Consider the following 60,948-nt stretch of genomic DNA (forward strand, 5'->3'; position numbering starts at 1 on the left):
CAGGATTGCCACCAATTGCAGGTCTTATAAGGCAAGCTTGACTTTGAATAATTCTAAAGACATTAGTTTCAACAGAACCCAAAATTAATTATAATGTGCTATGTTTTACTATCTTATTGTCTCATCTAAACTGAAATTGACTTGACTTGGATTTTGGGTTGATCAAGTCATTGCGTATCGTATGGTTGGAGTTGAATTACTCTCTCTTAGGCCCCATAAGGCTCCAACTTGTCAAGCACATTGCTTACCCCGGCTCCCACGGTAATATGATTTTAAAGCAAAATCATGGCGCCGATGATTGGGTGGTCGGATTCTTTAGGTTTGATATTTCCTTTTATGTAGATCTGATTTGATGTTGATAGAATTCCAATGTCACTTTCTTCAAAGAATTACATAAAGTTGAGAAGTTTTCACATTATTTTCATAATTTATTTTTCTCTAAGTCTTCTTCTACAAACTTTTATTTATGTCGGGTTTTCTTTGCAGTTAATTAATAATATTATTTTATAGTTTAAAGTTCAAACAAAAACAATCTCTTTATTTATTTTTTAACTGTGATTTTTTTATGAAAAAAAATATAAACTGTTTAAAATGAACTTTGATTGAAATATTTTAATTAATTGATAACCTATAATGTTTGACTCAGAAAGTCTTCCATAGTTGTTCAAGCTCACCTGATTGGAGTGAACCTAACTCTCTTTTTGTTGTCGAGTGTTCAGTTTTGTCTATACAAAGGAATGTCGTTCCTCCCTTTTGATCCTGTCCACATTTCTATTGACACCGAATTACACTTTAATAAAAAAACCAACGTCGGCTGCATCATCATATAATTATTGTTTGCCTTTAACCTTATGGCTTTGGGACTATGTGTTTGTTTTTATTATATAATATAATGTTGCTAGTTTTTATCTTAGATTGAAGATCAGTACTTGATTTGGATATCTAAGAGCTGTACCCAATAATATTTATCCAATAATAATAGCAAGAATTGTGTGAGTTACGATAATTAAAAGTGCTTACGATATATAAATTGATAATTTCTCAAACTCAATATATACTAATAATTTTATTTACTTTTTTGGTAATATAATAACCTTAATTCTCAGTTCTAACCATCAAAATTTTATTTAGAATGACAGAATAAGCAAAAAGTCAATGACAATTATTGTTATATAGATTTTATATATTCAAGCTTGACTTGGATGTCGATAAATGGGAATGGGATTTGCCGATTGGATTCCCCAATTGATGATAGCTTCAAGTTTCTAAATTCTTTGTTGTTAGAATGAACAATGGGGAGTTATTCCAATTATATTATATATATATATATATTATTACATTATAGCATGCATAAATGCATGATAAGATTTATCACATAAATATTTATGTGAATAATTTTTTTAGATGATATGTAGGATAATTTTTTTTTAATTACAAATTGAATAATTTTAAATTTATTCAAATTATAGTTACAAATCAAATTAATATAAAATATTTTTAAAAAAATTAAAATTTTAAGATATGAATTTTACTTGAGTAATTTTAATTTTTTACTAGATAACCCTCTTTTATAAATTATTTAATTATGAAAACCTTTAACATATTTTAAAACTATAAAGAATAAGTTTATCCGAATCTTTAAAGAAATTCACTATATTTTTTTATCTTAATTTGTATCAAACAAAAATTATGTTTTCAAAATTTACATAAAATATTAAAAATTTAAATAGTTTTTTCATATTAAATCTCTAAATAATAGGTTCTATATCTATTTTAACTTTTGCTATCAATTTTTTATTTAAAAAATAGGTAAGAACTTTGATTTAATTTTTATCACTTATTATATCCTTTAATTTTTTTAAAATTAATTTGAAAATTATCTATTTAATCATAAATGTTATCCAAGTGTTATTCTATAAATTAAAGACTATAAATATAATATGTTATATCATTTTTTATTTTTTGATTTTTAGTTTTTTTGAATTCTATTATTATTGCAATTTATTTTTTCAATTTGTATCTTTCTTTTTTTTAAGATATATTCATATGAAAATTAATATTTGTTTTAATTTATTTTTTTCACACATTTCTTAAAATTTTTTCATATTGTATACAATATTTTGAACAAGATTAAAAAAGTAAAAGTATGCATATACTTTTTTTATCATTTAATTCATCATTCGATAATATATATGTTTTTGTTTTTATCATAATGTATAGATCCATAAACCTATTATTATACACAATTAAAAAAATCGCTACTAATTTTTTTTATCTAAATACGATTGATTACCTAATTAATCTATTTTTTTGAGAAAGTCTTATACTTAACTATAGATCTTTAAAAGAATAGGTTTTGATCTACATTTTAAAACTAAGCTCAGGAGTTCAGTTATATATAGAGAAAGTTATAATACTCATACACGCTCATTCAAAAGATGATATCACTTAATTTTAAATTATCCTAAATATCTTGGTTTAATAGTCTTCTTTTAAATTTTAACATTTAAATATTAGAAATAACTTCCAAAATTTTTCCATCAATCTAACATAATTTTTAAAAATATTTTCATATCTAAAAAGTATTCAAGAATTTCATATCTTTTAGAGGCTTCGTCATCGAAAAAAAACTTAATTATTTATTTTTTATTTAGATTTTTGCTTTATTGAAAACATATATAATTCTTCCATCATATAGACTAGAAGTAGAAATATTTTTTTATCTAAAATTTTTTTAGATAATCATCAATTTGTGATTATTAAGAATTTTATCCTTAAAATTTATTCTTTATTTTGTAAGTTTTATTTATAATATATATATAAAATTTTTAATATTTGGACCAAATTTAGAAATGCCTTTATTAGAATTTAGACTCTTATTGAATTTTATTCCTTATTTATTTCCTAATTTTTAGAAAGGAAATAAAATGACAATTATTGTTTGAAATATCATCCAAATTTTTCTACCAATTGATTTAAATTTAGAAAAGACTTTTACCTAAAAATTTTCTAAAGATTCAATTATTTGTGATTTTCTTAAGATTTTATCATTAGATAATTGTCATATATTTTTCAGCAAATTTATAAGTTATATATATATTTTTTAAAATTTTGTTTAGAAATTAATGCAATTATTTTTATTAAAATTTCATTTAAATTATTTTACCATTCGAGTTAGAAATTTCTCACTTAGAGAATTCTTAAAAAATTGACTATTTTAAATTTTTAAAAATCTCATCGTAAGATAATTATTAACTCATTCCTAAAATTTTATAAAGTTTATTTATTTTTTATTGTGAAAACAAATACTAATTATTGTTATAAAATTTTGATTTAAAATTTTCCTTCATTTATGTCAAATTTAGAAAATTCTCTCACCACTCATTCCTAAAATTTATAAAGTTTATTTATTTTTTTATTTTGAAAACAAATACTGATTATTGTTATTAAAATTTTATTTAAAATTTTTCTTTATTTGTGTCAAATTTAGAAAAATCTCTCACCTAGAAAGTTTTTAAAAATTATCCATTTGTAACTTCTAACAATTTTCATCTTTTGATAATTATTATTTATTATCAAAATTTTATTAAAGTTTTATTTTATATTTCTTTAGAATAACTCCCTTTAACTTTTCTAAAAAATTTAATACAAAAATAAATAAATAATAAAATAAAACAAATAAATAAAAAAATAAAAGCAAAAATAAAAAATAAAAAAATATATATATATAAAAAAAGAATCGGCTCGACTCGACTTAGATTGTGGCTTAGTTGCAAGCAAAGAAAACAGCTTAAGATGATACGGCTTAAGACTCGACTTGATGGCTGGTTGGCTTAGATTATGGCTATTGGGAATAGGTTTGCTGATTGTGCACCCATATTGGGTCAAGTCCTCGATGCAACACATGGATCCTCAATAATTTAAAATGTGCGAACGACGTCGTTTTGCACGGTATAAAAGTGAAATAATTTTTTTTAGATTTTTTTTTTCTTGCTCTTCTCTTATGCTTTTCTTTCTAGAATCATTCTCTAGCTGCCAAATTCTACAAACGCTTGTTGGAAAATTCACTAATTGCCAAAAACTTGATTGAAAACTAGGACCTTTTTCGAAATCTAAAAATTCTTATAGAAAAGTCATTGGAGATTTTGAATATGGTTGAAAAATTCAAGCTTTTTCAGAATTTCCCAAAAAGTTTCAAAAAAAAAAAAAAAACAACAAAAATTCCTAAAACTTCAATCTAATACATTTTGATCTCCTTGATCTTTCAATCACACTAATCCTTTCCAATTAAGACCAAATCATTTCCAAAAAAAAAACCTAAATTCTCTAAAAACAAATTTCTTTGGATTTGAAACCTCCCATTGCTAGATCAATTTTCTTTTTTCCTTGATAGTATCTATGATTGCTATGTGTCTTTTTTATTGATTAAAGGTCTTATTTATAGGGGGAGATTGGTAAAATTTCATATTACTTCCAATTCAATTTAAAAATCCAAAGATTACCACTTAATTTCAAGAATTTCCTGATGAAGATTATCACAAGCCAAATTTCCAACCTAATTTTTTTGGTTTATTCTTTTATTTTTTATTTTTGAATTAATTAGATAATGAAAGAAAAAGAAAAGAAAAACTAATGAGATAAATTAAAATAGCTAAAGATAAACAATAAATCAGAAAAGATAAACAAGCTAAAAAATAATTAATTAATTAACTAAATAAATAAATTAGAATAAATTAAATATAAAATATAAGAAGATAAATAAGATAAAAACGTATATATAGATAAAGTAATAAAAGTAAAAACATGAAATAAAATAGAATAATAATAAAAAAATCAATTATTGGGCCTAGACTCAATTAATTTGAGTCCCGGACTAAATATGGTAGTTCTTTTAAGAAAGACAATTTATTTTATTTGATATAAATTTTAAGTGTATAGATATTATTGCACATAAAGATGATGCAAATAGAAGGCATGTTATTTTCTTTTTGCTTTTTTTAAAAAAATTATTTTTTATAATAAGTTAATCATATATAAAATTTTTTATATGTTAAAAATTTTAAAATTTTAAATATAATTTAAAAAAATACTAATTTATATGTATGTACACATAGAATAAACCAAAATTATTTCATGTATAGCACAAATCACAATTTAATTGAATAATAATTTAGATTGCATATATATTGATAATATTTTTAAAATATTTGAGCTTGTAATCTTATTTTATTTAAAAAAAAACGTGTAATTTCATCTTCAAATTAAATAGATTAAATAAATAAGATAAAAATTAAGAATACATTAAAATTGTAATTAAGGAAAAAAGCTAACTAGTCATGGGACAAACAACGGCCCACATGAGGCTTTGGGTTTGGCGCAAGCTTTTGTAACCAACATAAAAAACCATATTAAAAATTAGCTAAATTAAGTGAGTTAAGAATTAAAAATTAAAAATAAATAGCTGGCGAGTCATGGAACAAATAACGGCCCACGTGAAGCATGCATGATGCAAGGTTTTCGGGTTTGGTACAAGCCTTTTGTGAACGTGGACCATGCTAGTAAGGCCTTAGAATTTCCAGAAAGAAAAAACAAAAAACTTGATTTTATCTCTGTCCGACCAGCTTTTTTTTTTTAACTTTAGAAAAAAGCACTCTTTGTTTTAAACAAGTTACTAGTTACAACTTCTGGTCAAAATACATATTTTTTCAAAAAAAAAAAAAAAGGTTTGGGCCATGTTTGTTTTAGAAAAATGTACTGATGCTTACAATTTCATTTTCCAACGTTTATACATGAAAGGAGTTATTCTTTTCATATAAAGTGGGTTGAATAGGTTCAAAAGTGCATGAACAGTTTCCTTTGCCAACTTATGTTGCACTAGGACTAGAAAATTAGTTAACGGCAAATATCATCAATTAATATCATGATTGATCATTTGAATTTCTTGTAACGATTACCAATTACTTCTAGTTCGATTATACTAATTATCAATGTTAGAAGAGAAGTAATTGTAATTCTGCATTCATTAGTTATAAATTGTCATTAATTATTATCATTTTTTATTAATCTTAATTAGTTGTATACGGTTGTCGTCATTCAATCTTAATTAATATTTTAATTAAAAAATTGTAAAATACATTGATAATAAATTTTTTAAATTACAAAAATAAAAGTTACGGAATAATATATATTTCTTAAGATATATTATAATAAAAAATTAATTAAAAATATAATATACGTCAATTTTTAACTTGTTTATAAAAATAAAATTTTTTCTAACAATGTATTAAATAATTTCTCAATTTATATTACCATGGTTGAGAATAATAATTCTTGACATTTCAACCATCAACTACTAACAACGAATCATCATTACCAGTTGTTTGATATAGTGTTACATTAAAAGTTTGTTGTTAGTGACAAATAATGACTATGAATTATTGAACAAGAAAAATTGACCATGATTTATGACTAATTATTATTGATAAGGTGGACAATTTTAGGTTCCAACCACAATGTTGAAAAAAAAAATAGAAAACAATGACCATCAACTTTTGATCATCTATGAACTAGATTTAAGTTGGTTGGTCATCAATTGTAAACCACTGATTGGCAATGAATTTTAGCTTTGGCTATATCCATGATCTATCAATTACCGAATGCTTCCTTAACTTGGGCCTTGGTCTGTCTGCCATGCCCGTTTCATGATCTTGGGCCTTTACTCAGAGAAATAAATAAATAAGGAGAAAAAAAAATTCACAATAGCTCAATCTCAGGAATTTATAAATAATATACATATACACAAACGCATAAATATATATATATATGTATATATGTATGGCATTCCATGTAAATTTTTTTCATTTTTGAGGATGCATCCAGTTTCACCTATTGCAAAGTTATAATTAATTGTCACAGTATGAATTATTTTCCTAGCAAGAATGTTAAACAAACACAGATTTTCTATGATGACTATATGCATTTCCTTGAGATTGTTCCAACTACGAACGAAAAAAGATTATTGTGATATCAGGCTAGCCATGGACTCCCTCTTAGAACATTGTTCAATTGTGTTTCACTTGTTGTACGACATCTTCAATCAACAATGTAATGTTTAGGTAATAAGATCTACCCTGTTCTACTGCCTTCTCTGCCTTGGCTGCCAGCTCTCCTGCTCTTTTTCTTCTTTCCTCTCCTTCCTCTCCTCCATCCATTAACTTGTCTATAGCCTTTTTAATGTCTGCATTCTTCACCAGCGCCCAAGATTTTTTTTCTTCTTCCCCAAACTGCATAACAACTTGCTGAGTCCCCACCCCAACTCCTATATGTAGTACATGTACAATGAGTTTTTCATTATAAAATTGCTCGACAAACGATGGCCATGTAATCATTGGAACACCGGCACAAATTCCTTCAAGCGTTGAATTCCATCTGCAATGTGTTAAAAGCACTCCAATTGTCTAGTGAGATAAAATTAGTACTTGTGGCACCCATCCCCTTATTAAAAAGGTCTCATATCTCTCTTCTAACCATTTCTCCATTTCTTCTCTTTTATATCCTTCTCTTAGAACCCAAATGAATGGCATGTTTGAAGCTTCCAACGCTATGCCAATCTCAATTAACTGTAAAGATGGCATGTGGTTGAGGCTTCCAAAGCAAACATAGATTACTTACCGAGCTTAGTGCCTGGGAATCAAGCCATTTCATGCATTGGTTTTCATGTATTTAGCGTATCCTACCCCGTTCAGCTTTATCCAAGCTCCCTTTGTTGCATAATGAAACCGGACCGATGCACCAAGCTTTAAATCCATATCCTCTCGATATGCCTTTACACATTCTGTTTCCAATTCCTCAAAATAATAAAGTAGCACTCCACATACTCCTGACTCAGAAGCTTTCACTGTTTGGCAGAAAGCTGTCAAATCTTTATTGGAACCTGGATTGAAAGATGCAGGCAACTGAGCTTTTGTGAATTCAATTCGATCAGGAAATACGGTATCACAAAAGGTTCTGAGTAAGACAAATGCTCGTAGACCTTGGACTAGTGCAAATTGTGAGAGCATATATGATTGAAGCGGCTCCTCCCATCAAATAATATCCTTGGAATCTGGAATTTGGAGGCAGTAGCAGCTACCCAAGGAATATTTTTATCTGTCACGATGCAACTTGGAAAGGGTTCATCTCTAGCAATGATTGCTCAAGGGGTTCTTGCAAGTTGCAACATGCTTTATGCTGTCAAGAATTTGCCTACCAAGTTGAGTGAGGGTAGGTTGTCAATGCTTTCAGAGCGGTTGGGCAATCGAACCTTAGTTTTGGGAAATTGAAGTTGTAAGAAATGGATAGGTAATCCTGATTTAGTGGCGCGGTTGATGATAGAACCAAATCGAATGGCGTTTACAAGGGTTATAACGGTGGTGACAGCCACGTTCCGGTCTCCCAATAATCTAGTTATAAGTTCAAAATTTTCAAGCAGAAATAAATTTCATAATGAAAGCAACACAAAAAAAATTATATGAAAAAGTAATATTTAATGTAATTTGATCTAATTATTTATATTTACGGACGAGAAAAAAATCTATTATAAATATAGATATTATAAAATGTATAAAACACTATAAACCCCTAAAATAATCCTAATTTCCATTTTTTTTAATGTTTAATTTATGAAATATCTTTTATCCCATGCAATCGATATTTTTCAAACAATTTTTTTTTTCACATCCTTATTAACTTATTTCTCATACCACGACCACACAAGAATTATAACTCTCTTTCTCGTACTTTTAAAAAAGTTAATATTTATTTTATATTTATAAAACTTCATTATTTAATCACAAAAAATTCTTATTTATTAAGAACTTTTACTCATTAAGTATATTTATTTTTAAATAAATTTAATTATCAAGTAATTCTTTAACTAATGTAACTTAACTAAAATTCAAACTGATTCTCAATCAGAATTTGAGTCAATATCTAATTATCTTCATATTAACACAAATTCTATCACAACAATGACTTTCAAAAAATCTTGACTACACATGATCAATTCAATACTGACTCTATCTAATTTACACAAAACGGTCAATACTCATGTGCAACTAAATTAATTTCACTTAGTTAACTTTACTTGCAATTAACTCCTTATTATCAAGCTTAATGGAGAGTTTTTATGCTGGACTCACGGAAAGATATTTTCAACTTAGCTTTGATATAATTTGTTGAGATTTTTTAATCAGAAACAAATTTTATAATGAGATCAATACAAAATAAATTATACATAAAATGTAATATTTAATATGGTTCAATCCAATTGCTTACATCAATTGATGAGAGAGAAAATTCATTATAAACGTAAAAATTAGAAAAAATATAAAATATCATAAATAAACACTAATCTCAAAACTCTAAAATAATCTTAAATTTTATACTTTCTTATGAAATATCTTTTATCTCATGTAATCAGTAATTTTTCGAACAAACTTTTTTTGTATTTGTAGAAATCTATCTCCATATAATTAAAGATCACATAATGATTATAACTTTCTTATAATTTTAAAAGATAATACTCACTCCATATTTATAAAGTTCTATTACTTGATAACTAAAAATTTTTATTTACTAAACTTTTATTCATTAAAAATATTATCATTAAATAAATTTAATTACCCAATAATTTTTCAACTAATAAAATTTTATTAAAATTTAAATTAATTCTCGAGTAAAATTTAAATTAATATCTATCATTATATTCATTAGGGAATAATATGGCATGAACACGTCAAATGTATGAAAAGGAAAATGAGGTTCATAGCTTCTAGAAGTCATTGCTTTGTGAATTTCTCGGCAGAGTGACAGTGATATTGAGTAATGAGGAATGAGCAATATTTGATTAATTATATAGCAACTAATGCTTATTGATTTTACTAATCATGATTAATGTAGCAATTAACCAATTCGATGTACCATTTTTTATTTGGTGACATGTTTTTGTTGTATTTGTAGTGGTTGTGCCGTAACGTATGAGCCTACACATGCATAAAAATATTTAAACATAAATAAATGTTGCCTCGCCGCCTCAGTATCAAGCCAATTCGACGCACTGTATCAGTGCCTTGTCTTAATCTTCCAAAGCTGTCCTTTTTGGCAAATTCGGAGTTTTATTTATTCATGAAACCATCCATACGTATAAAGTTGCAAATTTATGGAGCACAGTTATACCTCCCACAAATTACCATGTGGCATATCAGTTTTTTTATTTTGTTTTTGTTTTAAATATATAAAAAATATTTTTCTTAAAAATTTTATTTTTATTTATGGGACTTATTTATATCAAGTTTTTTCTTTATATCCTTTTTAATTTTTTTATAAATATTTTTAAAATTATTAAAAAATATATTTTGTAAAAATTTTATTTTTATATGTGAAATCCAATTATATCAAATTTTCATTTTTACTTTTTGCCCTTTTTAAATTTTTTCTAAATAAATATGTAATAGTTTTTTTAAGTTATAAAAATATATATTTTAAAAAAATTTTAGTTTTATGTGTGGTATCTATTTAAACATTTTTTTTTTTGCTTTCCTTATTTTACCTTTTTAATTTTTTCCTTTTTAGCTCATTTTTTTTGCTTTTTGTTTTTTTATTTCTATTTAATTTTTATATCTCTTTTAAAAATATTTAATATTTTGTAAAATTTTTTTATTTTGTTTAATATGGGGCTATTTGATATGATTACTTAAAAAATATTTTTTTTGTTATTTTTTAAAATTTGAAAATTTTTAAAAAAAAAATCTTAGCAGAAATGTCAATATTATGCTCGAATTTGATTTTTTTTATTTTTTTGATTTTTTAAATTTATAATATAAAATTTCAAAAAAAAAAACTTGTTATTGTAAATGTCACATGATAACTCAATTTTTTGTTCATTTTTTTGTCTTTTGTTTTTTTCTTTTTTATAACTAAGATCATTTTTTCAAAAAAAATAAAACAAATGTATACGCATGGCACATTTTTATTTTAAAAATTTTTTGTTATTAATAAATTTATTATTTATTACTTTAATTTAAAAAAATTAATATTTTAAATTCAATTGAAATGTTCATATTGTACACTTATAAACTTCTTTATTTTTTTTTCAATTTTCGGTTTTTTATGCATTTTTTATTAAATTCATTTTGTTAAAAAACAAGATAATGGAGATATTTACATAATGCTCCATTTGTCTTTTTTCCTCTTTCACTTTTTTTTTAATTAAAAAATTTTATAATAAAATATGTCCATTGATAAAAAAAAAAAAAAAAAACCTATTTTATAGGTTTTAATCTATCTAAATTTGAAATGGGATATATTTTTTAAAACGGGATCAAGTTAGGATGGCTTGAGTTTTTTATAAGATAGATATTATGGTTAAAGTGTGTTTAGAATGTTTTATCTTAATTCATTTCAAGATATATATAAAATATATATATTTTATTATTAATTTAATTTAATTTTTATGTATAAGTTATTATATTAATAAAATTATTGTTTAACACTTTAATTAAAAAAATTAATATTTTAAATTCAATTAGGGTGTCCATGTGACACATTTATGAACTATTTTTTTTATTTTTTTACTTTTTACAATTTTTTTTGTTTTAGATTTTTATTTTTTAATTATATATATTTTGTGATAATTTGAGATTAATTTAGATATACACGTATCATCCATATTTAGAGGCTTTTAATTATTATTTTTAATTAGATAATTTTTTAAAAAATAAATATTAAATAGAAATGGTCAAGTTTCGATCATTATATATTTTTAATTAGATACATTTATAATTTTTTATTTTTTAAAAAATAAAATTAATATTTTTATGTAATATATTTAAATATATTAAAAATTATATTAAAGTAAAATATAAAAACTAAAAAAATTAAATTTCAAAAATTAATAAATTCAATTTGAATTAGATCAAGTCAATTCAGATTAAAATCAAATTTTTAAAATTCATAATACTAAAAATTATTCAAAAAATTACATCAAATTTGATCCAATCTTATTATCTTTATATAAAAGCATATATTTTATTATTAATTTTATTTTATATATTATATTAATAAAATTGTTATTTAATATATTAATTTAAAAAATTAATATTTTAAGCTCGGGTGTCTCATTAACACCTTCTATTTTTTTATTTTTTAGATTTTCTCTTTTTTGCCCTTTTCATTTTTTTTATTTTTGTTTTTGTAATTAGATAAAATTTGTAAAAAGAAGAAACCAATTGAAATATTTTTGTATTATTTTCTTTTAATTTTTTAAATTTTTAAGTTTTTTAATTAAGTAAAATTTTTGATAAAAAAATTTATATAAAAAAAAACAAAATAAAAATTTTTTTAACTCGCAACAAAGTGTGGTAACATACTCATATATTTTATTTATTCAAGAAACCTGGAAAAATAACCTCTCCCAATATAAATACTACACAATTGTAATTTTGTCCTCGGTCGGTTGAAAATGACGGTCAGTGGGGCCGGGAATCTGAATACAAATTTGAGTTTGCATGCGTAAGCACGTGTAGTTTTTTCTAAGCTGGGACCACTTGTCAATGCCATTGTTATAGATTTAATAACAATAAATTTGCACTCTTTCAAACTGCAAGTTACATGGTCGGTTGGTATATATCTCTTTACAAGAAAGTCAGGTGCCGGTATAATAAAATAATAATAATAATAATACAAAGGAAATATCAAGATGGAACTTTAAAATGGAAATAGAAATAGAAAAAATAGCTTAACTGTACTTGTAATTAATAATTTATTTTTCCAGTTTGATCTCCTTTATTGGCATGTCATCATATTCCCCAACATTATTTTTGAACAAATTATAGTAAATAATATAAATATTTTTTGTTTTTTGGACTACCACCAGAATTCGAATTCCAAATTCAAAATTCTGAATTTTTATTTTATTATCACTGAACTATAAGCTCACCTAAAAAAACAAAACTTAAAAATACCAGTGAATATCCCTTTTTGTCTCTCATGCTAAAGCTGGACTAGTGGCGGTGGCTTGTAGCATGATATCTTCAATTAGTAGTGTGATGTTAAGGTAAGAGGACCCTCCTTCTTCAACTGCTTTCTTTGCCATCTTTGCAAGCTCTCTTGCCCTTTTTCTTCTCTCTTCTCCTTCCTCTCCTTCATCCATTAAACTCTCCACTGCCTTCTTAACATCCTCCCTCTTCACCAGCACCGCAGATTCTTCCTCTCCCATCTGCACCGAAACTGCTACCCCTACCCGAACACCAACTTTCAGTATTTGTACTAGTAGCTTCTCATTCATAAATTGCTCGGCGAACATAGGCCATGTTAACATTGGCACACCAGCAGAAATCCCTTCAAGTGTTGAATTCCAGCCACAGTGTGTCAAAAATCCTCCAATGGAAGGGTGCAATAAAATTAGAACTTGTGGCGCCCAGCCCCTTATCAAGAGGCCTCGTCCCTTTAGCCGCTCCTCAAATCCATCTTCTGCTAACCATTTCTCCATTTCTTCTTTCTTATTATCCCCTCTAATAACCCAAATGAATGGTCTGTTTGATGCTTCCAAGGCTAAACCAAGTTCAATTAACTGTGGAGGTGTTAGGCGATTGAGGCTTCCAAAGCAAACATAGATTACAGAGCTTCTAGGCCATGAATCCAGCCACTTCAAGCATTGATTTTCATCAGTTAAAGCCTCGTTACCCCTCTGAGCTTTATCGAAGTTTTCCTTGTTGCATAGTGAGACAGGACCAACGCACCACAGCTTTTGTTTCCTAACCTTTTGATATGATTCTACATATTCTGCTTCCAACTCCTCAAAACTGTTGACTATCAACCCATTCGCTCCTTTTTCTACCTCCATCATCTTCTTAATAAGTTCGTTCATGTTTGATGATGATCCAGGATTGAGATTTCCCGGTAGCTGGGCTGCTGTGAATTCAATTCTATCATTCAGTCCTGGCACGACAAAAGCTTCTCCTTCGGAGACGCATTCATGGACCTTGGAAGTGGTTAAATTATGATAGCACAAGAGAAAGAAGCAGTTTTTTCCATCAAACGAAAACCTTGGAATCTGAAACTTCGAAGCAATTTCAGCTATCCATGTGAAATTCCGGTCATATATAATGCAGCTTGGCTGAGGCTTTAGCTCTTCAAACATCTTCTCTACCGGTTGCTGCAGCCAGCTTACAGCAGCGTAGAAGTTGCTCCTCAGGTGCATGGAAGGGAGACTGTCAAATGTTTCACACCCCTCTGGCAAACCAACCTCTGCAGCAGGAAAGCGAACCTGTAGAACACGGAAAGCTAGACCAGACTCAATGGCACGCTTGATGGAAGTGCTACAGCGGGCAGCATTCTGAGGTGTGGTAATTATAGTAACAATTACATTACGTTCTGCCAATAACCTGGCTATGTCTATCATGGGGATAAGGTGCCCCTGGCACATAAAAGGCATCAACACAAAATGAGGCTGAGATGAGTTTAAGGCCATTGTAATATAATTTGGGTGTTTAAGCTTCAAGGACAACCAACCAAACGAATATGAACGAATTGGAATATGGTGTTTGTTTTTATGGTTCTTTCATTAGTTATATCGGGTGTGGCTATTTATACATGCTGCAATGGTTCTCGTATTACGTAAGGATACACGTATGCATATGGACTATAGAGTATGAATATATTTTAGAACTAATGACTGATTGTAGTTTAATTTTGATTTGCATTCTCTGTAGAACTTTCAGCTTATGTAGCTTCTAAAATTCAGAATTAAGTTTGACTAATGCACATTGCTTTTATGTTGTGACAGCATCCAAATGTAATTAACATGACAAGAAGTAAACCAAAAAAGGTGGCTAGGACAGAAGAATCCAAAAACAACAACATAATGATGTAGTTGTAGTAGGTAGACTATGTCGTCGGATAAGAAACTATGAGAGGTTTATCTATATAATCTGTAAAGATTGAAAAATGAATATTACAAGACACATGCATGTATCGATTGATGATTTGATGTTTCCTAGCGCAGCCAACATTAGGGACCGTGTCAACATCCCATATGCTTGTGGCCCAAGGCAGAAAAACTACCAAAAGATGTCAACATTCCCATGCCATTGGTGTTGACACTGGAGACAAATTCGAGCCATAATTCAACGGTTGGCAACTACAGCCAGTTGAAAATTATAAGGGTTAACATTGTTATGCTTAATTTTTTGCTGTACGGTTCCTGGTAGTTTCTGCCACTACTAGAGAGGATATTTGTAACATTTCCCAAAGTTACCAAGAATGCTTTTGACCCTTATTAAATTTTCATGAATTGAGTAGTTGAACAGCATGGAAAGTCTCTTGTAATTAGAATATTTGGATAAACATGGGGATTTGGAATTAATTTGATCTTTTAAATTTTATAGTCTTTTTTTTCATGGGTGCCCCCGTGGAACGGAAATGATGACGAATATAAAACTATTAAACGTTGTTTAGAGTTAGTGGATGTAGTAAGAAATAAATTATCTCATGGGGCTAATTTCCAGAGGACAATTACATTGAAAAAAAAAAATGACAATGACTGCCATATGCTTGCAGCTGTTTCGTTTTTCGTTTCTTAGAGAGACGCTATATTTCAATTAATCTGGGTTCAAATAATGCAAAATATGAAGTTGCCTGATGTAGATATTTTGCAACCTGCATTTCATAAGCTAAACTCTATCAGGCCTCTGTTTATCTCTGTGACTAGCAGATTAACACTGAGATAAGATGATTCCCAGGTTCTGAATTGCCGCCTTTGCCAACTCCACAAATTCCTTTATCTCTTCTCCATCTCCTGCATGATCAATTACCAAATCTATAGCCTTCATTATTTCTTTTAACTATTTTTTTTTAAATGCTCAGTGTGAATTTGATACTATTCCCAAAGTAACAGCCATTAAATTCATTTCAGTTGATACATTCCAGTCCTGAGAGTCTGCATCTAATCCTCTTCTAAGTCTGGCTTAACATTCTGCTTATCCAGTTCTCATCCATTGACTATTGAATGCGAAACTTGATAAATCTGGATGGTCAAATGTATTAGCATTTAGTAACACAGATATTATCCTTTCATAAATGAAGATGAGAATTTTTATTTTTTGAATAATGACAAACTCTACAGGAGCTTGCACATGCAGACAAACTCAAATTCGTATATGCTTCATTCGGCACAAGTTTTACTAAGCATAGTGGACCTTCTAAGTTCCAAATGCCAATTATAAAACGAATTCATAAATTTAAGAAGGCAAATACATAGGAAAGCTAGTGGCCTTCATCTCCTGGTTGTATAATAGTACAAACTTAGAACTTCTTTCCCCTTCTATTAAATGGACAGACCAAGGTTGAACAAAAAAATGGGGGTAAAAAAGAAAAAGAAAGAAATAGCACAACAGCACAATCATATCTCCTTTATTGCTAAACAATAAGATTTTCCATCATTATTAATGAACAAATTACTAATGAATTTGAAATTGCTAGTCTCAAGCTATATATGGATTAGTTATGGCTTGTTGCTTGAAATCTTCAATCAGGAGTGTAATTTTGAGGTAAGAAGACCCTCCTTCTTCAACTGCTGTCTTTGCCATCTCGGCAAGATTTTTTGCCCTTTTCCTTCTCTCTTCTCCTTCCTCTCCTTCATCCATTAAACTCTCAATAGCCTTCTGAACATCTTCTCTCTTCACCAGCACCCCGGATTTATCTTCCTCCCCCATATGCACCACAACTTCTACTCCCACCCGAACACCAACTTTCAATATTTGAACAAGCTGCTTCTCATTAAAGAATTGCTCAGCAAACAAAGGCCATGTTATCATTGGCACCCCGGCACAAATCCCTTCTAGTGTTGAATTCCAACCACAGTGTGTCAAAAATCCTCCAATTGATGGGTGCGACAGAATTAACACTTGCGGTGCCCAGCCCCTTATCAAAAGGCCTCTTCCTTTTACCCTCTCCTCAAATCCGTCTTCTGCTAACCATTTTTCCATTTCTTCTCTTTTATATCCTCCTCTAATAACCCAAATGAATGGTTTGTTTGATGCTTCCAACGCTAAACCAAGTTCGATTAACTGAGGAGGTGTTAGACCATTGAGGCTTCCAAAGCAAACATAGATTACAGAGCTTGCTGGCCATGAATCAAGCCACTTCAAGCATTGATTTTCATCAGTTAAGGTCTTGTTACCCCTTGTAGCTTTGTCCATGTTATCCTTATTGCATAATGACACGGGTCCAACACACCACACCTTTTGTTTTTTAATATTTTGATATGATTCTACATATTCAGCTTCCAACTCCTCAAAACTGTTGACTATTAACCCGTACTCTCCTTCTTCTGCTGCTATAATCTTTTTACTAATCTCTTTCACGTTTGATCGAGGATTTAGGTTTCCAGGTAGCTGCCCTGGTGTGAATTCAATTCTATCAGAAAGTCCTGGCACCACAAAAGGTTCTCCTTCGGAGACACATTCATGGACCTTGGAAGTGCTTATATTGTGACTGCACAAGAGAGCGAAACAGCTTTTTCCATCAAATAAAATCCTTGGAATCTGAAGCTTGGAGGCAATTTCTGCCATCCATGTAAATTGCTTATCATGTATTATGCAGTTTGGACGGGGCTTTAGCGCTCTTAATAGCTTCTCCACTGGTTGCTGCAGCATGCTCATTGCAGTGTAGAAGTTGCTCATCAGGTGCATAGAAGGGAGATTGTCTACTGTTTCACACCCCTCTGGTAAACCAACCTCTGCAGCTGGGAAGGGAAGCTCTAGAACTGAGATCGCTAGCCCAGATTCAATGCCACGATTGATGCCTGTGCTAAAACGGGCAGCATTCTGAGGTGTGGTAATTATAGTAACAATCACATTACGCTCAGCCAATAACCTGCCTATGTCTATTAGGGGAATAAGGTGCCCCTGGCACATAAAAGGTATCAACACGAAATGAGGTTTGGTAGGGTTTAAGGCCATTGCTAAATGGAGGTTTTAAGCTAGACCGAAATCAGACGAATATGAATTTGGAATATGGTTTTTGCTTTTATGGTTCTTTCATTACCTAGATTTTGTTGTTATTTATACATGCTTTAATGGTTCTAGACTTACAGAGTTATGTTAGGGTATACATGCGTAATGGAACTAATTATGACTAATTCCTGAATGGCAACCGAGTCTAATTTGAACTTTCATTCTCCTCTAGCTTTTCAACGTAACTTTAAAGTTTGATACACGTCAAATTGGATGTCGATTGAAGATATTCAGTCTGACAGATGCTTCATCACTGATAAAATGGAGCCGGTTGAAAAGTATAATGGTCAATATAATTCTGCTAACATTTTGAATAACTGAAAAGATTAGAGAATGAATTGAACACCCTTTTAGAACTGCCGTACACTTCCAGGTATTTTCTGCTAAATCTAAAGAACATGGTTCTGACTTTTCTAAAACTTATCACAAATGCTTTTGACATTTGTTAGAATTTTCTTGAATGCAGCAGTGGAACTACACAGAAAGGTCTTGGGGTCTAGGTGAACCAGGAGAATTGGAGTACTTTATCTATTTTGGGCTATACTAAACTATATTTCTGCATTATTAGCAGAGATATTAAGGACGTCGTTTATCCTTGATGGGGCTAATTGACATAGGAAAATTATATCGAAATAATATTTAGAAAAAAAAAAAAGTAAGAATGACCTACCACATGCTGGATTTTCCATCTTGTACAGCTTTTTCTTTCTTTTTTTCGGGGGGTTGGGGAACTTCGATCTGGGTTGCGCAAAGCAAAATAACCAAGTTGCTTGTGTTGGGCTTAACTGATTAACACAATGACACGAAACAATATGTCATGATAAATTTAAAACAAACAAATACCAATTAACAATTAATAACGTAAAATAAATAAAATATATTAAAATTTATATGAAAAAAAAATTTCGGACCATCATAAAATGTTTAACTGTATACACAAATTTTTTTTTTTCTAATTAAAACTAAGACTAAACGATAATTAGAGATAAGATTAAAAATATCTCATCAAATAAATAATTCAATAAAAATAAATTACATAAAATTATCTTGTAATTAGAGACGGATTGAAATTAAATATTAAAATTTAAAATATGTCATTTAGTACTTTATAATTTATTTTATTATTTTTTTACTTTAAATCATGACTTTTTCCTTAGTGTCAAATCTTTTTTTTTTCTCCAACAATTCATTATTTTTTCTTTATCTAAATCCAAAAAACCTTTTTTCTTTTATTCTTATTTTCAGAGAAACATTTTTGCTCTTTCTTTTTTATCTCCATTTAAAACTTCTGCAATTTTTTTTTCTTCAAAAAGATCTATCAAAGATGGTAAATTTATCCCACTTCCATCAATAGCCTTGCCCTCTATCCTCTTTACTCGGCCAAAAACATCTAATTGAAACTCTCAACATCAAGAACATACACAGCAGCCAAAATAAATAAATAAATAAATAAAGTACCCACAGCCACCAACAAAAAATGCTAAAAAAGAAAAACAATCCCAAAACTGAAACCATCGAGCCACACAAGCAATCAAAAAGATCAAAAAAGAATAAGAGAGATAAAGTAAATGTCTCTCTTAAAATTTCGGTTTAAGGTCCTTGAGAGGGTTTGGGGACTTAGGATTTGGATAAAAGGAAGGCCAAAGGAAAAAAAAAAACATACTAGAAAAATAGATAATTTGGAGCGGCAGAAAAGGAGTTTTGCCAACTTTGAATTTATATCTCGGAAAAATCAAAGAGTTTTAAGGAAAAACGACCTAATTGCCATTTTATAAATTTCAGGGATCATTTTTAAATTTATCTCAAGTCATAAAATAATTTTATATAATTTATCATTCAATAAATACATTTAAGATTTATTTTTAAAAAGCTTTATATCCGATTTCAACGATCGATCCAAACAACTAAAAATGTAAAACATTGAGTCGTAGCGTGTTAACAAAATTTTAACTTAATCATATCACAAATCAATCTCCGTTCAATCTCTTAATCAAAATGGCAGCTCCCTTTCTTCTTCTTTTTCCTCACTTTTGATGACAACTTTTTATTTTTTCTTATCCGGCGCAGCCCTGCATCTCCTTAAAATAAGGCTTCTCGGTTTGTGTAAAACAAAACGCCATGACCTCTAATTGGTCAAAAAAGAATGGGGCTGGACCCCACATCATAACAGCTTGATATGGATGTAAACTTTCATCGACAAATTCCGTTATGCCTCTGCTTTCCGCCCACCGATTTATTTGCATGATATCTTAGATTAGCCGACATTGAGATAAGAGGATCCCTTGTTTTCAAATGCCTTCTTTGCCAACACCCCAAGCCACTGCTCTCTTCCTCCCTTCGTTTCCTTCTTCTCGTGCATTGATTACCAAATCTATAGCCTTCATAATCTGTTCTTTCTTCACCATCACCCCATACTTTTCTTCCTCTCCCACTCTTTATCCAATTCTCAAAACTTGCACCACAAGTTTTTCGTTGAAAAACTGATCAGCCAACAAAGGCCATGTTATCATTGGCAAACCGGCACATAATCCTTCTAGCACTGAATTCCAACCGCAATGTGTCACTAGCCCGCCTATTGCTGTATGAGATAATATGGAAAGTTGCTCTGTCCAGCCCTGGCTTAAAAGGCCTCTTCCTTTGGTTCTCTCCTCAAATTCTTCTTCAGACAACCATCTCTTGAACTGATCAGATTTATATCCTTCTCTTATAACCCATATGAACGGCCTACTTGATGCTTCTAAGCACATGGCCAATTCAATTAGTTGCATAGGTGAACACAACTTAGTGTTCCAAGGCAAGCATACACTTCTGAGTTCCGTGGCCTTGAATCAACCCACAGCATGCACTGGGTTACGTCAGCTGAGGCTTTGTTTCCTCTAGCCATATCGAATTTGCTCTTGTTACAAAATGACCTTTGGCCTTTCTATATACTTCAATGTATCCTGATTCCAATTCTTCAAAAGAATTAACCACCAAACGGTATGATGACATGTCTGCTACTCGTGTTCTTCCTTTTCTTTTAAAAGTACTCGTCCAGGATTGAAGTCAACAGGCAGTTGAGTTTTAGTTAGTTCTACCAAACTGGTAAACCCGGCCCTACGAGGGACTCCAGATCATCAGAGACCTTCTCGTGAATCTTTGAAATACCAATAAAATGTGAGCATGTGACAGTGAAACTGCAGGGATTTGAATTTAAGATCTGCTGGATTTGTTACCTCTTAAGGTAATATCATTTAAGGTCCGGTTTTAATTAGCAAAACGTCTGCGACTTTCAATTCTTACTTTTTTAGAGAATAAATTGGTTTCAATTCTTACTTCTGAACAAATATCAAGTTTTTTTTTTTTTTTTTTCAATGAATATTTTTGTTGGTTTTCACTTCTTTAGTTGATTGGCTGATCAACTTGTGGAGGCTCATGCTGCTATGGCAAGTGCAGAATTAGTATTAGGGACTTGGGGTAGTTGACACCAAAAATCAGTTAAGGAACTGATCTAAGTATAGAGAGTTAGGCGGTTGCCTCTACATCATCCTGAAAAATACTTTGGGATTATTGAAAAATTGAACTGTGGCATTCATGTAAAGATTCTTTCAGTTGTCATTTCTTTTGTTTTATTTCCTGATAGACGCTTGAATCCAAATATTAATGAGGTAAGTGGATTCACAAATGACCACATGGGTTGAAAGTTGAAACTGAAACAACCAATTTATTTTCATCCATTCTTCTCTTTTTTGGCATATTGAGATTTTGAAGAGACAAAAACACTGAGTTCTAATATACACTTTGATTATAAGCAAACAACCGAATATATTGCAGATTCACTCAAAATATGTAAACATCAAAAAGGAAATAGTACCTCTCACCCTAAATCTCCTCACCATGTGATTGAGAGGTTGGACCCAAGTCCCAACACATTTTATGAGATTGTTGCCTGATATCTTGGATTAACAGTGTCATATTTAGGTAAGAAGATCCCCCCACTTCAACAGCCTTCTTTGCCTTCTCTCCATACTCTTTAGCTCGTTTTCTTCTATCACTTCCTTCATTTCCTTCATCCATCAATTTTTCCACTGCTTTTTTAATATTTTCCTTCTTCAACATGTACCCAGCCTTCTCTTCTTCTCCCCCCACGGTAGGTTTCTCGACTCCTAGGCTCACACCAATTTTCAGTATTTGTACTACCAATTTCTCATTGCTAAATTGGTCTGCAAAGAGGGGCAATGTTATCAATGGCACACCGGCAGAAATGCCTTCTATTGTTGAATTCCACCCGCAATGAGTTAGGAACCCTCCTATTGCTGGGTGTGACAAAATGAGTACTTGGGGAGCCCAACCCAGAACTACCAGCCCTCTTGCTTTTGTCCTTTCCTCAAATCCATCCTCTTTAATCCACTTCTCTACTTCTTTTGATGTTTCATTTCCTCTTAGGACCCAGATGAATGGCTTGTTCGATGCCTCTAACCCCAAACCCAGCTCTATCAATTGTGGAGGCTTCAGACTACTTATGCTTCCAAGGCAAGCATAAATTACAGAGCTGGGTTCTTGAGAATCAAGCCACTTCATACACTGCTGCTCATTAATTGAAGCCTTGTTACCTCTTTGAGCCTTATCCAGCTCATCTTTGTGGCTAAGAGAAACTGGACCAATAGACCAAGCTTTGTCTTTCCTTACCTTCCGGTACTCTTTGACATACGATGACTCCAACTCTGCAAAAGTATTTATGACAACCCCGTATGATGCTTGGTCGGCTTCTGCCATTGGTTCAAAAATTTCCTTCCACGTTTCATCATAGTTAAGCGGTAACTGAACTTTAGTAAATTCAACCTTGTCAGGCAAGCCTGGCACCGTGAAGTATTCGGAATCAGAGGTTATGCTATCAAGTATCTTTGAGGAGTTTATATTATGCAAACAAAAAAGACAGAAGCAACAAAATCCATGGAAAGAAATCCTTGGAACCTGAAACTTGCTAGCAATTTTGCTGGTATAATACAGGCACATATCTGAAATAATGCAATTGGGGCGTGGTGTTAGCTTCTCAAATAATTTCTGAGCTGCTTCTTCCATCATGTTTGCTGCAATGAAGAATTTGAAGAAGTCCTCCTTTGAAGACAGCATATCTACATTCTCACACCCATCTGGAAATCCTACTTCTTTGCCAGGAAAACGGAGTTGCACTAAACGGATAGGGTGTCCTGATTCAATGGCACAGGCTACAGATTTATGGACTCTGCCTGCATTATGAGGTGTTGTAACTATAGTAACAATTACGTCACGCTGTGCTAGCAGTCTACCAATATCTACCATGGGGATCAAGTGGCCTTGAGCCATGAAAGGGAACAAGACGAAGTGAAGTTGGTCGGATAGGGAACCCATAGCAATACGAATAGAAGGAACAATGAAAGTGAATTGTAAAGAAGGGTGCCAATTTCTGTTATGTAGAGCAAAGTTTCGAGTTCATTTCAGTAAGGTATACTTGGCTGCTGATGTAAGAGCATACATAAGCCTATTGGTTTATTCTGTGGAAAGATGTGCTTGGATTGGAGGACTAGAACTATGTGGACTGTTGGGCAGTGACAGTAGTACCATTTTTGTCCGTCTCAAGTAAAGTCTATTTCAGTACGTGTCTGCGCAGTGACCCTGATTAATTCACTGGTATTTGTGAAAGAGAATGGAAAAATTGAAATGGTACTGAGACGCATACATAATAATACATGTAAGGACAAAAAAAAATCAACCCCATACTCCACAACATGAACTAAAGATTCGGATAGATTACTTGTTACTTGGACTGCAACTCTTGAACATTAAATATGTGAAGGACATATCATATGGCGATCGCCGAAGAAACAAACAAAAAAGAAAAACAAGTTTGAAACGGTACTCGATGAGAGGTATTTGTTTATGAAACTTGGTTCAAGGCCGAGAGAGATGGCTGGAAGCTTCTAACAACTTTAAAACAAGTTACTATTTTGGAAATGATTTTCAGCCATTGGTACGTTATCTATAAGTTTCACCTACATGTGGGTACGCTTCAATGGGTTTAGGCTCAAAATTCATTTTGGGTTTGCCCTAGCTACTTCTACGTGTAGCTCGCTAGTACTGCGTTTAACTCCAAAAGAATAAATATCAGACGGGAAAAAGAAAGAAACCAAATCTTAAACAAACTGTACGCACGAAAATGATTTATGTTCACATATTGGAGACGAGTTTCTTTCAAATTAACGTCTTTTTTTTTTTTTTGTTTTGGGTTTCCTTTCCTGGTTAAGCCAAGCACCTGACCTTCAAGGAGGAGAACCAGTTTTTTTCAAATTCATAACTAAATTAATGATTCTTGACTCCAAATTTATATACGTATCATCTTTGAGACTGACAACATGCTTCACGGAAGATAATTTACTTTCACAGGAATTATTTTCTTTGTTCTGGTCTGCAGTTAATGAGATAAGATTGATGCATACTATTCTGGTGGTGTAATCACTGTAGTTTCTTAATCTTATAAAAACTGTCATAACGACCAAATACGTACAGCATGCATGTAAAAAGCATAAGAAATCACGAAGGAAAAAACACATAAAAAAACTCATATCCATATCTGAAAAGAAAATGTAATTGCAGTATATATGTTCACCTAAGCCGATGCTATATATCCTACTACTGATACGGAAAATTAAAACTAAGTCTGAGTTTTAGTCCTCAAATAAAGATCAATTCTAATTCCTCAATCAAATAGACTGAAGCACATGTCGTCATCTGATTCTTCAACGATTTTCTCCTCCTTGTTGGCCTCAGCAGCAGCAGCAGCAATAGAAGCAGGACCTCCAACAGCTGCAGCCGTAGCGGCGACAGCAGCACCACCAGCAGGTACTGCTGCCATTGCCGATCTCTGTTTTCCAGCAGCAATAAGGTCAGTCAAATCCTTTCCCTTGACTTGGGACAAAAGCAACTTAATCATGTCATCATCAGCTTCAGCTCCAACTGTTAATCAAAGCAGAAAATAAATTCAACTTAGTATACGTTTGTTTGATTGTTTCTTATGCTGCTTACTTTATCGTTTTCATAATTCCTTCTTTCCAATAATTTTTAACATTAAATATTAAATTTTATCTCATAACCATCAACATAAAAGCATGTGTACATAATTTCTTTAAAAATACAGAACAATTGTCCTGCTTTAGTTACGATAATGTTATGCTATCGTGTGATAAAAATATTACTAAATCTAGCAGGCCAATAATCAAATCCAAGCTAAAACATATATGAACAAAGGGTTTATATATAATTTAAGGCTTAGGGTTTTGGGGTTAGAATAGGACTTAAGGATGATCAATGATAAAATATTTCGTAAAGCAAAAATAGAATGTCCGAACTAAGTATGAGTAATAGCAGTTCCAAAATACAAAACTAGGAATAAAGAAAAACATGCAATGCAATCAAGAAACAGAGAGAAGAAGAGAGAATACCACAACCAAGAATGTACTTCAGATCATCAGCAGAAGGGTTGGCATTGCCTCCCAACACAGCCAACAAGCATGCTGCTATCACCTTCACCTTTTATTTTTTTCTTTATTCTTTGCTTCACAAATTATAGTCTGACCAAAGATTACTCGAAAATTATTATCAGTAAAAAAAAAAGAAGGCAGAGAAGAGTATGGGCCAGATAGTAGAGTTACAGACGAGAAACGCCTTTAGGACTTGGGAATTTATACATGTTTTTAGTTAAAATTGGAAAAGGATTAGGACTTGAGGTGCAATTGGGTCCAGTAAACTCGCAACTCAACCCAACCCGTTAATGTGGGTTTCAACTCAACCCATCCCTTAGGATTTCAACTCGGGAATCAGATTTTATGATAATTTAGCATTTTAATTGTAGACAACTTGATAATCTGTAATCCAACAAGTCTGCTGCTTTGGATCACGTAATCCAACCATGTTGACCCAAGTAATTTGGACCTGGTCCAAATCGAACCAAAATTGCACACCTAACAAGGAACAGTGAAAGTGAATTGTAAAGAAGGGTGCCAATTTCGGTTATACATAGCAAAGTTTGGAGTTCATTTCAGTAAGGTATACTTGGCTGCCGATGCAAGAGCATACCTAAGCATATTGGTTTATTCTGTGGAAAGATGTGCTTGGATAGGAGGACTAGATCGATGTGAATTGATGGGCAGTGACAGTTGTACCATTTTTCGTCCGCCTATATATATATTATATAATAACGTACGCAAAGAAATTTATCACATAAATAATTTTATTAAATGACACATAAAATAATTTTTAAAAAAATAACATAATTTTTTAATTATAAATTAGATAATTTTAAATTTATTCAAATATTAAAATTATTTAAATTATAATTAAAAATCAAATCAATTTAGAAATATATATTTTAAAATTAAAAATATGAAATATAGATTTTATTTTTTTAATAAATAATTTTAATTGTTTATCAAATAACCTTATTAAAAAATTATTTAATTATCAAAATCTTTCAAACATGTTTAAAAATTACAAATATTAAGTTTATTCAAATCTTTCAATAATCTTTTTTATCTTAATTTAAAAAATTATCTTTTAAAAAAATTTATGTAAGACATTAAAAATTCAAGCAATTTTATATAAGATTTTGAAATTTCAAAAAATTTTCATCTTAAATCTTTAAATAATAAAATTATCAAAATGATTATATCTATTTGAACTTTAATTATAAATTTATATTTCAAATAAATGCAAAAAAATTAATATTATCTTTATCACTTATTATATCCATTTTAAATTTTAAAAAATTAATTTAAAAATTATCTATTTAATCTTAATTGCCACTAAAAATTTTTTTTACAAATTTAATACTACAAATGTAATGTGTTATATATCAGTTTTTTTTTTCAATAATATTTTTCTAAAGTATGTTCTATTACTATTGCAATTTCTTTTGTAAATTTTTTCTAAAATACATTTTTTTATTATTACAATTTCATTTTTATGAAAAATAATAATTTTTTTAATTTATTTTTTCTTTTTTCACATATTTTCTAATATTTTTCATATTTTGTATTATAATTTAGTCAAAATTACTAAAATGAAAATATGTTAATACTTCTTTTATTATTTAATATATCATTCAATAATATATATTTTATTTTTTAAAAAAGACATATTTTATTTTTATTTTATATAATTTTACAGATGTATAAATATTATTATAAACAAAAATATATAAAGAAAAGACATAATTTTTTTATTGTTTTCAAAAAATTTATTTTTTAATGACAAATCATATATATTTTATATATGTTATAAATTTTAAATATTTAAATATAATTTTTAAAAAATTAATTTATATATATATTTATATTAAATAAATAAAATTATTTTGTACATTATACTAATTATATTTTAGAAAACTCTATTTTAGTAGGTGTTTGCGCACTGACCCTGATTATTTCACTGGTATTTGTGAAAGAGAACGGAAAAATTGAAATGTTACTGAGACGTACACATAATACATAGTGGCGCCCTTTAAGGACAAAAAAAAAAAAGAAATTCAACCCCATAGTACTCCACAAAATGAACTAAAGATTTGAATAGATTACTTGTTACTTGGACTCCAAGTCTTGGGCATTAAATATATAAGTGAAGGACATAACATGTGGCGATGGCCGAAGAGACAAACAAAAACGAAAAAGAAGTTTGAAACGGTACTCGATGAGAGGCATTTGTTTATGGAACTTGGATGGCTGGAAGCTTCTAACAACTTTAAAACAAGTTGCTATCTTGGAAATGATCTTTAGCTATTGGTACGTTATTAATAAGTTTCACCTACATGTGGGTAGGCTTTAATGGGTTTAGGCTCAAAATTAATTTTGGGTTTGTCCTAGCCACTTCTACGTGGGGTTAGCTAGTACTGGGTTTAGCTCCAAAAGAATAAAATCAGACGGCCAAAAGAAAGAAACCAAATCTTGAACAAACAGCAGCACACGAAAATTGTTTATGTTAACATATTGGAGACGAGTTTATTTCAAATTAACGTCTTTTTTTTTGTTGGGGGTTTCCTTTTCCTGGTTACGCCAAGCACCTGAGCTTCGAGGAGGAGAGCCAGTTTTTTTTCAAATTCATAACTAAATTAATGATTCTTGACTCCAAATTTATATACGTATCATCTTAATTTAAGACTGACAACATACTTCACCGAAGATAATATACTTTCACAGGAACTATTTTCTTTGTTCCGGCCTGCAGTTAATGAGATAAGATTGATGCATACTGTTCTGGTGGTGTAATCACCGTAGTTTCTTAATCTTAAAAACTGTCATAACGGCCAAATGCTTAAAACATGCATGTAAAAAGCTTAAGAAATCACGACGGAAAAAACACATAAAAAAACTCATATCCATGTCTGAAAAGACAATGTAATTGCAGTATATATGTTCACCAAAGTCGATGCTATCCTACTAACTGATACGGAGAAATTAAAACTAAGTCTGGGTTTTAGTCTTCAAATAAAGATCAATTCTAATTCCTCAATCAAACAGACTGAAGCACATGTCGTCATCTGATTCTTCGACGATTTTCTCCTCCTTCTTGGCCTCGGCAGCAGAAGCGACTGCTGGATCAGCAATAGCAGTACTCGCAGGACCTTCAGCTGCTGCAGCAGTAGTGGGGACAGCAGCACCACCAGAAGGCACAGCTGCCATCGCCAATCTCTCTTTTCCAGCCGCAATAAGCTCAGTCAAATCTTTTCTCTTGACTTGGGACAAAAGCAACTTAATCTTGTCATCATCAGCTTCAGCTGCAACTGTTAATCAAAGTAGCAAATAAATTCAACTTAGTATACGTTTGTTTGATTGTTTCTTATTCTGCTTACTTTATCGTTTTCATAATTCCTTCTTTCCAATAAATTTTATATCATAACCATCAACATAAATGCATGTATGCATAATTTCTTTAAAAATGCAGAACAATTGTCCTTCTTTAATTACGAGAATGTTATGTTATCTGTTTGATACAAATATTACTAAATCTAGTAGGCTAATAATCAAATCCAAGCTAAACATATATAAACTAAGGGTTTCAATATAATTTAAGGTTTAGGGTTTTAGGGTTAGAGTTTAGGTTCCGCTTTCTAAATATAAAGCCAGGAATCAAGAGAAACATACAATGCAATCAATAAACAAAGAGAAGAAGAAAGAATACCAGAACCAAGAATGTGCTTCAGATCATCAGCAGAAGGGTTGGCATTGCCTCCCAACACAGCCAACAAGTATGCTGCTATCACCTTCATCTTTTTTTTTTTTTTTCTTTCTTCTTTGCCTTACAAATTATAGTCTGACCAAAGATTACTCGAAAATATTTATCAGTAAGAAAAAAAGAAAGCAGAGAAGAGTATGTGCCAGATAGTAGAGTTACAGACGATAAACGGCTTTAGGACTTCGGAATTTGTACATGTTTTTAGTTAAAATTGGAAAAGGATTAGGACTTGGGGGTACCATTGGGTTCGGCAAACCCGCAACTCAATTGTCGAGACTTATATTTAAGAGTTATTATCCGGTTTGATTTGAAAGTCTTATAATTTTGTTTTATAAGATCTTACAAGTTTAAGTTTTAATCTCAAATTATATATAATAACTAATTCTCATAATATTTCAATGTAAAATTATATTATCACAAACTTTTCCTTTCAAATTTAACGGACTGATTAAGTAAAACATAAAACACACATAGATCTAAAGAATCAATTTCACACTAGGAGATTTTATGATTTTATCTTAGAAAATGGATCTCACAAGTTTAGATTTTAATTATATATAATAACATATTCTAAGAATATTTTGATATAAATTAAAATATCACAAACTTTCTCGTTAAAATTTAATATTTTTGTTAAGTAGAGCACAAAACACATACAGAACCAGAGAATCAAGATCACACTAGACGTTGAGATTCTATAAGTAATTTCCATTGTGTAGCATTTAGCTTCTATCTCATTATTGATCATTTTAATACTATTTATGAAGACCTACACACCAACCTGCAATATATTGTCCAATTTGATATGAAAGTCTTAGTTTTATATTAAAAAACACCTCATAAGTATGGATTCAAATTTTGATGTGACATTGGGGTATCACTTACAGTTTGTACAGACTCGCATCCAATCTACTACACTTTGTCTATTTTGATTCGAAGGTCTATGATTTTATCTCATAAAAAACTCCTTACAAGTTTAGGTTTAAATTTTTATGACTCTATTTATTTATCATAATAAATTCTCAAAATATTTCAATATAAGATTTAAATGTCACAAATTCTCTTGTTAAAAATTGACGTTGTAGTAAAGCTTACACAAAACACACACAGAATTATAATACTGCATATACAGAATTACAAAATCAATTATAGAACTAGGATCATACTAGACATTAAAATTTTAGAGGTTATTCCCACTATATAGCACTAAGCTCTCACAATATTCTAAACGTAGTTTTCATGGTATAACACTTAGTTGCTGTTCGATAAGTGATCGACCTGATTTATTTGTAGAGATTCGTTTTTAATTCACGAGATATTGTCTGTTTTGATTTAAAAATCTTATAATTTTATCCTATAAAAGACCTATCACAAATTTAAATTTAAATATCAAATTATATAGCATAACTAATCTTTAAAACCATCATAATATAAAATTGAGGTGTTACATCAATTAAATTGATTTTGATTAAACCTATATTTTGAGATTTCGATTCGGAACCAGATTTTATGATAATTTAGGATTTTAATTTTAGATAACTTGATAATCTGTCCTTAATCTAACAAGTCTGCTGCTAAAGATAAAGAGATTCAAAGAGAAGAAAAAATGAAAAAATGACAGAAATAGTTAGTTCTAAATTATATGGATCGCATAATCCAACCATGTTGACCCAAGAAATTTGGATCGGATCCAAATCCAACCCAAATCAAGCAATCCACCCTAAATTGCACACCTAACTAGGACTGTTGTAATGAAATGGCACTATGCTGGTTGTTTAGAGAGAATGGACAAGAAAATCAGACGTTTTTGACAGAAGGAAGTAGAATTTTTTTCCTCCTTTTTCTTTGGGCTAATATTGTTTATCCAATATAAATTCGATTTCATTTAAACGTAACGCCATTTATCTTTCTCGTAAAGCCGTGGAATACGATAAGTAATTGCAAAACAGAAGTCGACCATTGTGGAACTGCAAGAGGATGGACAGGCGGCTCAAAGATTTACTACAGTTTACATCCAAGTCTATCTCAAATAACTGTTACTTTTTATCAAAGAAACAATGAGGAAAGTGTCCTTTTTGCTTCTCTTTCCTCGCAATCATTGTTTAAAGGTTTCAGAAATAGAATTTTATGTAATTTTGAATATAATTTTTATATTTTTATATAATTTTTATTTTGATATAAAAAATTATATCAATTGTTATTAAAATTATATCATATACTATTAAAATAATATCAAATTTATTAAGATTACTAATATTTTTTAAAAATTATTAAATTACATCAATTATTATCAAAATTTTCTCATAAATTACAAAAACTTAATTATGGAATAATATAGCCTCAAAATAGGAAGACCAACAAAATATAATTCAAAATAATATCAAACGTTTATTAAAATTTTTATCAATATTATTAATATTTTTTTAAAAGTTACCAAAATTGTTTCAATTATTGTCAAAATCTTATCATAAATTACAAAAACTCAATGATTGAATAATATAACCTAAAAATAAAAGACCAACAAAGCATATTTATTAAAATAACATGTGACACGATTATGCTAAAATTTTAATCTTAATTTAAATATTTTAAAAAATGAGTAAAATCAAGTACAAAATATATAATTTAATTTATTTTTTTATTTGTTATAAGATTAAATTAAATAAAATTATTTTTTTCGGTCTACTTGTTAACTTATTATACTATTTTTTATCTTTTTAATTTGTCATGAAATATAATTATTATATCACAATGGTTGATAAATCGTGATCTTATCATTAACAAAATCGAAACGGAAGATGAGGTTACGTACCCGATACTTTTCTTTTCTTTGTTGCGCAAATTTTGAGTCTCTGAAATTATAAAAGTTTTCGAGCAAAACCCATTGGATTTTCTCTGACTCAAAAACACGACCATTTTCTCTGTTGAAATCTTGATAGTTTTTCAGTCTTTGACAAAAACCTGAGAAAGAGAAAAACTCGATAAAGCTAAATCAAGACAGAAACGGAACATGCCACGAAATCAACCCATTTTCTAATTTCCACTTGAATTTTATTTTTCCCTTTTATTATATATATATATATATATATATATATATATATATATATAAAACTCCTTTTCAGCGTGGCTTTAACCACCAGCCTGTCTCTCACCTTCCCGTCGTCTCTCCTTTCCCTATTTCCATCTCCCTCTTTCTAAATCTCAATTCCTTTCTTCTTTGGTGGATTTTCTTTTCCTTCCCTTTTCGATGGCACATTTGTGTTTCTCCTGAATTTCATAACGCACGATATTATGGCTTCTTCGAGTTCTCTCGGGAGCTCAATTCCCGCTCCAGGTATATTCTTTTTTCAACATTACCCCTTTCTAATTTCTGCGATTAATTTTCTTATAAACTGTTCTATTTTTTTTAACAGAGGCTGTTCAAGTTCTCGTCTCTTCCCTCGCAGATGAATCCCAAGTTGTCAGAGAATCCTCCATGGCTTCTCTTAAAGAAATTTCTCCACTGTACCTTCCTTTTCTTTTTCCTCAAGCAAGTTTTTATGTAAATCATTTTTTTTTTTGCTCTAATTTGAATTTGATAACTGTATTAGGAATCCTCTTCTTGTTCTTGACTGTTGCTCCGCTGTTTCTCGAGGAGGCCGTAGGGTAATAATGATCTTTTTTGTTCTTTTAGAGTAGAAAAGTGGAGTGTAATTAAGATTTAAAGTTGTTGGATACTTGTTGTAGAGATTTGGTAATATGGCTGGAATTTTTCAAGTAATGGCATTTGGAGTTCGAGCTTTAGATAAAAAGGATATTGATGCTTCTTATGTTGGCAAGCTTGCTAAAATTGCCACCGCCGAGATTATCTCCTCCAAGGTATATATATTTCTTGTTTATTTTGTTGCATTAGAGTTAGCAGCATTTAAGGGAGAACTAGTTGGCACATTCTGGCCTATAGCTAAGGAATTTGGCACGAATTAGGTTGCCTTACTGGCTATTCGTTTGTTTTCTTAGTATTGAGGTTGCAATTTTGCATTGTTTCTGTTGATTTTAAATTCTTGTGGTACAATGAGGACAAAAAAAAAATGATACATGCTTTTTTGCAATTGGCAGCAGGAAATGTTGGTTTTGCTTGTTCTTATTGTTGAGTTAATGTTTGGATTGTTGGATGATCTTTTTAGGATGTATTTGGTACACAAGATTATGATAGGATATGATAAGATGGTATTATGAATAGGATTAGATTAAGTAATGTCATCCTAACTTGTATCTTGTGTTTGATGTGTGCAAGGATTAGGATAGAATAATTTATTTATTGGTCAGAATTATCCTTCCTCAAAATTTATGCAATTTAAATTATTGATGAAAATTTTTAGGGTATAATAGGACATGTAACTTCAATCCCATGGATTAAAAATGTAGAAAACTTAAGAAATAGTTGTCCTTTTTTCTTCTTATTCTTTTTAGAATGGAGTAAATCTAAATAAATAGGAACAGTGAAGTTCCTTATTATGAAACAACTTACATGTGCTAGTGTTGGAGAAACAAATCTGCACTAATGTAGGAGAATCAGATTTCTACACTCCCCCTCAAGCTGGGTTATGAATGTTAATCATACCCAGCCTGGATTTCAATCCATCAAATATGCTTTTAGGAAGAGCTTTAGTTAGTATATCTGCAATTGGAGAACTTGTAGGGATATAGGCCAGTTTGACTGACCCATTTTCTATCTTTTCCTATGAAATGCCGGTCCAACTCTATGTGCTTGGTCCTATAATGATAAACAGGATTTTTGGCGATACTTATAATAGCCTTATTGTCACAAAACAATGTCATAAATGTCACATTCTGAACTCTTAATTCTCCAAGTAATCTCATTAGCCAAATTCCTTCACAAATACCATGGGACATGGCTCTAAACTCAGCCTCAGCACTACTCCTAGCTACAACAGCTTGCTTTTTACTTCTCCAAGTGACAAAATTGTCCCAAACATAAGTGCAATATCCAGTAGTGAACCTTTTATTTGTTACTAATCCAGCCCAGTCAACATCTGTGTACACTTTGACTACCTTGTTCATTGACTTCTTAAAGTATAGACCTTCACTGGGACTCTTTTTTAAGTAATGTAGGATGCAATGAACAACCTTGAGGTGCTCCTTGGTTGGATTATTCATGTATCTACTCACCATCCCTATTGTAAACCCGATATCAAGTCATGTATGGGAGAGGTAAATAAGTTTCCCAACTAGCTTTTGGTATCGCCCTTTGTTCGTGAGAGAGCTTCCATCTTCACTTCCAATTTTATTAGTTGAGTCCATGGGTGTATCGGCAAGTTTGCATCCAATCATGTTGGTTTCTTTGAATGGATCAAGTATATACTTATGTTGAGATGCTGATATTCCATTCTTAAACTAAGCCACTTCCATCCTAAGGAAATATTTAAGGAACCCCAAGTTCTTTATTTCAAACTCCTTTGCAAGGAGTTTATTCAAATCATCTATTCCTTCCTTGTGGTCTCTGGTGATTATGATAACATCCATATAAACAATAAGAATGACTCTTTTTCCTTCATTAGTGAACTTAACAAACATGGTATGGTCAGATTGACATTGAAGGAATCCATACCTCTTCACTGCCTTGGTCAACGGTTCAAACCAAGCCCGAGGAGATTGTTTAACTCCATATAAGGATTTTCGGAGTTTGCACTCTTCCCTCATGTTGTTTTGCCTTTCAAAACTAGGGGGAATTGCCATGTAGACATCCTCCTCCAAGTCACCATTTAAGAATGCATTCTAGATGTCAAGTTGGTGGATAGGCCAATCCAAGTTGGCTGTTATTGACAATAGAACTCTGATTGAATTAAGTTTGGCTGTCGGAGCAAATGTCTCCTCATAGTCTATCCCGTAGGATTGAGTGAACCCCTTTGCAACAAGTCTAGCTTTAAACCTGTTTATACTTACATTTACATTTGGCTTTATTGTGAAGATCCACTTACATCCAACTAGGTTTTTCCTTTAGGGAAAATCTGAAATTTCCTATGTCCCATTCTTCTCTAGTACCTTGATTTCTTTAAGAATTGCTGCCTTCCAATCTGGTTCATTGAGGGTTTCCTGAATATTTTTTGGAATTTGCACATTGTCAAGGTTAGTAGTAAAGGCTTGAAAGTTTGGATTTAACCTATCATATGAGATGTACTTGCAGATAGGGTATCGGGTGCATGATCTCACACCTTATCTCAATGCAATAGGAATGTCAAGGTCATCAGCTAGCTCACAAGTTTCAGTTTCAGATTCAGATTCAACAGGGACATTACCTATGTTAGTTTCAGGTTCTTGGAGACTCGAATCAGGTTGATTTTTAGTGCTAGGCTTTACAATTGTCCACTTCTTCCTGCATTTTTTGCTTCCTTGAGTAGACTATCAATTCTTTTATTTTTTCTTGCATAACCTTAGGGTTTGAAGAGTCAATAGTTGTCTGTACATCTTGGGTTTCCGAATCTACATGACTGATAGGTTGGGTAGGTTGAGAATCGGGTTTTGAAGGAATTAGTTGAGAATCTGGTTTTGAAGGAATTGCTTGAGAATCTGGTTTTGAAGGGGCTGGCTTAAATTTGTCAACTTTCCAAGCACACTCGAAATACTTACCCTAGCCTGTCCTATAAATCATCTCAGCCTTTTTCAATTTTGCACTGAAAATCTTTAGAGATTTTATTGAATAATGAGGGAAATGACCTTTTTAGGTACAAAATATTTGGATGTCCTAGTTTATAATGCCATAACATCATAAGGTCATCCGTACTAGTACTAGAGGCTAAGGTTGTACAAGAGTTTTGTGGTCTCCCAAGTGCATCATCATCTTGAAGAAGGTAAAGCCCTGCACATAACCTAGCATTGCCAATAACCCTCCCCAAGCCTGATTCTTGAAATTCACACAAGTTGGGAAAAAAATTTAGTGACACAATATCTATCCTTTGTTAGCTTACTAATGGAAAGTAGGTTACAACTTAAATTAGGGACATGGAGGACAGAGTCGAGTGTTATGTCTTTCGAAACTACAATAGAACTTGTTCTTGCCACCTTTGAAAGAGAACCATCAGCAATTTTTACAGTAGAATTATCATAGCAAGGTCTATATGTGTTGAATAAGGATACATCTCTAGTCATGTGATCTGATTCTCCTGAATCAATAATCCAAGATTGAGTATTTCCTTGTTGAACACTTAAGGCATGTAGGAAATTACCTTTTTGTGCTAGGAAACTAGTTCCAAAGGTTTAGACTTGTTTTGAAGGGTTTGTTAGAGTATTACCTTTTTGTGACTTTCCTCATGCCATACTTGATGCCTCTACAGAAGAAGAGTTCTCACTTCTGCTAGCCATAACGAAAACTCGTGTGGCTACAGTCTAATGGTTCAGGTCGACTTGCTCTGATACCATGTAGAAAACTTAAAGAACAATTGTACTTTCTTCTTCTTATTCTTTTTAGAATGAAGGAATACATCTAAATAAATAGGAACAGTGAAGTTCCTTATTAAGAAACAACTTACATGAAATAGAAAACAAAAATAATAAAAGGAAGGAGAATTATTCTATTCTAAAATAGAAACAAATCCCTAAAAACTTGAAAATTAGAATAGTTGACTAAATCAGAAGAATAAATGAGAAATATTCTCAAAATAAATTAGGAAACCAAGTTACATTAATGTAGGAGAATCAAATTTGAACTAATGTAGGAGAATCTAATTTCTACAAAAAATAATCCTCTCCACTTGAGAGGATTGAATCATCCTATACCAAGAGGATGATTAATCCTCCTTGTAATCCTAACCCATTCTTTAGATACAAACCAAACATAATATAGGATGATTATCATCCTATTGTATTCACCAAACATGACCTTAAGGGATTATATGTCTTCATTTTTATTTTATAAGAAATATATAGACCCTTCTTACTGTTTTTGCTACTGCTTGCATCAAAGATTCTCCTTTCATAATCTTCTAAATAAAGTTTCCTGTGATTGGAACGTGAGTCCTCCAAGAAGTCTCAAGCTCTAACCATCGTGGTGTATCTATGGGCCCTAGGAAAATAAAATATTAGTCAATATTGGTTTACACTATTGTTCACTTTGGTTGGTTCCTTAATAATCCAATTTTGCACATGTTTTCTTGTAGACAATTAGTTGTTCATGGATTACAATTCATAAATTTGCTTGTCTTTCTCATTGTTATATAGGAACTCAATGCAGATTGGCAAAGGGCAGCAGCAAGTCTACTTGTTTCAATAGGCTTACATCTGCCTGACCTTGTAAGTCTGTTGCTTGCATTTTGGTTTGCAATTTCTCATTTTTATTACTTTACTTTTCTGAAACTTTCTCTGGTTTTATTATGTTTATATATTGGCATAAGAAAAGTATTTCCTTATTTTCGCTCTACCTACTCTTCTGGTTTTGTCTTCTTTTTCTTACCAAGTTCATTGCTTAATCTATCCGTAGTTAGTTGTTAATCATAGCACATCCTGGTTTGACAGATGATGGAAGAAATATTTCTTCATTTGTCAGGGCCAAGTTCCGCTTTGCCAGCAATGGTTCAAATACTTGCAGACTTCGCTTCTGCTGATGGTTAATCACTTTTCTTTCTGGTTCTTTGTGCTTTTTTGGACTTGAATTATCTATGTGCTATCGCAATTTCTTTGTTTAACGAAAGCTTTTTGCAATCTTATTTTATTCAATCAAGCTTTGCAGTTCACTCCACGTTTGAAAGGTGTGCTTTCACGAGTTCTACCTATTCTTGGAAATGTAAGAGATGCCCACAGGCCAATATTTGCAAATGGTAATATATGTGACCTCACTATTTTTCTAAAATTTAAGTTATTTAGTAATGTTAAGAGCATGGAATGGCCTTGTTGATTCTCTTGAATATTTTAATGTGTTTATGTTTCAATCTTTGCTAGTATCTAGATTTCGTGTTAGAATAGTTCATTCTGTCTTTCTGTTCTGATTGAAGTTTCCTTCTACGGAGCTTGAACTTCAGAACTTTCATCAATGTTTGAGATTCAATTAATTGTTTATGTTGTTTATCTTTATAAGATTCTCTGCTCTGATATGGGAGCATAGCTGCTGAAAGAAGTTGGTTCTTTTGACCCATTTTTTCTTTTAACAAAGCTTATTAACTTATATTGCTCTCTTTATGTTGGTTTTCCTCATTCCATGTTTTCCCATGTGCAAAAGTTCTCTGGGTTGTATGTTCACCCAATTTTTTTCTTTCGATGATTTTGTGGTAGATTTAATTTTCACATGCATTATGCTTGTTATCTTGATAGCTGGCTAACTGATGAGATGTTCTTTTTACTCTCACATAGCTTTTAAGTGCTGGTGTCAAGCTGTCTGGCAATATAACATTGATTTCCCTTCAGATTCCCCTATCGATGGTGATGTCATGTGAGATACTGACACACATTTATTGGTGCCATTTGGCTGATGCCTTATATCACATTCTGATAATGTAATGTCCAAAAATAAATGTTGTGTTTTGTTACAGGTCATTTCTAAATTCTGCTTTTGAACTTTTATTGAGAGTTTGGGCTGCTTCACGAGATCTTAAGGTTTGCTAAGTCAAGATATTTGTTTATATATATTTGTATATTGAAAACCTAAAATTGTAGATATTGTTACTGTTTTATTATGTTCTTATTGTTGTTTGATTCTGAAAAAACCTTCATGTACTTGATTATACTCCCTTGTGTGTTTCTTACTCTGTGTTCTTCCTAAAAGAAAAAGAAACACTTAGGAACTATGTGAAGACTACAAAATTCTTTAAGCAAAATGCCTATGTATGCAAAATATATCTGTCAGTGAGAAATACCTTTTAATTTTGTTTGTTAATGATGTCTAAATGTACTGTTATGTTGTACCATGTTTTTTGGATCTAAAGTATATTTTTTGCTCATTGTTGACAATATTCTTATTTGAATTAGGTTCGAATATCTTCTGTGGAAGCATTAGGTCAGATGGTTGGTCTTATCACCCGCACTCAACTAAAAGCGGCTTTACCAGGACTTGTCCCTACTATATTGGAGTTGTAAGATTAAAATTTAGTCCTCAATGTTTCAAAGTACAAATTACATTGTTGTAATCTGTATATATGATGTATACTAGTGTTATATAATGTAGTGCCGTGGAGTTGCTATTAGACATGTATATTTAGCACACATACACTAGTAGACATTTACAAGCAAACAGACCTTATATACTTTTAAACTTGTCCATCAACATGGACTATAATGTCTTTCCCTTTTTCTTTTAATCAGGTATAAAAAAGATCGAGATATTTCACTTATTGCAACTTATAGTCTGTATAATCTTCTAAATGCTTCCTTACTTTCAGAAACAGGCCCTCCTCTGCTTGATTTTGAGGTAAAGCCCTTGTCACTCTTCTGTTTGTTACTTGTATTTACTTGCTTTAATATCTTTTCATTGCAATTTATACTTAATTACTGTTCTCTCTTGCAAAAATTTTCAATCTTTCTAGTGTGACATCATAATTCTTCTTAGATATGTTGGAAGAACTTTGAGAATTCATTTGTCTGTTAAATAGGTTATGAAGTCATTGCTCTGTTTTATCCTACAAGCAATGGTTTTGTTTGTCACAATCAATGGAATGTCTTATGTTTAGAATTTTGTTTAACTACATTTTTAGTTTTCTTTTTCCTTGCTCAAGGTGATTAACAACATATATGCTAGTCGAACAGGGATTTGTAAGTGTCCAAGACGAATGCTTAAAGATAATGAAATCTGATTAATATTATTATGAGGATTAGTTGGTGCTTTTCTTCCATTTTTAGACCTTTTCTGGATGTTACTCAGTACTTACCCTTCTGCCTTTGAGCTGTTATTCAAAATGTTTTTATTTAATTTAGTCAATATCTATGGATGAAGTCTCTAATATTATTTGTAAAAATGGAGAAATTTTGAAAGTGTTAAGTGGTGTTACCTGACATTGGTTTAATTTGGGGTTTGGTGGCCAATTACTTTTAGATTGGATACCTTAACATTGTATGAGAGCCTACATTTTATATTGTCGCATACGTTTTTTGTTTGCTCAGTTGTTGTCCCATTTTTGTAGTATGTAAGATAGGTATGTGGGTTAATAACTGATTTGATTGCAGCATGGGAATACCAGCTTCTCAATAAATTAGAAATAGAACAGTCCTGGACTCATGGTTATTGGATTTCCCTTATACCAGCTAGTTGTGAAGATCCTTTTGTGTGGACATAGGATTACTTTTAGTAGTTATTTTTTTCTGTACTTCTCTTTTCTTGAATATGCTTATATGTTAGTGCTTGTTTGAATATTTATTACTTGCAAAGAAAAGAAATGCTGCTTTGTACTTATTTACTGTTCTCCCACTTTAAAATTTTTCCCCATGCCTAAGATGAAAAGGAAGAGGAATGGATAGTTTTTTGTTTTGTCCTTTCCTTCAATTATTTGTTGCTACTCCACCCCCTCCCGTTTTTCTTTCCTTTTTCTGTTCAACTAATGTTTTGTATGTACTATATGAGCACCATTTTTTTTCTTGATGATATTTCATGTTGTTTTTTACAGGAGCTCACAGTTATATTATCAACACTCCTCCCTGTCATCCGCATGAATAATGACAACAAAGAGCATTCAGATTTTTCTGTGGGACTGAAGGCATGATTATACATTTTAAGCTATCTTCGCTAATGATGTTCATTACTTGAACATGATAAGTTCTGTTTCTTCTACTTGCTATTAGGTTCTCTTTCTTTTTCCACGTCATAATTTTTCTTCTTAGTGTTGCAGACATACAATGAAGTACAGCGTTGCTTTTTAACAGTTGGCTCTGTATACCCCGAGGATTTATTTTCTTTTCTTCTGAATGTAAGTATACACATTTCTGGGCAATGTGCTTCATTTTGGTCTGGAAAGTTCGTATCATCAGGAAAGTGGCATTTCTTATTGATACGGCCTTGATGATTGTACTGTTTTTGTATTTTATTGTTAGATAAGTAGAAAAAAACTAGTTCTGTTTTCTGAATAGTGGTGATAGATAATTAATGTTTTGACATACTTTTTTTTTTCTATTTCTTGTTGCTACCAGAAATGTAGATTAAAGGAAGAGCCTTTAACTTTTGGGGCGCTCTGTGTTTTGAAGCATCTTTTGCCCAGGTTTTTTTCTTTCTTTCATCTTGTAATTCTGTTTATTTGTTATCTTAAATGACTTGCATTTCCTTTAAGGTCATCTGAAGCTTGGCACAGCAAGAGGCCTTTGCTAGTGGATGCCGTGAAGTCTTTGCTAGATGAGCAAAATTTAGCCATCCGAAAGGCTCTCTCTGAGGTATGTTGTTGCATAATTATAGCTTACTGATCATCATGCTATTAATCAAATAGACATTCTTGATCTTACTGGTTTTTGATCCTATTACTTTCATGGTAGTTGATTGTGGTGATGGCTTCACATTGTTACTTGGTTGGGCCATCCGCAGAGTTGTTTGTTGAATACCTTGTACGCCATTGTGCTTTATCAGAACATGATAGAATTGATCTTGAAAGCTCCCAGGTAAGCTTTGGGTCCGGCTGTATTAACTATAGTAAAACAAATTGGATGCTTTACTTTTCAAACTGAAAATTCAGAGTATCAAATGTTGATTTAATTTTATTGTTGTTCACAAAAATAGAAATATCTAAATAATATGAAGAAATTGAAGAAAAAGACGATACAATATTGATAATAAATTTTATGAACATCTTGTTGTGAAGTGCAGTCAGTTTATGTCATCATAAGTGATTTTTGTTGAGCCCGCTTCAGTGCTTGGATGTCACTTAAACAGTCAAATTTGAGCCTTAATAGCTGTATTTTACTTTGAAAATTCTCAGGATCATGTAAAGTGTGATGATGTACAAGTCATGATAGTATTTAACGTCAGTTATTGTTTTCTCAGGTAAAGATAGGGTCAATTTGTCCAACGGAACTAAGAACAATATGTGAAAAAGGTCTTCTTCTTCTAACTATCACAATTCCCGAAATGGAGGTACACTAGATTCTTCCTTCTTCAACCAGTAAATCTCTAACGAGGGTTCTTCTTTTGACAAAATTAACAGCAAAAAGTTATCTTTAATTGATATCTAGTATTTATGCAGCACATTCTTTGGCCTTTTCTGTTGAAGATGATCATTCCTCGACGTTATACTGGTGCAGTTGCCACGGTAAGATGCATCTTAATTAATTTTAAGTTCTCAGACATTTTCTTTTTTTCTTGCAGTGCACTCTTTTATGTTGTTTTTCCTTTACTGCAACTCTCTATTTTCGTGTTTACTCTTGTTATTGTATTGTGTGTGTTATGCAGGCCTTTTATGTTAGAATGTACTGAATCAATGATTTTAATGACTGGTTTTCCTCTATGCTGCCACTCAGGTATGCAGATGTATTGCAGAATTATGCAGACATGGATCTTCTTATAACAATAATATGCTTAGTGACTGTAAAGCTCGTGGGGATATTCCAGATCCTGAGGTAATGTGCACTTATACATATCATGTGTTATAAGTTTGCTTTTGTTCTCTGCTATATGAAAGTAAATCTCTTCCATCTTACATATAAATTCAGGAGCTCTTTGTGCGCTTGGTGGTTCTTTTGCACAATCCTTTGGCGAGAGAGCAGCTGGCAACTCAGATTCTGACAGTAAGCATATATTATAATTGAATTAACTTATATCACTTACTGAACACATAGTATTAGTTGTGCTTGTATTCATTTTGGAATATCAGACCAGTGGATTGGAATAATTTTCTACTTAGAATAGGATTATTTTAAACTTTTTCAAAATTGTGAGGAAAACATTCAGTTTTTCTTCTTTCATGTGACCTCCAGTTTTATATTACTTTTAAGCTTTGTGTTTTAAGCAGCTTTTTCTAGTCAAAATAGACATGAACAATGAACAACATAGATACATGTAAAGCTCAAGGCATGGAAATTAAAATGGCACTTCTTTGCGGCTGAAATTAACACTTGTAGATTTGATTTTGTTTTAGAGGTATAATATGATTGTTCCATTTGGAATGAATTAGCATTGTTAGACCGATAAATGGTCCTGTCTTCTTTTCAACTTTTGAACTGTTTACAGGTACTCTGTTATTTGGCACCTCTGTTTCCGAGGAACATCAACTTGTTTTGGCAAGATGAGGTAGACCCTTATTTATGAGAATTGAATTAGACATTGATGTTATGTTTGAGTTGATATTTTATTCCTTTTACTGAAACCATAATTATGGTGGTGCATGAAGTGCTTTTGAGAAATTAATGGGGATAAAAATATAGATGTGTCAAAATTGTTTCATATGTTTTATCATGAAATATTAGCTTCTAAAGACTCTAAAATATATCAGCATATTGTTCAGCATACTAAAAATAAAGATGGAATAAGATTATATTTACGAGAAAAAAGCTCATTCAGTAGTTAGATCAATTCTTTATTGCTTCAAATTCGTTCTGTATATTTCTATCCCTTGTGTACTTATTGCCTACAGGATTAGTAGATCTGCAAAATGCTTGATTCCTAATTAAACAAATTATGGTCATGCATGAATCAAAAATTAGCCAAAGCAAGGATGCTCTAGTATCTAATTGATTGTTGTCTTTGGTAAGCTCTAGATTCCAAAAATGAAGGCCTATGTTAGTGACCCAGAAGATCTCAAGCTGGATCCTTCCTATCAAGAGACCTGGGATGACATGATAATCAATGTAAGGTTTCCTTAACTAATAAATCATTCATGTAATAACTCATTTCATTTTCCTCTATATCGTTTGGTCACCCGGTGGAAAACATGCCCTCTAGGGAACACTTTATTTTGAGGCATTGCAGAGAGGAGAATACATAATATACTTTTTCATATGTAAATGAGAAATGAAATTTACTCTTATGGGCCAATATAACAACACCAAAGGGAGGAATAAACTAGAAATTCCTCCTTATGTCCTAAATACCATTAGAAATATCTCATTATTCTTGTCTTGCAGTTTCTTGCTGAATCTTTGGATGTGATTCAAGACAGTGATTGGATGATTTCTCTGGGAAATGCTTTCACCAAGCAATATGCACTCTATACACCTGATGATGAACATTCAGCAGTCCTTCATCGGTATTAGTTTTGAATTTTGCTTTCTTGAATTCACAAAAGAAACTAGTATTACCTTTTTATTATGGGTGGGGTAGGATGAGGGTAAAAATCTGGCAAAAATGGGAAAGGTTCTTGTATTATTTGTCTATTAGGAAGGAGGGACAAGAGGAAGAATGCAGCAAGAGGAGAAGAGGGGGAATGGAGGAGAGTAGAAGAGGGGAAAGGAGAGGGTACGGTTTTATAGTCTTGGGGATTGGTTAAAAAAGATGAGATAATGAAAAGGAAGGGGTAGATTATAAACCTTTTTTGGTTAAACTAAGGAAATGATGATTTGTTGTAATGTTACAAGTATGCCAATTTAAGTTAAAACAAAATGTTAAAGTTATGCATAATTCTTTTTCCATATCGTAAAAAAATTCTTGAATTTTTAAATTTTAAATCATATGGTAATCATGCATTATTTCCTTTTCATCTTTTATTTACTTTTATATATTTTTATTTTTATATTTTTTAATTTGTGTTCATAAGAATGGAGGCTATCCTAACGTCTTAGCCCATACTTATGCATTCATTACAATTTTCCTTACTTTAGCAGCTGCAGGAAAAATTTATAGAACTAAGGCAATTTCCAGGAAGTTGTCTGTTATGTAGGTCACATACATATGTATGAGATACAGGCATTAAATGCTAGATGCTATTCAAAAACTTTTTCAAATTATTGTAAAGGATGAGGTCTGGTTTGAATTCAGGCCTGGCTACCCCTCTGCAGCCAATTTTAAGCATAATGCCAAGTGAAGGCACCGTCCTAATGGAATATGCAACAAACTGAGCCTGGGGTTTTTGCATGTAGTGGTTCCTTATTCAGGATTGAAGTTTTCCTTGGTTACTGACTCATTCAGCCTATCATTTTTTTCAGTGAAAACTATTTTGTAAGGCACTTTTTATTGAATTATATGTTTTATTTGTAATTTCTAGAAGCCTCCTGGAAAAAGTTTTTTGAGGTTACTGATGTTTCACTGGATTCAAGTCCAATATCTTCTAAGTTGGATCACTGTACTGACTATGAGCTTCAGATTGCTTTCCTCTTTCTAACTTTCCAACATTTCTTTAACCAGAAATGACCTTCGACTTAAAATATTGCTTTTGTATGGACTCCCCAAAGTTCACAGCCTTCTGTGTTTTTTTTTTTTTTTTTTTTTTCCAAAGCTCATTGCGAAATCCTGAACCATTTGAGACTTTTTTCTTCCTTTTGCAATCTGTGTTGCAGATGCCTTGGTATGCTTCTTCAGAAAGTTAATGACAGGGCTTATGTTCGTGGAAAAATTGACTGGATGTACAAGCAAGCTAATATTTCTATTCCAATCAATAGGCTTGGTTTAGCAAAAGCCATGGGATTGGTAAACTTCAAGCTTTTTTAATAATTTTTCTTTTTATTCTTGTTGCATGTCTATTGTTTATAATTTTCGTTCTTTCAGGTTGCAGCATCCCACTTGGATACTGTTTTGGATAAGCTGAAAGACATTCTAGATAATGTTGGTCAAAGCGTATTTCAAAGGTTTGGTGCTTATGATCTCCTTCCATTTGTAACACCATTGCAATGTGATGTTTGGCTTATATGTGGATCTTTAACAGTTTATGCACCTTCTCTTCAAAATTTGGAGAGAACAAAACTCCAAGCTGGATGGCTTTGCTTATTTTATTTGTTTACCTTATATATGATCCTTATCATGTGCAGAAACTGAAAACTTGAAGCAACACTTCTTTACAACCATTGTTGTTTTTAGTAGAGTCATTTATAAATTGATGATTTTTGTCAATTTGTATAAGCATGTTCTCAATTTTCATCTATTTTCTCATTCTTTTCAGTTTTAAGCTTTAAGGGTTGTGCACATTCTGAAAAAACTTGATATGAAGTCTAAGAGGCTTACCTACTGCAGGTTTTTAGCATTCTTCTCCGAAAGTTACAGGACAGAAGAATCTGATGATGTGCATGCTGCTTTGGCTCTGATGTATGGATATGCTGCAAGATATGCTCCATCAATGGTTATTGAGGCTAGAATAGATGCACTTGTTGTAAGGAATCTTATCTATTGGACTCCTTATAACCCTGTGAATTCTGTGTTGATATATGTAATTATTTTTACATGGTTAGCCTCCTTGACCACTAAAGCATTTACCCTTTCATATTTGGATAGCTTTCAAGCTGCATGTTTGAAAACCATAAATATATGGTGGATACTTGGTTCATCCCATCATACATGTTGCTCACTGATACAAATCCATAACTTTTGACTGAACTGTTATTTTCATTGTGTTATACCTATCTAAATTATAGCTTGTTGTATTATGTCTATTTACAATTATAGCTGTTTTCATTGTGTTACCTGTAGTGCTGTCATTTTATATGCTCTGTAAGGTGATTATTAGTTCTCATCCTTGCAGGGGACTAACATGCTTTCACGGCTTCTTCATGTACGTCACCCTACAGCAAAGCAGGCTGTTATTACAGCTATTGATTTACTAGGTTTGTTGAATAATACTTTACTAGCAAGTTGGAAACCTGGAGTGAATTAATGTCGAAAGGTTTTTGGCTAGCATGGCTTGAACAGTATAATAGGAATGCACTTTTATTAAGGGTAGAGGGAAGTTCCTAAGAGCTACCACTGATTGTTTTCAACACTTAGGCTTGATTATTCATGAGGAAGGAGAGGTTATGGAGGATTCCGTGCATTGACTACAGTTGGTTGGATGAAATGGAGAAATAAAACTGCTAGGAAATGTATTAACATGTTGTACTTAATATGTTGATAAGAACTTATCTGTTCTGATATGCTAACTTTTAATGGTGATATAATTCACTGTTCATGCAGGTCGTGCTGTCATTAATGCTGCAGAAAATGGTGCGCCATTCCCACTGAAAAGAAGAGACCAGTTACTTGACTATATTTTAACTTTAATGGGTCGAGATGAAACTGATGATTTGGCTGATTCCAGTCTTGAACTTCTACGCACGCAGGTATTTTTATTGCTTCTAATAATTGCATTATGATGTAGTGGTATTTATTGCCTATTACCTCAATTCATATTGTGATATATGACCTATTTTCTGTTTATTGTTTCTTCTCTAGGCTCTTGCTCTGAATGCCTGTACCACTTTGGTTTCCGTGGAGCCAAAGCTGACAATTGAAACAAGAAATCATGTTTTGAAGGTACTTGCTTTCAGTTTATTTATGTTAAACTCAGTACGAATGTAACGTTGTTGCTAATTGTGTACTTGGAGTCATAAATACTTCTGAAAATATTGACAGGCTACCTTGGGGTTCTTTGCTTTGCCAAATGATCGGATAGATGTTATCAATCCCCTTATAGATAACCTTATCACCCTCCTATGTGCTATTCTTCTCACAAGGTATTGCCAAAATATAGTTTCAACTTTTTTCTTGTATTATTTGTAAGATTTCTCACAAGTATGCTTGCATGTATGTGGGGAATATTTCTTTGATTTATTAAAACCAACTTGACTACTGTAACTTAATCAAATTTTGTTGGTAGTGTAGATGATATTAGTTCTCCTTGACTACTTAAATAATATGACACTTTATATGTAGAACACGGGAAAGAAGTACAACAAATTATAAGTGTACAAGTTGTGTCTTTATTTGTGTTCTAATATGTTTATGTTTCCATTGTGGTTTGGTGATGACTTGAAGGTCAGGGTAAATCATTGTGGTTTGATGTTGACTTGAAGGTCAGGGTAAATCATTGTGGTTTAATTAGGTATATCTGAAAAGTTGGCCTCAATTTTTTATGCCCACTAGAAAACTGTGGTGTTGTTATTGCAGCAGGTTATTCCATGTATATTCAAGTTTCCTTTCTTGAAGAAAGATACCAGTTTTTTTCTGTTGGAAGATTGAAATTTCCTTTAGACATCCAAGGCCCTTCGACAGCCCTTGGAAGAGCTTAGCTGCCTTGCCAACTTGTTCTATTATTGTAGAAGTTTGTGTTATCCTGCTTCCCTGATTGACTGCAGTATCAAAAGTAATTTGGTTGATGATGATGTTAGGAACTGAGCCCATGTGCAAAAATCTTGATATGTCTTTTGTTTTCAAATTTTCCATATCATCGTATGTATTGATGTATGATTCATGGCTGTTCTAACTGGCAACCTGTGAAACAATTAGTGGAGAGGATGGAAGAAGCCGAGCAGAGCAGCTCTTGCACATATTAAGACAAATTGATCAATATGTTTCGTCATCTGTGGATTATCAAAGAAGAAGAGGTTGTCTTGCAGTGTATGAGATGCTTGTGAAGTTCCGGATGCTCTGTGTTAGTGGCTATTGTGCATTAGGTTGTCGTGGGAGTTGCACACACAGCAAGCAAATTGACCGTACTTTGCACGGAAGTTTTTCCAACTTACCATGTAAACACACTTCCTATGGCAGTTTTGCAAATCTTTCATGCTTCTTGCTATTCTTGTTGAATTTCTTTTCTTCAACTAGCAGCGGCATTTGTATTGCCAAGTCGTGAAGCTCTGTCTTTGGGAGATAGAGTTATGATGTATCTTCCACGCTGTGCAGATACTGATTCTGAAGTTAGAAAAATTTCTGCTCAGGTATCGTGAAAGACTTGGTATCATAGTATCATTTAAAGACAAATTTTCAGTACGTGTATAATTATTTAATTTGTATTAGCCTATTTATAGCATTTAATTTCTACAAAAATGAAAAAGGATTTTAATACCTTTTTTTCTTTGACTAGATTCTTGATCAACTCTTCAGCATCTCTCTTTCACTTCCAAAGCCACTAGGTTCTAGTGTTGGTGGTGACATAGAGTTGTGCTATGGCGCTTTATCCTCCCTTGAGGATGTTATAGCCATCTTGAAAAGTGTATGTTAATTTCTGAGCATCAATGTCCCTATTTAGAGTTACATCTCCACCCCTTCCCCCTTGAAGATACAGAAAGTGAACATATGACACTTTAAACCAGGCTAATTTTTAATTCTACTGTGTTTTCAGGATGCTTCGATTGATCCCTCAGAGGTTTTTAATAGAATTGTTGCTTCTGTCTGTATTCTTTTGACAAAGAATGAGGTGAGATTTATCTTTCTATTTGCTTGTTTCAAATTTAAATGCTTTCAAAGTGACCAGCAGTAGTTATTCTTGATGATTACTTGCAGCTTGTGGGCACCCTGCATGGGTGCATGCCAGCAATTTGTGATAGAATCAAACAGTCAGCTGAAGGGGCTATCCTAGCTGTTATTGAGTTTGTAACAAAAAGAGGGACTGAGCTCAGTGAAACTGATGTTTCAAGGTATCTTTTAAAAATAAATAAGAAAAGGAACTTTTAATCAGCTCGTTAATTGTACTCTTTTGATAAAGAGATAAATTAAACGTCTTTTGAAGTATGGTTGATCAAGTTTCTCTGCAGGACCGCCCAATCTTTGCTCTCAGCTACAGGGCATGTTACTGAGAAGCAATTACGTTTGGAAGTTCTTGGAGCCGTATCCTTTTTTTAAAAAAAATTTCCTAGCCTAGCTGATAGAAACCTGTTCCTGTTTCATCATTGCTAACAGTCTGCAGAATCAACTATGAGGTCCTATTTTTTTCTGCTGATTATTGTATATCCTTGAGTACGTTTAGATATCTTCTCTATCTGAGAACACAAATGCAAAAATTGTTTTCAATGAAGTATTGGCTGCTGCCGGAAGGGATATTGTCACAAAAGATATATCTAGGCTACGTGGTGGCTGGCCAATGCAAGATGCATTCCACGTGAGTCCCTTTTTATATTTACTAGTAAATTATTCCTGTATTATCTGGATTTCTGCAAGAAATGGATGAAATCTATTCTAGCATTGTTCTGGTGCTGTGATGAGTCAAGTAGGAGAACTTGGAATATACAAGAATTTCTGAATGTGATGGCAGTTCTTTGTAGGATTGAGATACCAGTAGTTCTTTTAGTTTGTGTATTCTCTTTATATTGTGGATTTCTGGAGAAATTATGGTTGAACAGGGCTTTTATATTCCAATTTTGTTTTTGATCGGAAAGGCACATAATTGACCCATTGACAAGATGTCTCTATTTTGTCGAAATAATACTTCCAAGTTACAAATACTTGCATTTAAAGTTTTAGAATATAATGTAGTGTTTGGTTTCAAAAAACAGAGCCATTTTCTGTTTTTATTTTTCAAGAAAATGAAAAACATGAATGAAAACGTGTTTGGCAATTGAAAATAAAAATAAGTTTTTAGAAAAACAAAAATGAAAATGAGTTGAAATATGAAAACAAAACAAAACAAAAAAGATGTTTTCAATTGTGAAAACAAGAAATGTACATTATATTTTACAAGTTACCATATTTAAATATTTTTTAATGTCATTAATTAATAAATATATATTATATTTATAATTAAATGATATTAGTAGTAATATTATTTAGTATTTTATTTATTTCCTTAATTTTTCACTTTAAAAAATAATTTTTATTTTTATTTACCAAATACATTTTTTAGAAAACAAAAAATAGAAAATAAAAAAAAATATTTCTCAAAGCAAACGGGGCCTCAGTTTTTTTGTTGTGTTTTTCCTTGTGTTTAGTCTATGAAGAATGATTTTTTGCAGGTCCATCACCAACATTCTTTTTATTCCTTTTCTATCCATTGGTGGAGTTATCATCTTGCAAATCTATATTTCACTATTGTTCATTGTATGCTCTACTTAGTTTCTTATTTTTCAACGTCTATGAATTGATTCCTTCAGTTGTTTACTTTTGCTTAATTTGAACAGGCATTTTCCCAACACATAGTGCTATCTGTTTTGTTCCTGGAGCATTTGATCTCTGTCCTTAATCAGACTCGTGTAACTAAAAGTGACCCAGGAAAGGGAGAAAATTCTACTCTAGTTTCTGAAAGTCAGTTAGAGGATGAAATTCTGCAAGCAGCTATTTTTGCCCTCACTGCATTTTTCAGGTTTGTTGATCAATTGCATTCACTGGAATTTATCTTGTTTTTATGGTCCAGAGTTTTATGATGTTTGATCTTAATTACAGAGGTGGTGGTAAAGTTGGCAAGAGAGCTGTTGAACAGAGCTACTCTTCTGTTCTTGCTACACTTATATTGCAATTTGGAAGTTGTCATGGTCTAGCTAGCTCTGGTCAGCATGAACCACTACGGTAAGGATAAGTGTGTATATATATATATATATATATGTGCATGAATGCATGTATAGGAGGGATCCACTTATACTAATGTAAGTGTTACATATTTTTTTGATCCTTGGATCAAAATGACTAAGTGTAAGTCTTAATGGATTTCATTTTGATCCACGGGTCAAAAAAATATTTAACACTTACACTAGTGTAAGTGGATCCCTATATATATAGGCAATGACATTGGAATCTGATGTTCAGTTGAAAAAATCATTTTCTTCCTCCACTTCTGCAGTGCACTTTTAACTGCATTTCAGGCCTTTTGTGAATGTGTTGGAGACCTTGAAATGGGAAAGGTACATGAACTTATGACAATACTAACACCTTCTGCTGCTAGGAAAATGAGAAAGACTTCACATACTCAATAATACAAAGTTAAAATTAATACCGTCTTCAGATTTTGGCTAGAGATGGTGAGCAAAATGAAAAGGAAAAGTGGATTAATGTTATTGGAGATTTAGCCAGCTGCATTTCTATGAAGAGACCAAAAGAGGTATTACCATTCATTTGGTATTTTCTTTTTGTATGACTTACCTTCTTTAAAAAAAAGGCTGATGGAATACTGAAACGAAAATATTTGCCAACATTGTAACCAATTCTACAGGTTCAGAATATATGCAAGATTTTTACCAAATCATTGAACCGTCAAGAAAATTTTCAACGGGAAGCTGCAGCTGCTGCACTATCAGAGTTTGTCCGCTACAGGTATGAACATTTTGACCTATCCTCGAAGTTCTTGCTATCTTCTACTTGTATCCTTTTTGTTTCTTTAATTATTTTAATTGCTGTCCTAATCATCTCCAAGCATCATTATCATCATTAGTTTTTCTTGATAAGAATTGCTATGTGCTAATTTCAATTATGCAGTAGTGGGTTTAGCTCCCTATTGGAGGAGATGGTGGAAGTGTTGTGTCGACATGTCTCAGATGAATCTCCAACAGTTAGATGCCTTTGTCTAAGAGGATTAGTGAAGGTATATGATAGGGATTTTCATGCAGATTTTAAGTGTGCCATTTTTAGTCCTCAATTGCAGTCACACACATCCACCTCTCTCATAATTTCCGTCTCAAGTTTAATATTTGTAAGGTTTTTATTTTTTCACTTTATTCTTACCCTTTGAAAGTACGACTTTTGTGTCTATGGCAGATACCATCTGTTCATATTTTTCAGTATACAACTCAAGTTCTGGGTGTAATATTAGCATTGCTTGATGATTTGGATGAATCAGTGCAACTAACTGCAGTTTCATGCTTATTGATGGTAAATTTTCCATTCTCTCTTTTTATAGTGTGTGAGTACCCCCACTTTTATGTGCATGTTTTGCCCTGATAATTACATATAGGCTAAAATAATAAAAAAGCTGCTGAACTTTATCACTTTATTTAAATAAGCTCTTATATTTTATTGCACCCAAATAAGTCCTTAACCTTTAATTTGCATTCATATAAGCCGTTAACCTTTAATATGTATCCAAATAATTCTTTATTCTTTAATTTGTTCTTAAATAAGCCCTTTAATATAAATCAATATTTTATTTGAAATAGGGCTTATATGGATACAAATGAAAAGATAAGAACTTATTTAAGTACAATAAAAGTATAGGGGCTTATTTAAATAAAATTGAATAATTCAACAGCTTTTTTAGTATTTTAGCCTTAGATATAAAATTTTTCAATTTGCCTATTATACTCTATTGTATTATTATTATTATTATTATTATTATTATTATTTGAACTTTTAATCTTTTGTAGATTCTTGAGTCATCACTGAATGATGCTGTTGAACCCATTTTGCTTAATTTGTCTGTTCGGCTTCGCAATCTACAGGTGCATTCTCCTGCCATTTATAAAATTTGATTACAGCCAAGTTAATTATAGACATTGAATTCTTAAAATACTATAGGACATGCATTAAAGACTCAATTTACCTTAGTTATGTGTTGGTATGAGATTGGGTAGTAGATATTAAAATGAACTGATGATCGCTCCTTGTTTATATAATTTATTATTGTACTTGTTATTTATTAGAATTGTATGGTAATATTATGATTTAACCTGAAACCATGTAACGGTTCTTCCTTATTCAATGTTTGTATCTTTTCCCTTTTCGTACACTCCCAGCTGAGAATCTTGCATTTAAGGATGGCAAGGAGTGTGATGTTGGAATTATTTATTGCAAAATCTTTCATGGACAATCTTATATTTCTAGGGTTCAATTTGATGGGCAAGTTTATTAGCATTAATGATTAATTTGTGATTTCAAAGATTTGTTATTGATGACAAATGCAAACGGGATGGCTGAATTAGGATTTGGATTAATGCCTTTATTAGATATGCGTAGATTTCCCTGGATATCACATGTTAGATCTGAAAGGCATCACAGGTTGGTTTAATATAGTATCACACAATCCTAAAATAGTTCTTTGATTAGGAAGAGATCATGTATTCATATTAATACGTACAGGTCTTATTGTCTTATGTATATAAGAATGTAAACTTAAAAATAGACTTAATCAAGTTCAGGCAACCTGTCTGGACCTATAATTGGGCCACATGTGCAGCTGCAGGCAACTTATTAGGCCTGATAAAATTAGGGCTGGCTCATAGATGTTGAATTTTTGACGAGGCCCAGTCTGTCTTGGTCTAGAATTCTATTAGTATTTTAGATTATTTATTTTCTTATTTTCCCTTTAAATTTCAAAAGAGAGAAATAATTTGGAAATGTTACGTAGGCTTTTGAGTGGGTTTACAAAAATCTTGTTATTAAGGCCAATCTTGGACAAATTTTATGCCCAATGGTTGGCTTGTGCCAGCATGACAAGTGTGTTAGGTTTAGGTTCTAAAAAAATCAGAAATCATGGGAAACATAAGAAATAATTTACACTAGGGGAGCATTTCACCTATAATTATTTATACTATAATTTTGCAATTAACCAAGTACAGCAAAGAATTATGTAAGAGTCCACTTAAAAATATGAGTCTTGTACAACTTTTTGATGGTTGTCAAACAATGTTGAATTTCGATTGGTTAATTGTATTACAGTAATTATAGGTAATATAGTTCCCGTAATAGAGGTGCATAATTAGGCTCAAACACGAGTCCCCATGGATAGACTGGCTACCTCCTGTGATAGAGAACTACAGAATAGGACTTGATCGTAGTAACATGATTGCTAAGGTTCTTCAAAACCTAATGTTAGATGCCCTTGCTCTAGATTTTTTTATGACTGATTATGGTTTTTCTTAATATCTTTGTTTTTGCATGAATCTGAGTTAATCTCCACCAGTGTCAAAAGCTGCATCAGCATTCATGCATGCACCGCAGTTCCAGTTGTTAATTTACTCTTGGTGTTAGGTTGCATTCAGTGATGGGAAATTCTTTTAATCTTGTACAGATATCGATGAATGTAAAGATGCGGGCTGATTCCTTTGCAGCATTTGGAGCACTTAGCAACTATGGAGTTGGGGCAAATAAAGATGCTTTTCTTGAGCAGGTAGTCAACTTGATTTCATTTCAACTAAATAAATAGGTAAAATTTCTGAGGATAAATGGTCTTTTTTCCTTTTATGTTGAATCTTCCTTGGCACATATATTGTCAAACTTTTTGATAAGGTCATACAACCACTTATTGATAAGACCATTTTATGTAAAGTAACCTATTGTATCAATTCAACCACCTGACTTTATAAGTGCTTGTTGTATTTCTTAGTACATGCAAAAGGTTCCTGCCCTTTTACACTTTCATATTATCCTTTTATTTTGATAACACTTCCATTCACCTATTTCATTTTATGGTACACTGAAGATATAGAAAACGAATGAGTTTTTGCACCATTTAGCATCTCATTAAGCTAATCAAATGTTGATCACTATATCCAGATACATGCCACACTCCCACGCTTGATCCTACACCTATACGATGGTGATCTTGCTGTTAGACATGCCTGCCGTGTAAGTGATTATCTTACTTTTTACACACCTTCGTGCTTGTACATTTTTAAGAATGCTTCTTTCTAAATGATGTCATTTTTTTTGTTAAATAATAGAATACCCTGAAGCGGTTTGCCCCTTTAATGGAGATAGAAGGGTTGCTGGCTTTATTCAATTCGCATAGTATTAACTCTGACTATCGGTATGCAATAATGAAACTTGAAATAAAGTAACATATGTTTGTCTTTCTTATTTCATTATTGTGAAATATATCTTGCCTCCTTTCAGAAGTGATTATGAGGACTTTGTAAGAGATTTTACAAGGCAGTTTGTGCAGCATCTTTCCTCCAGAGTTGATGCTTACATGGTGTCAACCATACAGGTTTGGTTTTGCTGATAAGACAGAATAGTTATCTAAATCTAAAATATTAGATGCTGGAATTTTTTCTTAATTGCTAAAATGCAATTAAATTGTACTCTAAAAGCCTTACCTAACTAAATAGTAGGCTAAACTTTGGCCTAATTTGGGACGGTCATGGAAGCTGGAAAACACTAACTTAGTTCTTGATGATGCAGGCTTTTGATGCACCTTGGCCAATAATCCAAGCAAATGCTATTTATGTTTCCAGCAGCATACTCTCTCTTTCAGATGATCAGCACATTTTGGCTCTTTACTTTGCACAGGTCTCGTTCTGAAATACTCCTGTTATTCAATTGTTACTGTTGTTATAGTTCTCGGAAATATGCTTGAAAAATGTTTACCATGATTTAGGTGTTTGGCATGTTGGTTGGCAAGATGAGTCGGTCTGCCGATGCAGTTGTTAGAGCTACAAGCTCTTTAGCCTTTGGCTTATTACTTAAGTCAACCAATTCAATTTCCTGGAGAGCTGCTCGACTTGATCGAGCAGACTCTGCCAGAAAGGGCCATGATTCCGAGTCTGCAAAAAAATAGCGAATGCACTTAGAAGGGAAGATTATTGTGTTGATTTGAATAAACTGATCAAGCTCAATGCGGATAGGTAAAAGTTTATGACTTCATCATAAAGGAATCATGATTGAGTAGAGGTTAAGTGATTTGCCGATATGTGAGGTGATGAGATGTTAATTTCTAGTGGATTTTGAAGCATCAAATCGATGTTAATAATTTGTGTTGTTTCATGTGAAATGTAATTTAAATTGGGTTTCAGCTATTGTTGTAATTATATAACTGTAAATTTTGATGGAACAAGCCTAGCATTTGCATTGTTTGGTTGGTTGTTCATAATAAGTTTTGTATAAATCACAGGCCAAGGCTTTAAAGTTTTGGCTGAAGTACTTCCCCACTATTACTAGAAGTTAACTTGAAGAAATTACATATTGAAATGACTCTAATTTTTCGCCACTTCAATCGCTTAGGAGGAATGATATATTTCACCTTTTTTTTTAACAATCCAAATGCTGGTATATAATAATTCTATTAGTGGTGTGATCATTTCACTGAGTTTTTCTTTTTAATTTGGACTATGATCTGATGGGATCTATAATGTGCAATGTTTAAATTTATATTAATTATATTATAGAATTTGAGTAAGCTTAGTTTCACGACCCAAGTCATATTAATTCACAAAAATTAAATAAAATCATAATATCAAATAATAAAATAAAGATATTTATTTTTTTATTTTTAAATGTCCAAAAATATATTATATGCGTTGTAAAAAATTATTTTTTTCTTAAATGCTACACCCTTGGCCTTTAAGAAAAAAAAAATCTATATCCTTCTCTTGCAAAAAAAATTTTCTCACATTTTTTCTTCTTCCAAGAGTGGGTGTTCGTATTTCTAGTAACATAAGTAATGAAAATGTTAAACAAGTAATGAGAACGTTATAGGAGTAGATTTACGACATTTTATCATCTAATAATAATAATAAAAATACATATTTTATGTATAATCTTTTAAAACTTTTATTGCTTTGTTGCACTTAAATTTTGCTCTTTTCAAAAAAATAAAAAAATAAAAAAAAGAAAACTGTCCAATATGTGGAATCTCAATATGTTTGTAACTTTTTTTATTTGTGTTTCTTAAACATTCTTTCTCTTTTTCTGAAAGGATTAGTTGTAATTCTTTATTTCTTTAGTTTCTTTTATTTTTTAAATTAAAATCATATATATTTTAATTTTGAAAATAATAAATTAAAATCACAAGTAACTATTGCTTAGAATGCTAATCACATAGTTTTTTATTTCCAAAAATTAATCACATAGTATTTATAGTTACCTTTCTAATTCTCTGATTATTACCTATACACAAGGACGGATGGTCAGCCCCGCTAAATTTTTTAAAATTTAAAGCAACATGAGATAGAAGTGGAAGGTTATACAAGCCAAAAGGACCTTTGCCCCTCCTCAAAATTTTAAGAACAATGAAGTTTGTAAAGAAAATCAAATAATTTATAAACTTTATTATCAATGTGAATATATTATATTCAGTTGACTCAATTAAATCGGTTAATAATATTTTGAAATTTGAATGGCATATTTGTAGAAGACTAACAAAAAGGTAATGTAAAGATGTTTTTTGGGCAGCTAAAATCTATTGATCTGCTTAGAGTTACACTAAGAATTTTGTTACCTTTGCTTTGTTTCAGTATTTATGGTCATGGTGCATACCTATCTTATGCATTATAGTTTAAGAGGGATTAAAATCATGTTATTATTTGTTTATTTGTTATACCAATCAATTATTACTTATAAGTCCTTAAAATCAAGATATTTGTTATAAGAATTAGAAAGTATATATTACCAATAATCATAATCATGTGCATTTAACAAAAATTAAATTGACTTTTTAGTTTCTTCATAAGACTTCAAATCTACAACCAAGTATCAAACATGTTTTTTTTTCTTTTTAATCAACTGTAATTTCTCTCCATATAATCTTTACTTTTAATTTTATTTTAGATTTTTTCTCCCATTATAATACAATTCTTTTTCAACACAAAAGCTAGATTTGAATAACTTTTTAAAAGGTTAAAATTTATTAATTTCTAATCTCAGCGTTTTAATTTTATTCTTCTAATGGTATATTTTATTTTTCTTGTTTTGATAAAAAATATGTTATTTAGCAATTGGTTTATTTGTGTTTTTTTTAAATCATTCACAATTTTAAGAAAAATACTTTATTTGATATATTATGTTTCTTTGTACATTTGTTTATGAATTGATAAAATTTATAATTTTGTCAGTTATTTTTAATATATTTCTTGTATATATATATTTATATTGATAATATATATAGTAGTTTACATATGAAGAAAAAAATTAAAATTCAATATAATATTAAATGATCCTCATAAAATCAAAAGTTAAGATCCGTCATTGCAGATACAAATATAATTTCAAACAAAAGAGATTGGCTCTTACTTGGGGAGAATATGATTTATTAGATATAATTGTAAGCTTGTAACAAGCTACAAACAAATACTATTTGCAATGTTAAATTTATTTATCGTTCCATGATATTGATATAAAATTAAAACCACGAAGGTTTTTATGTCTGTTTATTTGATAATGACTAACAGTAATGGTTTTGTTTTATTCTACAATCGTAAATATGCAAAGCAATGGAGCCGCTTCTTGCTTGTAAGGCCTCATCTCATGGACAGAAAGTGATGAGGTAATTAGGTCCACCAGTGCAGGAGAAAGTGCTAGATGGATCATCATAAGCATAACTATAAGCCTGAGGGCACTGATTCTTGAAGATCCTAGAGTAGTCTGTTGGTTGACATGTTTGGGCTGAATTATATGCATCAGTGCAACAGTACTGAGGCTGATTGAAAGCTATACATGCGCTTTTGCAGGCTATGATATTCCCATCAGATCCTCTAACAGCTAGCTCTGATGGGTAAACTGAATTCACGTTTGCCGCACAGCTAGTTGTGGTGCAGGTTGGACCAGAATCGCCTTGTGGGTTTATTGAAACTGGCAAGTTAAAGCCATCTACAAGACTGACATCATAGAAATCTTGTCCTCCATTTGCTGCTAGAGTGAACTCTGCAAGGGTTGCTGGAGGGGCTGCACCTGCACCATTGCAACCGACCTCGCCAGAGCCACAGTCTGCAGTGGCACAAGTGAATCTTCCGGATGAGCTTGAGCATTGCGTTCGAGCCTAAAGCCTCCCTGACCATGGAGCTGGAACGTTAATGGAATTTGATCCTTGGGGGGCTACCTCGAATCCACTGTTTGGCAATTGAGGTCCATCACCACCAGTAATGGTTCCTGGCCATATAGTAAATGGACAGTTGTTTCTGATATTGAGGGTTGCCATGTAAGCCCCTGCATATATATAATACATGCAATATTGTTGAGATCGAAGAACAAAATGTTAAAGATACATGAGCCAAATGGTTAATAAAAATTTTTGGAAATAAATAGAATTTTAAAACCAATTCCATAACTACCCCGTAAATTTGATGAGCTAGAAAATCTTGTCAACAAAATGGTGAGGAGGGACTAGAGAAAAAGAATAAGGGTTTGTTTATTACCCGAAACAAGAATGGCGAGGGAAAGGGCAAAGAGCAAGTAAAGCTTCGACATTGCTTAAAAATTAACAGATTAATTGCTTTCTTTGTTATTTGATGTGAATGGTGAAGCTGTGGTACACAGAAGCAGGTATTTATAGAGTTAAACAAGGCCCGAAGCGCTTAAGTTTTTGCAGCAAAGGACAATTAATTGGATAAGAATTTTCAAAACCAACATAATCTTCAATGCCGAGTTGGACAGCTGTATTATCATTCACCAAACTTCAGTAAGAAGAAAGACAGCAATCTAAAACTTTGAAAAAGTAATGATTTTATATGCAGAAAACGGTTTTATAATTTTCGCGGAACCAAGTAATATAATATGAAAGTAATTATTAGTTTAGTTTTTTCTTTATTCATGTTAATGAAATCTAAAAATTCACCATGATAAAGGAGAATGAGATAATTGTTTTTTTTTAAATACCTATTTCAATTTAGACAAAATAAATAATATAACCTTTAATTGACGGTATGATAATATTAAATTTAATTGATTTAATTTTCCACATTTGAAAAAAAACACGTAAGGAGAAATTTATCAATGTACTTGTCCACATTAAAAAATAACGACACATTTAAAAGTACAAGATTTTGAATTTTAAATAAAAACAAAAGATTTAGAAAGACTTTTATAACTTATTGGCCCACAAAAGAGGAAAATATTGCATAAATGGCACTTAGCTAGTGATTTTCATGGTGATTGTACTTACAATCAAAGTTTTATTTTGAGTCATAAAATTTTTTTTCAGTTATCTTATAATATATAGATCTGTAAATTTATAGCTAAATTTAATAAAAGAAGTCGTTATTAATCTTTTTTCGAAGTGTGATTGATCAC

The 60,948-nt window shown here is 31.5% G+C and overlaps 4 protein-coding genes and 5 pseudogenes across 39 annotated transcripts in view; 1 reads left to right on the plus strand and 8 right to left on the minus strand.

Annotated features, from left to right (window-relative positions):
- LOC111311007 (UDP-glycosyltransferase 73D1-like) overlaps positions 1 to 321 on the minus strand; it is a 2,055-nt gene extending 1,734 nt beyond the window's left edge. The window contains exon 1 of the mRNA XM_022910387.2: positions 1 to 321. This exon is cut by the window's left edge and continues 1,734 nt beyond it. The gene's annotated coding sequence lies outside the window, so the exon portion shown is untranslated.
- Positions 322 to 12,394: 12,073 nt separating this feature from the next.
- LOC111311794 (UDP-glycosyltransferase 73C4 pseudogene) lies at positions 12,395 to 14,729 on the minus strand (annotated as a pseudogene). Its single transcript, XR_016341799.1, has one exon. The product of XR_016341799.1 is annotated as a UDP-glycosyltransferase 73C4 pseudogene (transcript).
- A 1,641-nt stretch (positions 14,730 to 16,370) lies between these two features.
- On the minus strand, positions 16,371 to 18,178 carry LOC111311795 (UDP-glycosyltransferase 73C4 pseudogene; annotated as a pseudogene).
- Positions 18,179 to 19,991: 1,813 nt separating this feature from the next.
- LOC111311008 (anthocyanidin 3-O-glucosyltransferase 4-like) lies at positions 19,992 to 21,770 on the minus strand (annotated as a pseudogene).
- Positions 21,730 to 23,488, minus strand: LOC111311009 (UDP-glycosyltransferase 73C6 pseudogene; annotated as a pseudogene). Its single transcript, XR_016341803.1, has one exon. The product of XR_016341803.1 is annotated as a UDP-glycosyltransferase 73C6 pseudogene (transcript).
- A 406-nt stretch (positions 23,489 to 23,894) lies between these two features.
- On the minus strand, positions 23,895 to 25,979 carry LOC111311798 (uncharacterized). The gene is made up of 4 exons (XM_089741482.1): positions 25,926 to 25,979; positions 25,470 to 25,598; positions 25,265 to 25,295; positions 23,895 to 25,025 (listed from the first exon to the last, which is right to left on the minus strand). Exons 1-4 carry the CDS (start codon positions 25,977 to 25,979, stop codon positions 24,769 to 24,771), a joined length of 471 nt encoding a protein of 156 aa, XP_089597608.1. The 3' UTR covers positions 23,895 to 24,768.
- A 2,352-nt stretch (positions 25,980 to 28,331) lies between these two features.
- LOC111311797 (large ribosomal subunit protein P2B-like) lies at positions 28,332 to 29,714 on the minus strand. Its single transcript, XM_022911518.2, has 2 exons — positions 29,241 to 29,714; positions 28,332 to 28,842 (listed from the first exon to the last, which is right to left on the minus strand). The coding sequence occupies exons 1-2, from the start codon at positions 29,326 to 29,328 to the stop codon at positions 28,568 to 28,570; spliced, it is 363 nt and encodes a 120-aa protein (XP_022767253.2). The 5' UTR covers positions 29,329 to 29,714; the 3' UTR covers positions 28,332 to 28,567.
- Positions 29,715 to 32,414: 2,700 nt separating this feature from the next.
- On the plus strand, positions 32,415 to 56,818 carry LOC111311796 (protein SHOOT GRAVITROPISM 6-like). 33 transcript variants are annotated; one of them, XR_002692680.2, is made up of 51 exons: positions 32,415 to 32,628; positions 32,708 to 32,798; positions 32,885 to 32,939; positions 33,021 to 33,152; positions 37,509 to 37,580; positions 37,803 to 37,893; positions 38,009 to 38,104; positions 38,634 to 38,712; positions 38,813 to 38,876; positions 39,249 to 39,352; positions 39,582 to 39,687; positions 40,877 to 40,966; positions 41,099 to 41,176; positions 41,397 to 41,464; positions 41,534 to 41,633; positions 41,733 to 41,855; positions 42,238 to 42,327; positions 42,437 to 42,502; positions 42,711 to 42,809; positions 42,903 to 42,977; positions 43,420 to 43,479; positions 43,947 to 44,036; positions 44,313 to 44,434; positions 45,681 to 45,810; positions 45,889 to 45,968; positions 46,351 to 46,486; positions 46,856 to 46,937; positions 47,284 to 47,429; positions 47,542 to 47,622; positions 47,722 to 47,822; positions 48,595 to 48,833; positions 48,913 to 49,025; positions 49,172 to 49,300; positions 49,430 to 49,504; positions 49,591 to 49,724; positions 49,842 to 49,914; positions 50,054 to 50,185; positions 51,201 to 51,382; positions 51,463 to 51,585; positions 51,857 to 51,917; positions 52,019 to 52,114; positions 52,226 to 52,326; positions 52,489 to 52,594; positions 52,768 to 52,881; positions 53,373 to 53,447; positions 55,016 to 55,150; positions 55,501 to 55,572; positions 55,668 to 55,753; positions 55,840 to 55,933; positions 56,128 to 56,235; positions 56,324 to 56,737. XR_002692680.2 is itself a non-coding variant. In XM_022911495.2 (51 exons), exons 1-51 carry the CDS (start codon positions 32,586 to 32,588, stop codon positions 56,501 to 56,503), a joined length of 5,142 nt encoding a protein of 1,713 aa, XP_022767230.2. In that variant the 5' UTR covers positions 32,415 to 32,585; the 3' UTR covers positions 56,504 to 56,818. The 33 variants fall into 33 exon arrangements, 31 of the variants coding, with proteins under 31 accessions (XP_022767230.2, XP_089616203.1, XP_022767231.2 ...); XM_022911495.2 differs by having other exon boundaries at positions 55,016 to 55,114; positions 56,324 to 56,818; XM_089760077.1 differs by having other exon boundaries at positions 52,492 to 52,594; positions 55,016 to 55,114; positions 56,324 to 56,818.
- A 2,206-nt stretch (positions 56,819 to 59,024) lies between these two features.
- Positions 59,025 to 60,368, minus strand: LOC111311010 (thaumatin-like protein 1; annotated as a pseudogene). Its single transcript, XR_016341065.1, has 2 exons — positions 60,075 to 60,368; positions 59,025 to 59,865 (listed from the first exon to the last, which is right to left on the minus strand). The product of XR_016341065.1 is annotated as a thaumatin-like protein 1 (transcript).
- Between the last annotated feature and the right edge of the window lie 580 nt (positions 60,369 to 60,948).

The sequence above is a fragment of the Durio zibethinus genome, chromosome 1 (assembly GCF_047325235.1).
Source record: "Durio zibethinus cultivar Kanyao isolate XHJ-2024 chromosome 1, ASM4732523v1, whole genome shotgun sequence".
In the NCBI taxonomy this organism is placed as follows: Eukaryota; Viridiplantae; Streptophyta; class Magnoliopsida; order Malvales; family Malvaceae; genus Durio; species Durio zibethinus.

What these genes read in the sequence shown, in the direction of transcription:
- LOC111311798 (XM_089741482.1), bottom strand. Translation starts at nt 25,979, where the DNA reads ATGGTTGGATTACGTGATCCAAAGCAGCAGACTTGTTGGATTACAGAT. An exon ending in GTTGGATTACAGATTATCAA is followed by an intron (nt 25,599 to 25,925) that starts GTTGTCTACAAT and finishes AAAAAATAAAAG; the next exon opens with GTGAAGGTGATAGCAGCATG. An exon ending in GTTTCTTGATTGCATTGCAT is followed by an intron (nt 25,296 to 25,469) that starts GTTTTTCTTTAT and finishes TATATGTTTTAG; the next exon opens with CTTGGATTTGATTATTGGCC.
- LOC111311797 (XM_022911518.2), bottom strand. Translation starts at nt 29,328, where the DNA reads ATGAAGGTGATAGCAGCATACTTGTTGGCTGTGTTGGGAGGCAATGCC. An exon ending in GAAGCACATTCTTGGTTCTG is followed by an intron (nt 28,843 to 29,240) that starts GTATTCTTTCTT and finishes TTTGATTAACAG; the next exon opens with TTGCAGCTGAAGCTGATGAT.
- LOC111311796 (XM_022911495.2), top strand. Translation starts at nt 32,586, where the DNA reads ATGGCTTCTTCGAGTTCTCTCGGGAGCTCAATTCCCGCTCCAG. An exon ending in CCGAGATTATCTCCTCCAAG is followed by an intron (nt 33,153 to 37,508) that starts GTATATATATTT and finishes ATTGTTATATAG; the next exon opens with GAACTCAATGCAGATTGGCA. An exon ending in ATACTGGTGCAGTTGCCACG is followed by an intron (nt 42,503 to 42,710) that starts GTAAGATGCATC and finishes GCTGCCACTCAG; the next exon opens with GTATGCAGATGTATTGCAGA.